This window comes from Camelina sativa, chromosome 2, assembly GCF_030686135.1.
Source record: "Camelina sativa cultivar CO46 ecotype springtype chromosome 2, ASM3068613v1".
Classification (NCBI taxonomy): Eukaryota; Viridiplantae; Streptophyta; class Magnoliopsida; order Brassicales; family Brassicaceae; genus Camelina; species Camelina sativa.
The window spans coordinates 12,309,160-12,377,979 of record NC_141881.1 but is presented as its reverse complement, the minus strand read 5'-3'; the positions used below and the strand labels follow the sequence as shown (position 1 = coordinate 12,377,979).

General features: G+C 38.6%; 3 protein-coding genes, 1 non-coding gene and 2 pseudogenes across 6 annotated transcripts; 3 read left to right on the top strand and 3 right to left on the bottom strand.

The window, feature by feature from the left end:
* Positions 1-8,299: 8,299 nt before the first annotated feature.
* On the bottom strand, positions 8,300-11,866 carry LOC104721994 (alkaline/neutral invertase CINV2). Of its 2 annotated transcripts, XM_087482362.1 has the most exons (6): positions 11,470-11,866; positions 10,468-10,889; positions 9,580-10,011; positions 9,305-9,495; positions 8,856-9,223; positions 8,300-8,778 (listed from the first exon to the last, which is right to left on the bottom strand). In XM_087482362.1, exons 2-6 carry the CDS (start codon positions 10,858-10,860, stop codon positions 8,483-8,485), a joined length of 1,680 nt encoding a protein of 559 aa, XP_087338488.1. In that variant the 5' UTR covers positions 10,861-10,889; positions 11,470-11,866; the 3' UTR covers positions 8,300-8,482. The 2 variants fall into 2 exon arrangements, with proteins under 2 accessions (XP_087338488.1, XP_087338493.1); XM_087482367.1 differs by lacking the exon at positions 8,300-8,778 and having other exon boundaries at positions 8,851-9,223; positions 11,470-11,712.
* Positions 11,867-14,429: 2,563 nt separating this feature from the next.
* On the top strand, positions 14,430-45,395 carry LOC109126567 (putative acetyltransferase At3g50280; annotated as a pseudogene).
* LOC147948499 (small nucleolar RNA R71) lies at positions 42,484-42,590 on the top strand. The gene has a single exon (XR_015585885.1). It is a non-coding gene; the product is annotated as a small nucleolar RNA R71 (small nucleolar RNA).
* Positions 45,396-48,086: 2,691 nt separating the features above from the next.
* Positions 48,087-49,276, top strand: LOC104721986 (cytosolic sulfotransferase 18 pseudogene; annotated as a pseudogene). The gene has a single exon (XR_015578563.1). The product of XR_015578563.1 is annotated as a cytosolic sulfotransferase 18 pseudogene (transcript).
* A 10,652-nt stretch (positions 49,277-59,928) lies between these two features.
* On the bottom strand, positions 59,929-60,801 carry LOC104721976 (auxin-induced protein 15A-like). Its single transcript, XM_010440065.3, has one exon. It carries the CDS (start codon positions 60,769-60,771, stop codon positions 60,397-60,399), a length of 375 nt encoding a protein of 124 aa, XP_010438367.1. The 5' UTR covers positions 60,772-60,801; the 3' UTR covers positions 59,929-60,396.
* A 5,335-nt stretch (positions 60,802-66,136) lies between these two features.
* On the bottom strand, positions 66,137-66,697 carry LOC147948498 (uncharacterized). The gene has a single exon (XM_087467307.1). The coding sequence runs from the start codon at positions 66,695-66,697 to the stop codon at positions 66,137-66,139; it is 561 nt and encodes a 186-aa protein (XP_087323433.1).
* Positions 66,698-68,820: the final 2,123 nt, after the last annotated feature.

The following is a 68,820-nucleotide window of genomic DNA, read 5'->3' as shown; positions in this document are numbered from 1 at the left end:
GTATGTGTCTCTTTGAAAACCTCACCAAGACTCACCGGTCTCCCTAGTTTCTCTTCCTGTTACAAAAACTAAAAATGGGTTATGACATAAGTTAAAGTTGCAAAGGTGTAAGAAAATACATAAGTTACTCACCAAGCCTTGTTTGAGTTGTTGATACGATGTTTGCCCAGAGAAGTGCATGTAAGGACCGAGACCATTACGGTCAGATATACGAGCATTGGAATAGATTCGGCTCCTTTGCTGTGCTTCTTCAGTATCCCACTGTGCAACCATTGTTTTCTAGAGATTATCCTCTATCCATTTAGGTCGCAGTCGACTAGTCCTAGCGTCGCTAACCATGTTTTTCATATGGCGTTGACATATCTCATAGAAAAACTGTTGCACTGTCCCTGTTATCAAAGGATCCCAAGTGTGTGTTTTCTACCAAAAAAAGGAAAATAGAATTAAATTAGTGAAAAACAACACAAGTAAAACACATCTATGAAGGATATATGACAGAAAACTATACCGCAAACTCAAGGAAGTATATTTCTCGTCTCTCCGGAGGCACACATGACCAATAGTATGGACCATCAAATTTGTTTAAAAAACTTTAGTAATCTTCCGAGCCAGTTGTGATTTGACATCACGAGTAAACGTGCAACACACATGAAGTGAATACAGACCTCAGAACATAAAAATCGAGGCATATGCAAAAATCAAACAAGATAAAAACCAACAACAAAAATGAAACCATAAACGTGTGTACTTCACTAAGACAACAAAAATCAAGCTACTAAATAGAAGACGGTTGTTAAATTAGGAAAAAAATTAACATACCAAGTCGTTTTAGGCTTCGGTTCTGGAGAGAGGACGGTGGTACAATTATGCTGGTCTAGCACCATTAGTATAGCGTTTAGAGCCCTCAACGTGTCCTCCTGGGGTTCCGGCAACACTGGATCTGACTCATCGAAGTTGTTACCTTGAGAAGAAGGATGACTTTGAGCGTGAGAGTTCTGAACTGGAGATCTTGCAGCATCCTGCATTGGATTCGATTGAATTGGTGGATTTTTCTGAACTTCTGGTGATGACCAAGTTGGATGGTCTTCAACTTCTCGATTCACAGAGTTCTGAAATAGCATATGCGATGGTGGATAGTTTCTGAATTGTGGTGCGGCTGATGTCGATAGTTGGGGGGAAACGCGGGCTTGTTCTTGAGGCGTCTGAAGTGTCTGAGGCGTAGGATTTTGAGCCACCGACGTGAAGTTGTATTGAGCCGGTAGAGGCTTGATTCTTCTCACCTTTGTGGGAGGGTTAGAGCCATTGGGTATCAGAGAAGCGTTGGGGACAACATTTCTCTTTTGTCCAGGCTTCTTAACTTGAGGCATCGTGATTCCAGAATTGAGTCTTCTCAGGTGAAGAAGAAGAAAAATAAGAAGAAAAGAGAGATCAGCGATTAAGAGAGAATCGGCGATGGAGAGAGATTGAACGGCGAAGAAGAATGATTAGGGTTAGATAATGTTGTGGGGCTTGTATTGGACCGCATAAATGGATTTTTGGGTTTAATTAACCCAAATATTTTGAATTTAGTCGCTAATTAGTAGGTATATATAAATTCGATTTTATTTGGAAAAGTTGGGCTTGTTTTGGACTCCAACTTTGGACCGCGTAAGTATTCAGTTTAATTAACCCAATTTTTAAAACTTAGTCACTTGTTAGTCGTGAATCATTAGCCAAGATTAATTTTATAAAAACATATAATTTAGTTTATATATTTTAAACATAAAATTTAGTTTAAATACTATTTAAACATATAAGCATAATTCAGTTACATATTTTTATCGCACAAATTTGACATAAGCATAATTAGCAGGGTTCTTCGTCATCTGGTTTCTCATCATCCGAAGATGATATATTACACAAGAATTCATCTTCAGGTTCCACATCTTCGACACCGTAATGGAGATTTATTGGGTTTACTCCCTCTTCCAAATTTTCAAGTACAAGATCTTCAATTGTAGTCATCAATACAACATCATCATTTTCTGTTTGCAAAAGAGTCGTCTCTGATTTGTTTTTATATTCTCCAGAAATATTTCCCCTCGAATTCACTTTTAGAACATTGAGCCATATTTGCTTCGGTTTTTTTGTGTATGGGTACAGAATATAACAAACTTATTCTGCTTGAGAGGCTGCATGTGCACATTATCAACATATTGAAAGTTACACACACATGTCGACATTAATGTTTTATATATGTAAATATATTATATACTTACCTAGAATAAATGGTTCGTATTTATTATACTTTCTTGATGAAAGAATGTCTACGACGCCACCATTGCTGATCCGAGTGCCTCTGCCTATAACAGGGTCATACCACTTGCACTTAAAAACTGTTATTCTCAAATTAACCATCCCTTCATACTGAAGCTCTATGATATCAGTTAAGCTTCAATAGAAATCCGCTGCATCAGATTCATCCTTGTAATTTTCACCTTTAGCACATACCCCATAGTTACATGTCTTTCATCCAGCGCTGTGATTCTCTGTATGAAATAAATAGCCTCTTGTAAAATACAATTGCCATGTTTTCACCTTGTTCAAAGGTCCATGCACTATCTCTTGAACCCAAGTAGGAAATGGATTTGTGGCGTTCCAGTAAGTAACCTTCATATATGTACATAGTTATGTTCAGTCAAAAAGTAAACATGATTACAATATATAGCATAAATATTGTTGTCACGTACATATTCTTTAACCCTTAAATGATATTCGTTGCTCTTTTGGCGAAGAGTTCTTTTTTGGGAAGTCCAGGATATTTTCTGAAATAAAATCCTCTAACATTCTATATATAAAAGACAAACACAAATGTATATGAGAAATCATAGCAAATTATATATATATATATATATATATATATATATATATATATATATATATACTAAAGCGCAAGTAATCTGAGAGATGCCTACGTAATTATATACCTCTCAATTGGTTTAAAATAATCACAACTTCTTAAAACATATGCGTGTGCGCATTAATAATCTTGCTTTGTAAGCCATGTTTCATGCATTTTCCCACTTGGACGGCCAATGTGAGTAAATATAGAAGGCACTCCAGGCAAGTGATATAAAACCTTCATCAAATCTTGTTAACCTGACCAAATGATTGAAAATTAAATATTCACGTAATATACCACACTTCATCGAATCTTGTTAGCATTTACCTTGATTTTGTTTGTATGTTCGCGGCAAAGTAGTGCTATGAGAAATATGCAATCTCGTCACTGATATATGATTCAACAATTGATTATGCCGCATATCTTTTGTTCTTTGCTTTTCTTTTCAATTTTTTAAAAAATCTTTCAAAAGGATACGTCCACCTATATTAAACAAGGACTCGTAATTCAGCTTCGTAGGGGAGACATATAGGTAGGTGCTCCATCACATCGAAAAAAGATGGCGGAAAGATCTTTTCCAAGTTGCATAGGACTAGAACTATGTTCTGTTTTAGAATTTGAGGACGACTTGTATGCAAAGTTCTCGAACATAAGTCCCGGAAAAATGCTCCAACCCCTACAATATATATTCAAACTTCATCACATGAAGAACTATATAATTACTTTATAAATAAATAGAATTTTGAGTTATTAATTAATTAGTACCTGATAACGCAAGGTAGACGTTCCGGTGTATGAGTTCTGCAAAGATAAATAGAAGTAATCGCTCCATAAAAACATGATAGTCATGGCTCTTCATGCCTGAAAACTTTCCATTTTCCATATCAACACAACTAGCTAAGTCTGGCGAATAACTATCTAGGAATTTAACCGAGTGTTTCACACATTCCAATAAGCTTGTTATGGCTTCGTCTGTAAATGTATAGGCCGGGGAAGGTGCTTTACCCCTACTATCAAGATGTAAGTGTTGCCGAGAATAGAACTTTACTATATCTAATCTTGACATGATGGTATCTTTTGATTTACCCTTCACACGCATAAGAGTAAAGATGATGTTGTCCAAAAAATTCTTCTCTGTATGCATCACATCAATATTATGTCGGAGATTGAGGTCCCTCCACTATGGCAGCTGCCACAATATGATTTCTTTGTGCCAGTTATGTTGCTTCCCATATCCCGGCATCTTCCTTTCATGACCATTTCCACCGATGTCCTTGGTTTTTGGTGGATTTACACCATTCAACCGCTAAGAATAAACGTGCTCACCGGTCAAAGACTCAGGTGGATACACTCTCATAGCATCTTTTCCCTTTAAGAAGTCTTTTTTTATTCCTCCTAAGAGATGACTATGAGGAAGAAATCTTCGATGACAATAAAACCAACACGTCTTCCTTCCATTAGGTAGATAAAAAGACTTTGTATCGTCCATGCAAACTGTAGAAGATAATTTACAATGTGTTGTCCATCCAGATAACATGCCATACGCTGGTAAATCGCTGATCGTCCACACCAGGATTGCTTTTAGATTAAAAGTTTGACTCAAGGACACATCGTACGCATCAACTCCAGTAGACCACAACTCTTTCAACTCCTCAATAAGAGATTGGAGAAATCTATCGAGACTAGCTCGCGGATGATTTGACCCAGAATACAGAATTGTAAAACAATTACTCTGTATTCATGCATATACCAGGGGGTAGATTATATGGCGTCAAGATCACAGTCCATAAAGAATGATTACGAGACATGCCAAATGGATTGAATCCATCGGTACAAAATTCAAAATACACGTTATGGGATTCTTCGGCAAACTGAGGATTTTGTTCTTGAAAATACCTCCACTCCGCTGCATCCGAAGGATGATTCATTTCTCCCTCTTTTGTTTGGTGCTCGGCATGCCATCTCATTGCTGCTGCAGTCTTGTAGCTTTGATACATTCTCTTCAATCTATCAGCAATAGGTAGATACCACATATGACTATATGGTACTTTGGTTCCACGTCGGCCCTCCTTAGGCTTCCATCTTTGTGCACCACAAAACAAACATTTATCTTCCTTTTCGTCATCTTTTCAAAATATCATACAATTGTTAATACAAACATCAATTGTATGATATGGGAGGCCTAAATTGCGCATCAATTTTTCTGTCTCATAATGTGAACCAGTAGCATGTTTCCTTCCGGTAAATAATCAGTCAACATTTAACAAACCGAATCCACTAACTTTTCACTCATATTATAATCTGCCTTATTTTGCATGACTCTAGCAGCTAAGGATAATTGTGAGTGACTTTCATGACAACCATCATATAATGGATTTTTTGCACCTTCTAACAAGTCGTAGAATTTCTTGGAATGGTTAAATATTGGTTCCTCTATATTCTGATAACTACCATCCGTATGATAGTTATCATCAAAACTTATGTTATAACGAAATGCATCATTCACCATATCCACATATCTATCTTCTACCACATTACCCACTTCTTCATTCTGACTTATAAACGTCAGATCAACATAACTCGTTCCTATGCCAATATTGATTTTTTCCCCATGATTATACCAAACATAATAATCTGGCATAATAAACCCATAGCAAAAAAGATGATTCCTAATTGTACCTCCCGGAAGACGCCTACCATTTTTGCACTTATCATAAGGGCAGTGAATCTTTCCACCATTATTTTGTGCTAAACGCTGGCTATTTGCAAAAGCCATGAACTCCTCCACCCCGGTGCTAAACTCTTCCGTGAAATTTCCTGTCACTTCATCAAGCCTCTTATACATCCATTCCCGTAAATGACTATAATTAGAACTTCCCAACATTATTATAAAACTCTCACTCTCGCTTTTCTTTTTCTCTCACCGTCGTTAATTTTTCTTCTTTAAGCTCGTGTTTCTATGAATGGGAGAAGACACGACGTGTTTTGTATATATAGACATATAGGCGACTATTTACCGACAGTCGCCAAAAAAATCGGCTCACCAACCCCCAAAACGAAAAAACTTGTTTCCTTTTGGCCGACATGTTTACGACTCGCCACATTAGTCGGTGATGACTCACCGCAACAGTTGCACTGTAATCGCTAAATTACCAACTCGCTGTAGTAGTCCCTAGACCCTAGGTAGTCGCCAAATTAGCTACTCTTAGGCGACTCAATTAATTTCTTGCCATTTAGTCGTAAAATTGTCGTTAATTAATGACTATTGTACTGACTACTGTATTTCGTCGGTAAACAACGTTTGATTTACGACTAAGTTTGAGCAATTGTAAATTGGTTGCTACGTAGTCGGTAAGTAGTCGTTAAATTAGACGACTATGTATTTAGTCGTAAATTTCCTGTTTTTTGTAGTGTCAGTTCACAAAACCAAATATAAAGCAAACAAAGAAAAAAAAAATGAAAATTACACTTGATTTTCTTCAATTAAAAGTTGTTCCGACAAAGCTCATGCATCTTTTTGGAGGGTATAAACTGTCGGCCAAAGATCTCCTGCTAGCTCAACCCCTAATGTAACTTCTAAAAGCTGATAGAATCACCCAATCAAATGTATTTTTATCAGTACAACTTAAAGTTCAACAACCAGACTGTATATTTTACACTATAATAGTGTGATTCCTTTTTGTTGCACAGTACACTACTAAATTTGGTGTTTTACTGAAGCGACGGTAAACACTATAATATTATTTTTTTAAAAAAATGTTATTTTATTTAAAAATTACTTAGCTATAGTAGATTAAATATAAGTTTAGTATTGTTATATAAGAATCTAGTTAAGTTTGTAATAAAAAAATAATATACCAAAACAGTTTTGTAGTTTTTAATTTTCATAATATAAATAAGTAATTAGTAGAAAATATTAAAATTAATTAGTAATTTGATTGATAATATATATAAAATTTAACTAACCATTAAAAATCCATTCCTGAATTGCACGGTTCCATGGCGCTTCCAAACACCACATTTCACGAATCGCGATTCCGAAGCGATTCGGATCGATTCTGAGGAATTTCGAACTCGCTTCCACTTCGGGAGCGAGAAACGTGCCATCAATGGCGATTCCATGCAGCTCCTTGGCCCTGTGGTTGACCAAGGATTCATTAATGCTTCTACATCAAGAGATGTATATAGTGAATCTAATAGGGTCGGAAAGAATTGTCTAGAATAATATGTAATAGGTCTCATAATTTGCAACAAATAATAAATCCAAACGATTAAAAACAATCTAATTAAATAAACTTAACTTTTAAGTAAAAATATTGTAAAATATATTTAGACAAAAAAATAGTTATTTATAAAAAGTTAGTCATTTTTATAAGGATGTATCATATAGATCCATATAATTTAATTCTTTTACTTGAAATTTAAAATCTCATAAACTAATCATTTTAAATTTTAATATAAATTAATATATATGTATAGGCGATAAGTCGCAGAACGAAAGACATACCGATCGGTTACAGTGACTGTTAAAAGAATAATAGAACAAATATTTGCGACTAATCCTTGGTCGTTGGCGACTGATTAGACGAACATGGCCGTCATTATCACATTTAAATTCACTTTCTTAAGCAAACAAACAATACTAGTATCCATATCCCAACTAAAGGTAATGTCGTTTCTTGCTCTTTTAGACCACCAGTTATGACGGAGCACAAAGTTCCCAGAATCCCAGCCTCATTTTACCTACTAACGATGAGAAATCACTCTTCACTTGTGAACATAACAAATCAAACATTGATCAAAGTTATATAGCAACAGTATTTGACATGATCATGGTGGGCAAAATCTACTTACAGAGAACTTCTCAAGTGAAAATTTTAATTCAAGATCAGAAGATTTATTCTGATCACATAAAAACTGAGCAGAGGATAGCTAGAACATGATGCTATCTCTGTTTCAGAGTTTCACTAATACACATACTTTCGACGAGCTAGGGCTCGATTCGGGAAGGTACTGTGAAGAACTGTATAAGAAGCTTTAGGCGAAGAAGTGGCACCGGTGGCAGTAGATGCTTCTAGAAGGTAGAGTAGTAGTTTCTTCGGTCATGGCTTTAGCAACTTCCTTAGCAAGAATCTGGCTATACAAATGAGCAGCTTGTGAAGTGTACTTAGCCTCAATATTGCCACCGTTGGTCCATCTATATTGCATGAAGAACCCCTGAGCAGCGCGGTAGTTACCACCAAGCATCATAGTCTAGAGCTGTTCAGGGTTCCATGAGTCTATAACTGTTGACCTATACAAAAACGTTGGGAATGCATTTGGCATAATGGGGAAAGTAATGATCGTGTGTGCATGGGAAAAAAGCATTAAAATAGTGGGAGACCAAAACAATGGAGCTGCTCTAATCACATTAAAACATTTTTCAATAGTTAGTGTTTATAAATTAAATGAGCCCATTCATAAGTAATGTTCAAGTTGGCTTCAAAAACGTATGTCAAGTTTTTGTTTAAATAGGCCAATACAAAACAGAGCGATGACTCGATAAGATCTCTTGACAGAAAAAAAAAAAAAAAAGGAAAAAAAAAAGTAAGAAAACAAAAATCAACAAGTCCATGAAGCAGATCTCTTGATAACAGGTTTCATCTGTTTGTCTTCTTCAAGAGAGATCATTCCAATATGGGAAGGATCTTCAAGCATCATCTTCGCAACCAAGTACCCCGCGATTGACCAAGTCTGGTACTTCCTAGCCTGTTTTCCAACGTACCTTCCTTGTTTACCATCGTAGTATTCAGGCCAGCAGTCTCGGTGTATCCGTGACTCAATTATATCAATCGCACGTCTCGCGATTTGAGGCCGGCCTGTCTTGATGCATGCAGCCGTGAGCGTCCAAAGCAATACTACACAAAAAAAAGATAACGATAAGGACCAAGCGTTTCACATGATTGTCTATAGTTTATACAAAAAGAATGCTAACCTGGCCAAGATCCACCGTTGTGGTAACTCCACCTAGTGTTCTTAGGATCACAACCAGTAACGATCCGCCACTCATGGCCTTCAATACAAGGATAACATATCTTGAGCGGCATCTCACCAACTAGTTCCTCCCAACGGTGCTCAAGGAGATCCATAATAGCCATTGACTGATCCGGAGTTGCCAAGGAAGAGAGGATGGAGACACAATTTCCTAAAGAAAACCACCTGAAATCCATACGGGCCGGGCTTACATTGCCCACAAAGTACCCTCCACGGAGAGGCATGAAGTCGAAAACCCACTCTGGTATCGAGTCCGGCATCACATTGAACTTGTTCACGGCTGTGTGTGAGTACTCCTCTGTCTTGTACCTTAACAACAAAATTAACATTTTAGTTACGATTGAATCATAAATAATCTATAGTTGGATCATTTTGACTTGAGAATTTTACCTGTAGATATCGTTGAGTTGCTGGAAGTCGAGCCAAAAGTAGTTGCGCATATGGAAACTCAAGGCGTGAAGTCTCTTCACAATCCTTTCTATGAACTCTCTACCTTCCTCGTCAGGTTTAAGCATTGACAAGGCGCATCTCAACGACATGAAAAACAGAGCTTGAATCTCTATAGGATATCCATAAACACCCTACAATGTACAAATCAAGATTTGGTTTTAGTGTGAAGAATCTAAAAAGATGTTTGTTCGTTTACACTGGAAGGTAGCTCTTACCATTCTCCTATCAACCATAGAACAACCATCAGCACAAAGCAGCGTAGGGAAAGTGTCAAACCCTTCGGACAAGCAGAGTGAGAGTATAAGCCTCATGCCTTTCTGACACTCTGGTGACTCAGACAGAGTCAAATCTCCCGTAGACTTTGTGTAAGCACGGAGAAGTATGATCCACCAGAATCCTGAATCCACCGGTGCTACTCTTCCTATAGCGCTTTCCCCAAAATCCGCTACGATTGTGTCGGTTTTACGGACTGGATCATGAAGCACCTTGAAGCTCGCTGGCATAACACCTTCCCCGAGCTTGAACCGATCAACACGTTTCTCCCAACCTTGAAGCTGAAGTGTCTTGAGCAAGAAGTTTTTCACTATATCTGGCTCTCCATTCATAAGAAACGCCAGTGCACTTGGTACAAAGTCTCGTACGAACACCTACACAAATATAAAATAAAAGTTTTAAGATATTATGTGCTCTGGATTCAAATGCTCTAACTAAAATAAAAACTAACGTGACCTTTATTTTATGAAATACCAAGACATTTTGTTACCAAAATCAAATAATATGACCTTTATTTTATAAAATACCAAGAGCATTAAGTTTGTCTAGGTTACTAAATAGTGTTTTTAAGTTTGACTAATCAAAATCAAGAAGATAAAGTGAACGAGTACGATTTAGAAAAGTTTGTGTCGTTTAAACCTTTTATATATTAGCTAAGTCTTTAACAACGTTTCTATCTAACACTAAGACATAGCCATTGAGTGATTGGGAATAAAAACGTAAAATAAGCTTCTAAATAAGAGAACTTTGCTCATTATATAGAATTATTTCACGATTATGTCTCTGTTTTTCGCTAATCGCTTGTATTGATTACGGAATCATTTAGTTACCTGATCGTAGTTCAAGACCTCCTCGGAGGCATGGTCATAAGCTGCAATGGTACCAACAGGTTGACCACGGAAGAACACCATTGACCTTCTCAAAGCTTCCCAAGCCTCAGCAATTATCGGATGAGGCTCAAACGAGTTCCTTACAGAGAGAGGAGTGTCCAATATTGACCTACTTCCAGGAGAATGAGCCATGTCTAAAAAGCTGTCCTGTCTTACATAGCCATTCGATAACTCGCTCATTGATCTCTCGTCGAATGATCTCTTCCGTTCGATCTTTAGCTGCCTCGGCTTCTCCAAAGCCCGAGTCAGATGGAAATCATCCATCTCTGATAATGAACAATTTGTGTGTGATCCTTCAACTCTTACCCTCAATGGTTCTTTATGACCTTCCATTTCTTTCGTTTTAGTTGATAGAACAAGATCTATAGATTCAGTCATAAAAATAAAATAAAAAAGACACAAAATCAGTTATTAAGATAAAATCATTAAACTGATTTTTTCTCTATCTGGAAATAAAACTATGTTCATTTTGTAACAACAATGGATTTTTACTTTTTCAGAAATAAATTGTGTTTATCTTAAGATTAAAAAAAAAAACCTTTTAACAGATTCTTTTTTCTTGTTTAATTACTTATCCAAGTTCCAAAGGGTTGAACAAAAAAAAACAAAAAAAAACTTATCCAAATAAATTGTGTCTAATTATATTATAATTTGTTTTTCCTCTTACTCTCTTTTATCTTATTTAATTACTTATCCAAATAATTAAACAAAAAAACTCTTGCGTCGTTGAGTCACGCGAGATTAACCATAAGTCCATAACAAAGTATACATGAGAAATCAAAACTTATCTAATGATAATAGTTCCAAACAATAATACAAGATTAGTACTGTTAATAACAAAAAATATTAATCAAGATCCCCATGAGAACCAGATCTACATCTAGATTTAAATACATAATGGTTCTAACATAAGTGAGATATATTATAAGAAAGAAACCAAACCTGAGAAGACGACGGAAGCGTCAAGAACTCGTACCAAAAACCGGCGATATCGCCGGAGAGTGAGAGAGGAAGGGGCAAGAAAGTAAGAAAAGTGGAAAAAAGAGTCATGAAGAGTGAAGCTGTTGTTTTATAGATTAGATTAGAACAAGATTGAAGAAGAAGACAAAACAGGACTTGTTAAAGAGACCGAAACAAAACAAAACGGGGTCTGGTAAGGGAAACATGTCGACGAAAGGGACAGAGTTTACCGGTAGTTACCGGTAAAGATACGGTCAAGTTGTGTTATTGGTTGTACGTGGAGTAACCGGTAATGTACTGAACGAGTAAGTGAATCTCATTGTCTGATTTGGTTATTGGACTTTTCGCTTGGGATACTTATTTTATCGGTTTTCCAGTCACTTTTTATCTTTATTGTTATTGATTTTTGTTTTTGACATATAAACCAACCATCACAGTGGTGGACTGGTAGCTTGCTAGTGTGTTAGGTAGGCAATATAATAATAATTAATAAGTATATATCACATTTATGTAATGTTTTATTTTTTTAGTAGAATGATGAGAGCTTAATATAATAATTCTTTTTTTTTTAAAACAAAGAGCTTTAATATAATAATTCATGTTCATTAATAGGCGTTCGTTGGGGTGCTCGGGTTGAACCTAGAACACAAAAACTGCATACTTTTGATGATGGTTCTGTTTTTAGACAATTTTATTTGCCTCAAGGCTTGTTGGTCTGACAACAAAGACGAAGCAGCGTTTGGCTGAGGAGCTGTTAAGCTGTTATGAACTCGTGCTTCTAACTCAACCTTTTTTAACAATGTGGACAGAACCAAAGAACCAAACTGAACCGATTAGGAAAATGAAAACCGAACCAAATTGAACTCGAATCCAAATAATTTTATTATATTAATTTGTAACAGTTTTACTATCAATTTAATTATTAATTAATTAATTGTAAGAAATACAATAAATTATGTAATCATTAATATATGTGAGAAATTATATATTTAACTGGGAACTACAAAATAAAATTTTAAAAAAGAATTGTACAATCATGTTTTATTAAAAAATTGGCAATATTATTGATAATGGAGAATTTGTTAGAATACCCTTTTTGAGATACCCCTTTAAAAAAATATCATTTTTTGAACATTTTCATTTTTGTCCTCTTTTACACAATTACTATATGTTAAATTAATTTTAAATTTTTTTTTTTAAGGTTTAAGTTCTCTATTTTACATTTAGGGAGTAGGGTTTAGTATTTGGGGTTTAAGGTTTAGAATTTAGTCATTTTATATATTAAAAAGAGGTATTTTTGAAAATAGATACCATGAAATGTATTTTTGAAAAGTGTCATAGAAAAAGGGGTATTTTTGAAAATCCCCCTTTGAATATTTAGCAAAATGTTTGGTGATTGACAATTTAACATTACTAATTTTTGTAATAAATGTTAGTAATGAATTTAAAATGTATATATACTAGATTATGACCCGCCTAATACACAATTTTATAATTTAAAATTTTTATAAGTTTATAAAAAACTATAATATCGAATAACTCAACAATTTAGCAATATATTATTCCTAAATTATATAACCTTTGTGGTATAACATACATGTCCTTTTTTTGTTACAAATTTAATATGTTTTCTCGTACTCACATGTACATACTATCCTAAAATTTAATCAAACCAACCATAAATTCAATCATAAAAATTCAAGATTTTAAATCACAAAAATATGCATAAAAATATTCAATTATAATAGAAAATATTAACAAAATTAGTAAAGATAAGTTGAAATATTATCTGAAAATTACTATTATGGAAAATATTATTGTAATTAATATCACATATTATTTATGTTAATACGAGACATCCGTAAAATTTAGGTACATTTTATAAAATTTTAAAATAATTAATAGTATTGTACTTTAATATTTTGGAATTGGTTTTACGAATGGTTTAGGTATAACGCTGAGAATAACACAAGTAAAAGACAAAATCATAGTATTGTACTTTAATCAAAAATATATGAGAAAAATATATAATATAAATAAATATATATATATATATATATATATATATATAATTAATTTAAATGTTTAACCCTCATCTCAATTTATATATGCTAGAGAAAGAATCGTAGATCTTTGTGACAGCGTCTGTATACCTCATTTGTTTACAAGTGGTCTTGTAGCTCAGTTGGTTATAGTGTTGGTCTTATGAGCCGAAGGTCGTGGGTTTGAGCCCTGCCGGAACCATTTGTCTTAATTCAATTTAAATTATATATTTTTTCAACAAAAATATTCATAGATCTGAAAAAATTAGGCTTTATAAAACTGAAATACTAAGAAATCTGCTTTCAAGGTATTGACAATTCCAAAACAACATATTTAAAAAAGTGTCCCTTAAAATACCTTTTTACTATGAATTATCTTTAAATTTAGTTATATTTATTCTAAGTTATTAATATTCATCTCCGGTATTTTTTAATATTGATATGTAGAGATGTGATTTACTCATCTTCTTTTATTTGTGTTCCTTTTTTCAAGAAAAAAATGCAGGAAAAAAAGAACTTTGAGTCCTTTTTTAATTAATATATATCAACATAAAAACCCCGGTAGAATCAGGTTAATAATTAGATAAATTAGAAATTATTTTAAAATATATTAACAAATTTCTATTTTTTATTATGTATAGTTTACTTTTTATGATAGGTTTAAAAATTAATATTTTTATTTTAAATATTTTTATAAATATAGAATTGACATCTGTTAACATCTAATCTATACAATTTACACGTATCATGATCTTGTAAAATTTGACAGTATATTTGATAATGATAAATATTTAGCAAAATTTTTGGTGATTAACAATTTAACATCATTAGATTTTTGTAATATATATGAATAAGAAATTTTAAATATATATATATATATATATATATACATAGACGTAAATGTACTTTATTTATACAAAAAGGTAAATAACTCTATTTACTAAATGACAATACTCTTCATTTGTTTTTTCTCAAAAGTCAAAAAAAAAAAAATTGGCTGTCATTTTCCTACAATATATTTTTAAGATAAATTTTATTCAAAAATAAATAAGTAACTCATCTATAAAGCAAAGAAAATAAAAGGGAAGCAAAGGAGCTTATCTTAAACTGATTACTCCTTCTTTTTCTTTTTCATCGGAAGTAAAGATTATCTCAAAATGCTTCGTCAAACCATAAACCCTCCCTGAAAAATGGAAAGAGCCATACCATTTTTCACCATTGGATCATTTCATTCTCTCAATCCATTACATCTAAAAGGGTCTTCTCTTTCTCAAACCATCGTTTTCTAAATCTGACGATGCAAAAGAGTTCATGGAGACTTTGCTTCAGAAGCTCAAAGAGTCACTTGCCATAACACTAGTCCATTTCTATCTTCTCGCTGGTCGCCTCTCAACTTTATACTCCCACAACTAAAATCAAAGATCTCACTCAGTGTTTGTTGATTGTAATAAAAGTCCTTGTGCTGGATTTATCCATGCTGTATCAGATCTAAGTGTATTAGACATTGTTGGGTCCAAGTATGTTCCTTTGCTTGTTCAATCTTTCTTTGATCACCACACAAAGCATTGAACCGCAATGGTTACACCATGAGTCTCTTATCAGTCAAGGTACGTTTTACTCATTCTTGTATATAGCTATCTCAAAATCATATTATATTCAAATATATAAAAACAGAGTTGTAGTAATTGTTAGGATTTTCCTTGAGTGTTTAACCGAGAAACGACCGAGTATGACTAACAGATTTGTGTTTCCTTGTGCTCTGTTTTATGTTTTGCAGGTTTGTAGGTTTGTAGTGCAAGAAAGTAAAGGACACGAGGATATACGAGTTCCCAGGATCAATGTGATCCCGGTACGTCTCAGTGAACCTGAAACCGGTTCACAAGGAGTATCAGAGTAGCAATTACAACTTGAACAAACTCACCCCAAGCTCATGTCTCTCCCTTTACGAAAGAATCAGACCCCAAGAAAGAACAAGAACAATGAAGAAGACAAAAGTCTCTCTCACCCACTCTAGGTTTCTCTCTCACCGACAACTTGGTCCTTATCTCTGTAATGTAACGCCAAATGCTTCTCTGCTTTGTTCCCTCTGCTCCTCACTCCTTTAATAGCCCTCTGTCGTTGTCTTGCAGGGTGATACAAGACAAACTCGTACGATACACACATTTCAGATGTGATGTTACTAAAACGACAGAGCCATTGTCGTTTGTCTCCTGGGCAATCTCCTTAGCAGACCAAGTTGGGCCTGTGCTACCGTTACTGGCCCAACTCTCTGAAGAAGCCCACCTGTCTGATCCAAATCATCAAAACGACAATGTCCACCTTGATTTGCTCAGACAGTTAACCGAAGAGTCGACCCCCTTCTCTGATTTCACCACCAGAAACCACCGCTCTGCCTTCACCGCAGGAGGTATCCGTTCCACCTTGACCGTCAGGACCCTAGCTCTTATCAGAGCTTGACTCCCGTAGCACCTTCAAGTTGCTTAGTCCTTCCTCAAATTTCTTCACCGGTATCAATTTTGTTAACAAATCGGCCGGATTCTCTTTTTTGTTGATCTTCGAGACTTTCAGCGTACCCTCCTCAATTTCACCTCGTATGAAGTGGTATCTCACCTGGATGTGCTTTGTGCGTTCATGATGCACGCTGTTCTTGGCCAAACAAATGGCACTTTGGGAATCACTAAAGATTTCAACTTGTTTCTGCGGAATACCCAGCTCGCTCACTATTCTCATCAGCCACCAGAGCTTCTTTGGCAGCTTCAGAGAGTGCCATATACTCTGCTTCCGTCGTCGATTGGGCTACCACTTGTTGATGAAGACCGGATCTCCAGCTTACCGTATTTCCTCCAACCTGAAATACTTAAACCGGTAATTGATCTTCTCTTATCTAGGTCTGCTGCATAGTCATTATCACAGTAGCCTGTAACCTTGAAATCCTTCGACTTAGTGAAAGTGAGCTTGAAATCTGTTGTGTGTTTTATGTACCGAAACACCCATTTAACTGCTTCCCAATGTTGTTTGCAAGGAGAGTTCATGAATCGACTCACCAGGCCCACTGCGTATGCTATATCCGGATGTGTCCCAACCATGGAGTACATGAGACTCCCTACAGCACTTGCATAAGGTACGCTTCTCATCTCTGCCTCAGCTTCTTCTTTATCTTCTGGTTTGGTACCAGACAGCTTAAATTCTCCCCCCCCCCCACAGGCGTTTGAACTGGTCTTGCATCTTTCATACCGAAATTAGCTAAAACCTTCTCTAGATAGCTTTCTTGTGACAGTGATAGCGCACCCTTTTCTCTGTCCCTGATGATGTCTATCCCCAGTATCCTCTTTTGCATTTCTGAGATCCTTCATCTCAAACTCTTTGCTCAACACTTCTTTCAATCTTGAAATCTCCGCCATGTCTTTAGCAACTAGTAACATGTCATCTACGTAGAGTAGTAAGTAGACATATTCATCGCCTTCTAGGCACTTAAAGTAGACACACAGATCATACTGACTCCTTGTATACTTCTGAGATTTCATAAACTGATCAAACCTTAGGTTCCACTGTCGTGGAGATTGTTTTAATCTGTATAGAGACTTCTATAGTGAACACACATGATCACCATTTTCATACCCCTGTGGCGGCTCCATAAGAATTTCCTCTTCCAGCTTTCCATGTAAAAATGCTGTTTTTACATCCATCTGTTCTAGTTCAAGGTCTTTGTGGACCACCATTGACAACACCACCCTGATTTTGATGTGTTTAACCAGAGACGCAAACACTTCGTGATAGTCTACCCCTTCAATCTGAGAGAATCTTTTTGCTACTAACCGAGCCTTGTATCTCGGTTCTTCCACTCCTAGTATTCCCAGCTTAAGTTTGAAAATCCACTTACTCCCAATGGTTCTCATACCTTCTTTCTTGTCTGCATCTTTCCATGTCTGACTTTTCCGATGTGAGTCCATCTCCTCCTCTATTGCAGCAATCCATTTCAGTCTTTCTTTAAAGCTTATAGCTTCCTCATAGGTTGTCGGTTCTCCAGCATTTACAAGTTGAGACATGGTGAATGCAAATGCAGCAACATCACCATCGTCAAACCTACTCGGTGGTCTGATGTTAACTCTCCGTTCTCTGTCTCTTGCAAGTTGGTAACTTCTGAGCGAATCACCACCAATTTCAGACTCTTCTTCTGACTCTTCTATTGATCCACTTTCTAAAGTAGCTCCACCTTCTTCTATTGGAGCTCCACCTTCTTCTATTGACTCATTTGTGGATCCAGATGCTTCTCCTCTTGCAGTTTCACTAGGTAAAATGAATGTTACTTTGTTCCCATGCTTCTCAGATATCGCCTCTTCAGTTTCAGGCAATTTACCGATATCCTTGTACAAAATATCTTCTCAAAACATTACATCTCGACTGACAATACACTTTTTATCCTCACTGCTCCAAATTCTGTAACCATTAACTCCCTGTGGATACCCCATAAATACCCCCTTCTTGGCTCTTGGTTTCAACTTTTCTTAATCAACATGATAGTAAACCAAGCAGCCAAATCTTCTGAGGTGATCATAATCCGGTTTCCTTCCCGACCAAACCTCTTCAGGAAACTGAAAGTTTAATGGTGAGGATGGAGTTCTATTCATCACATATACGACTGTTGATGAAGCTTCTGCTCAGAATGGTTCTCCCAATCCAGTTTCACCCAGTAAGCTCCTTACCTTCTCAAGCACGGTTCTATTTAGCCTCTCAGCAACTTCATTTTGCTGTGGGGTATAAGGACATGTTTTGTGCCTCATGATCCCTTTTTCCTTGCAGTAGTCATCAAAGATTTTGTTGCAAAATTCCAGACCATTGTCTGTCCTTAATTAATGCTTTCAGCTTCTTTCCACTTTGATTTTCAACTAGTGACAGCCATTCAACAAACTTGGAGAAAGATTCATCTTTTGTCTTGAGAAAGAAGACCTATGCTTTTCTTCAGAAGTCATCTACAAAAGATATGTAGTATTGACACTTCACCAAACTTGGTGTCACGTTCGGAGAGCCCCAAAGATCATAATGTACATACTCCAAAATTCCCTCTAAAGTATGCTTGCCAGTCTTGAAGGACAACCTGTGAGATTTTCCCAGAATGCAGTCTTCACACTGCCCCAATTCTGCTATCTCACTTCCTTTGAGTAGTTCCTACTTGACTAACAACTTTAACACCTTTTCACTTGTATGGCCAAGTCTGCTATGCCATAAAGCGGTTGTGTTCATTGTTCTTTCAGCTACATTTACCTGCTCAAGCTCCGCCTTTCCTTCTAGAAAATATAGTGTGTCTCTATAGTTTCTTGCGAGAGCTTCTTTGTTTCCTTTGAACACTTGTAGTCTAAAATGTATAGACTTGAACCAACATCCGTTTGATTCCAACTGTCCCAGATAGATTAGATTTCTTCTTGTTGTAGGTGAGTATCGGACTTGAGACAACACTACTTCAGTCCCATTGTAGTTCACAATTTTGACCTTCCCGATTGTTGTGATTTCACATAATGTGTTGTTTCCCATCAGAATTCTTCCTCCATTTACCTCTTCTACATCAAACATCATATCTCTTTTGAATGTTATGTGGTAAGAACATCCAGAATCCAAGATCCAAGCATCCTTTGGTTGATATTCTGAAACTGTCAACATCAACGGTTCAGCACCTTGAGCTTGTGCAATGTTTGCTTCACCCTTCTGACTTGTGCTCGCTTGGTTCTTCTTCGGACAGTCTTTCTTCAAGTGATCTTCACTACCACAAATCCAGCAAGTCCTTTTCTTGGTCTTAGACTTGCCCCTTGAGTCTGCTTTTCCCTTTGGCTGAGTCTTCTTTTCAGTTATGCCTCTTGTCTGTATAAACAACCCTTCTTCCGCAGGCTTCTTTAGTACCCCCTTATCTTTCAGCTCCAATTCGATACAATATGCTGACATGATGATCTCCTTAGGAGTAACAAAGTCCTTGTCTTTGCTGCTATACTTCAAGGTGTGTACAAGGTTGTCAAACCTCTTAGGCAAAAGTTCATGAGGATCGCAGCCGTATCTTCCTAGCTTATCTCCACGTTTAGGCTAGATAAGTCTGATATGAGCTTATTGAAGGAATCTAGATTCTTGTCTAGGTTCTTGTCCTCCTCCATCTTGAAGCTAAAGAACATTTGCTTAAGATAGAACCGGTGTGGCAATGTCTTAGCATGATAGTTGTTCTCTAGAGCTATCCACTTAGCATATGCGGTTGGCTCCTTCATGACTTTTCTAAGCACCATATCTCCCAGACAGTGACTCAAGAGGTTTCTTACCCTCCTGTCTTTATCTAGCCATTTCGGATCTGACTTTGCTGCCCCTTATGAGTCTTCACCATCCTTTCCTTCAACACTTTCTGCTGTTGGTGGTTGTAGTACTGACTCAAGGCCCAAGATTTCCAGCTAAGTGCACATCTTGTGTTTCCACAAAGAAAAGTCACCCTCTCCATCGAACTTCTCCACGTCAAATCTTCCTTGTGTAGGTTCTATCACTGAGACCTCTTCAGAACCATGAGGCTCACACCACAAAACCCAACACACAAAAGACAAAACCAACAAACTGTCTCAGCAAAACTCACACAACACCAACCACACAACCATAACTTCTAACAAGACTCTAACTTTCCAACTTTGTTTCTGTATCTACTTCAGAAATAACCCAGATACAGAATAAACCGAACTTGGTGAAGAAATGTACCTTAAAGGTTGGACCTTTCTGAGTTTTAGAACAGTAACCTCCTCAGACTTGTAGAGCTCCTTGTAGATCTGCTCTCTCTACAGTTAGAACGCTCGAACCTTGCTCTGATACCACTGTTAGGATTTTCCTTGAGTGTTTAACTGAGAAACGACCGAGTATGGCTAACAGGTTTGTGTTTCCTTGTGCTATGTTTTATGTTTTGCAGGTTTGTAGGTTTGTAGTATAAGAAAGTAAAGGACACGAGGATATACGAATTCCCAGGATCAATGTGATCCTGGTACGTCTCGGTGAACCTGAAACCGGTTCACAAGGAGTATCAGAGTAGCAATTACAACTTGAACAAACTCACCCCAAGCTCACGTCTCTCCCCTTACAAAAGAATCAGACCCGGAGAAAGAACAAGAACAATGAAGAAGACAAAAGTCTCTCTCACCCACTCTAGATTTCTCTCTCACCGACAACTTGGTCCTTATCTCTGTAATGTAACGCCAAATGATTCTCTGCTTTGTTCCCTCTGCTCCTCACTCCTTTAATTGCCCTCTGTCGCTGTCTTGCAGGGTGATACAAGACAAACTCGTACGATACACACGGTTTAGATGTGATGTTACTAAAACGACAGAGCCATTCTCGTTTGTCTCCTGGGCAATCTCTTTAGCAGACCAAGCTGGGCATGTGCTACCATTACCGGCCCAACTCTCTGAAGAAGCCCACCTGTCTTATCCAAATCATCAAAACGACAGTAATAAAAGGTGAAACTTTTTTACTGATGGTTTATACTAGTATTGTGTTATATAGGTAACAGAGTTGGTAGATGGAGTGTTTATAGGATTGTCGATGAATCATGCGATTGGTGATTGAAGTTCCTTCTGGCAGTTCTTCAACTCTTTTGCCGATATATTCAATTCACAAGAAGACATCATCATTGATAGTAACAACAACAAATTGCTCTGTCTCAAGAATCCTCCAATCTTTCGTTAAGTGTCTGGTCCAACTTACATCGTTCCCTTCAGTGAACCTGATGATTAGTCCTTAAATCTTTATAAAACTCCGGTTTTGAAGGAGAGAATGTTCAGTTTCTCATCAGAAACAGTGACGTTGCTGAAATCAAAGGCGAATCAAGAATGTGGAACGACAAAGATCTCTTCTTTCCAGTCGCTAACCGCATTCATATGGAGAAGCATAACAAGAGCAAGAAAACTACCAAATGATCAATAAACCACTTGCAGGTTTGCTGCTGGAAATAGATCAAGAACGAATCCATCACTGCCAACAGATTGTTTTGTTAATTACATTTCTCTTGTGAAAATGTCTACGAACGTTGGTGATTTATTGGAGAATGACTTCGGATGGGCTGCTTTGAAGCTGCATCAAGATGTATCGGAACACACTATCGAAAAGATCTTTGCCGAGATAGATAGATGGTTGAAGTCTCCTTTACAGATGCAAGTGTATCGGCTTTCAAGTTCGAACATTGTTCATATGGGAAGCTCTCCATGGTTTAACAAGTATGCATGCAAGTTTGGGATGGGGAAATGATACTAGGATTTTGTGTGTCCTAGCAGGTTCAATTAACCTTATGCAGTTGTAATACTTAAGGTGTCAATCCAGTTGGAAAACTTTACTAACAATTGAGATGTAATCAAGAAATCACAAGCTAAGCCAATTCAAAGAGTCACAGAACTAGAAACGAGAATTCATGACAAGAAGCGAAAATGAATAAAAATGTAAACGAGTCTAAGCATGAACTAAAAAGCAAGAAACGAAACAGTCTCAGGAATGTAATAAAAATCAAAAAGAAAGAGGTCCTAAGGATGGGAGTAATTGATGTCGGTGGAGTATCCTAGTCTATAGAGTATTTAACATGCCACAAGCAAACCATCCCTAAACAATGAACATCACTTCTTAGCTAATCCAATCTCTTGACAAAAGCGACTCAAACTCAACCACTTCCAAACCTAGCTCTCGCTAGAGAAACATGATCAAGCATGGCGAGAAAAACAAGTTCATTCACGTCAACAAACATCCTAGACAACTAATCTCTTAGGCTAGGAACGTAAGTCTCTTGCACTAGTTGGTCAGACATTTCATCGAACACCTTTTGGGTGCAGAAATGTTTAAAACCTAGTTCCAATTGATTAGAGAGAAACTAGTATATCTAACTCTAGTCCAGAAGGGAATCATACAATCAAAGCTTAAACACTCTACATCATAAGATCCTCCACCTAATCTATCCCATCCTCAAAAAATACCACACTACTCAGATCCGAAATTCATTATCAAGGATGCAAACACAGAAAACATTGAAACAAGCATTATTGGGTAGATAAAAATAAGATGAACAACTTTGTAGAAGGAATCAAATGCCAAATCTCAATAAATCTCAAAGATATCGGAATACAAGTCTCAGAACGTATTTTGTGGCTAGGTTAAAACCTTCTGGGAAAGAAAACAATACGAGATAAAGATAAGATGTCTCCGCAGAGACTTAACAAAATGTATATATAGTAGTCCAACATGTAAAGCCCTAAAACTTAAAACGACAAGGTGAAGAGTCGGTTTGGGAATTCCCTGAAGCGTGTGAGACGAAACGTCTTACTTCCTGACATTTGCGATCGAGTCCGTGCACATCGAGTGGAATGCAATGTCAGCATCGCTTGAGGGAAGGCAGCTAGAGTGCGTGGCGAGAGAGAGTGGCTCGATCAGACAAGCTGGAGTGTGTGGCGAGTGAGAGTGGCTCGATCAGACAAGCTGGAATGCGTGCGAGAGAGAGTGGCTCGATCAGACAAGCTGGAATGCCTGGCGAGTGAGAGTGGCTCGATCAGACAAGCTGGAATACATGGCGAGTGAGAGTGGCCCGATCAGACAAGCTTGAGTGCGTGGCGAGAGAGAGTGGCTCGATCAGACAAGCTGGAATGCGTGGCGAGTGAGAGTGGCTCGAGTGTGGTGTATACGCATCCACTAAAACCATGATAACTCTTGAACCACACCTCTGATTGGCTTGAAATAAACGGCGTTGGAAAGATCTCTCAATTTCCTACGATTATGATGAAGACGTCAAAAGCTAAATCCCACTCGAGTGGAACGGCTCGAACGGATGGCTCGGTTGACACTTCACGGGGATAGCTCGGTTGACGCTTCCCGGAGATGGCTCGAGAGACGGTTCCGGGAGTGTTGTGCATCGGATGGGTTGCTGGGGAGCATAGCTCGGACAGTTGCTGGGGAGCATGGCTCGGACGGATGCTGGGGGGCATGGCTCGGACGGATGCACTTCCAACGTCTCCTCAATACCTGAAATACTCCAAAATGCACAATGTATGCAAGGATGATGCAAGAACTACCTAGACATGCAAAGTGTATAGAAAAGACTTAGAAAATGACGTAAAACAATCAGTTATTCTAGCTAAATGCATGATAAATATATGCTGAGGAGAGACAAAATATAGATATATCAACTCCCCCAAACTTATTCTTTGCTTGCCCTCAAGCAATCAATCAAGAAAAAAGTATGGAGAAAATGTGAAAGGACCTAACCTTTTTTTTTTTTTTTAATTAATAAATAATAATAATATAAATATAATAATTAAACTACGACTAGTGGTCCCATATCCACTAGCTACCTAACCACAATTACAATCAACAGCGTAATAACAATACCAATATCCAATAAATATAAATCACCAATAGTCAAAACATAACCAATATCCAAATAACCAATCATCAGAAAACATGGAACCAGCAACCTAGCAATGTTTCTAATGACCCAACTCTAGCAACTTAGCAATGCCAGACAACATCCAATCGAGTCCCTAGAACATCCTCCTCTTCATTGCCTTGATTCCACGATCACACTTTGCCTTTACCTGCACCACAAACACAAATTGAGATGCATGAGTATTTTATAAACACTCAGTGAGGCAATCCTCCCATCTACTGGGCTATACACACAAGCAACAGTGATTCCAATGTTCCAAACAATCAACAAACAAAGCATACAAACCAGGAAAACGAACACCGACTCACTGGAACGGAGGTGTCGACCGACACCAGCCAAGTGTCGACCGACATTGGCTCAACGGTGTCAATCGACACTACCCCACAGTGTCGATCGATGCTTGCTTCACTCCCTCTGCAACTGCGATCCGCTCAAAGCCGAGAGTCGAATCTCGCTCCCAAACTCCACCAAATCGTCCAATACTCGAAATCCAAGCCTTATACATCCGTAGGAACCTGTAGCAACCAATCCCAACAAGAAAAACACACAAACAAAGCAACACACAAGCAAGAACAAGGAATCAAAGGCTTAGATTAGCCATGGTCATGCACTCACCTCTCTGCAGGAAGATTAAGACCAATAGCAACGAACCCAACCCTCCTAGCAAGCTTCTAGATCCCTCCTAGCTCCAAAACTCTCAAGAACAGCCATGAATCTCACCAATCTCTCTCAAAAGCTCAAGAACAATGTTTTTCTCTCTTTTCTCTCAAAACAACAAAGCGGCGACAAAATAAAACTTCCAAAACCCTTCTTGCGTCGAAACCCACTTAAAATTACCCGGTTCAATGGTTTCCTAAAACCAACTCGAACCAAATCGACTAAAAACTCAATCTGGTCGAACTAGTAAACCTTGGTATCGACCGACACCACCATGGATGTCGATCGACACCCAACCCCAAAACGCAGGGTTTTGGTTCGCGAGCGTTACAATTCTCCCCCACCAATCTAGATTCGTCCTCGAATCTCGAACAACCATCAGCCAAGGACTCCCGTGCAATCGTCTCCACGACCCGCACTCCTCCGACCAATCTACAGAAGGTCACCTTTAGGCGATAGACATACGCTCCAGGCGTCATTTGCTCTCGACTTTTAGACTTTCCTTTACTCATAGGCCTAAACCTTGAGATTTTATTGGCTCCTCATCAGACCTAAATCTGCATGCCATAATGTTGGCTCCTCATCGGGCCTAAACCCGCATGCCATAATATATAAGGAAAATCCAAACTCGTCTCTCGGGTTGCCACCTTACAGCGCGCTCCCGGATCGTCATCCGAAGTCGATATACCAACCATACTCCCAAGCCACAAAGTCTCAGAATATGGCAGTACTATGAGAACCTAAGTCCCCCAAGAGCCGCGAGCAAACAATTCTGAACACGTCTGAGTCCTATCCCAATCCAGCTTCCCTTCTCGTGGCTCGCGTAAGACATCACAATGTCCTACCAACCACATATTCCCTCACAGGAATACCTCATGACCGCACAAGGATCATATACATGCCACAAGGGCCAAACAAATGTCTTAAACAGGACCGCCACAAAGGCCAAACAATCTGTCCTAAATAGGACCGTCACAAAGACCAAACAATCTGTCCTAAACAGGACCGTCACAAAGACAAAACAATCTGTCCTAAACAGGCACTCTGTCTAAACAACCCGCCACAAAGGCCATCAGTCCCGAAGGATCATCTGTCCCGAAGGACCGCCTAAACACGCACTCTGGCTAAACAGCCTGCCACAAAGGCCACACATCTGGCTAAACAGCCCGCCACAAAGGCCACACAACTGGCTAAACAGCCTGCCACAAAGGCCATACAATGTCTAAAAAGACTGCCACACATGGGCACGATGACTCAAAAGTCCGCAACTAAGGCCACACAAGCCCCTCAAAGGCTCTTCACAGCTAAAATGGACAAATTCTAACTCACGTAAAATTTTCCATATTTAGCACTTTCTCTTTTTAGAAACTTTCCACTTTTGGAAACTTCTATTTCATGAAACTTTCCCCAAAATCCTGCCTCACGGAAACTTTGTACCCCGAGCACGACCTCATCTTGTTACTGAGTCGCACAACCAACCACCCCAAGCGACCAAGTAAACAAGAGAGATGGGCTGGAATACTCCATTCCCGCTCCAGCCACGGATTACAGATGGGACCAGGCTAGACGAGTTCAAGTCGCGGCTTGTTTCTCATACCACTTCTTAAACCTTGCCTTCATCCTCGCCTCAGCCTCCCAAGTTTGCTCCTCTACACCATCACAGTCCCAAAGGACTCTCATCAAAGGATTCTTCTTCTTCCGAAGTTCCTTGATCCTCCTCCCGAGAACCCTCACTGGTCTCGCCTCCAAAGTCATGTTAGGCTGAAGATCCTCAGGAATCTTAGCCAACACCTGCTCTCCCTCACGGAGACACTTCCGCAACATAGACACATGGAAAACCTTATGGAACGCACGCATAACCTCAGGTAACTCCAGCCTATATGCCACTGGTCAAACTTGCTCAATCACTCTTAACGGACCCATATACCTCGGAGTCAACTTAGTCTCAGTCAATGACCTATTCGGACCCCGCAACATGGCCATCTTGAGGTGCACTCTATCTCCAACCTGAAACTCAAGATCTCTCCTCCTCCTATCAGCATAACTCCTCTGCCTAACCTGAGCCTCCTTCATGTTCAGCTTGAGAACCCGTACATGCTGCTCTCCCCCACCTGAGTCCAGCATAACGGTGTATGACACGGCCTCCCATACAGAGCCTCATAAGGAGCCATCCCAATACTCGCTTGATAACTGTTGTTGTAAGCAAACTCTACCAGGTTCAGGTGATCTGCCCAATGGCCACCCCAATCCAAAACACACATCCTCAGCAAATCCTCCAGCGTCTGGATCGTCCTCTCGGACTGTCCATCTGTCTGGGGATGATAAGTTGTACTCATATGCAACTTAGTGCCCATCTCTGCCTGAAATGCCTTCCAGAACACCGAAGTGAACTTAGAATCCCTGTCAGACACAATGCTCGCTGGCACCTCATGCAATCTGACTATCTCTCTCACATACTTCTTAGCCAAGACCACTGCTCCATCAGTCTTCTTAATGGCCAGAAAATGTGTTGACTTAGTCAACCGGTCCACAATGACCCAAATAGCATCAAACGTCCTGGACACTGGCAAACCCACCACAAAGTACCTTCACTAGCTGACACATATCGCACCTTGCGACCCAACTAGCTACATCCTTCTTCATCCCGACCCAGTGATAGTACCTCTTGAGATCACGGTACATCTTAGTCGCTCCTGGATGAATAGAAAACCTGCTCGCATGAGCCTCTCTCAGAATCTCCTGTCTCAACTCCTCATCCTTGGGCACACAAACCCGACCGTGCACCAAGATAGTACCATTATCTGGGAGCTGATACTCTGAATCCACGTCTTTTGAGGCATTCACCAGCCCCAAATCCTGCTCATGAGCCAACCGCACCCTACTCAGAAGATCTGCTCTATCAACAGCATCCAAACCCAACGGTTCCTGTGAAACAGCACACAAGCTCAAAGCACTGATCTCTTCTACCAGAGACTCCAACTCATGCTCAGGCAAAGCCAACAATGGCGTAGTAGTCAACATCTCCTTCTGGCTTGCAAAACCCTCCACTCACTCCTGTGACCAAACAAAAGGAACATCCTTCCCTATCAACTTAGTCATCGAACGCGCCTTGCTTACAAAACCCTGCACAACTCTCCTGTAATAACCTGCCAACCCAAAAAAGCTTCTGATCTTTGTGGCATTCTACGGTCTAGGCCAATCTTTGATAGCCTGAATCTTCTCCGAATCTACAGAAACGCCTTCAGCATAAACAATGTGACCTAGAAATCCCATCTCCCGCTGCCATAAACTACACTTGCTCAACTTAGCAAACAACTTCTGCTCCCGCAACTTTCCAGAACTGTCCTTAAATGCACTGCATGCTCCTCTGGACTCTTAGGGGGGTGTATTGAACTTGATATTTTAGGAGATTTACTAGGATTTTAATATTTTGGAATTTTGAGATTTGAGTGTAATTTTAGGAGATTTGGTTATTAAATTTGGGATTTTAGGATTTGGTGAAATTTGGATTTTGAGATTTGTTGAGATTTGATTATTGAATTTTAGGTGATTTTGATATTTTTTAAAATAAAAAGAGCAACTTGGAATGTCGTTGATTAATGGTTCGTTAAAAGATTAATCTCATATAAAGAACTGCAGCTCTCATATAGGATTGTTGACGATATATAATGCAGCAGCAGCAGTAGAATGAGTCCAGAGCAGAGCATGCCTTTTCAGACAGATCCTTCATTGGACACAATGTTGGTGTTGAATCTTCTTCGGTTAATTGTCATCTTCATCATCTTCAAACCGTGACGGTGAAGACTGAAGTGTTTCAAACGGTGTGGTTTGTTTACTTGTAGCTTCGTTTAAGTAAATTTGATATGTAGATGAAGTTATCAACAGAAGAAGCCGTGGTTTCTTGAATCATATCAAGAGAAGTTTGTAAAGATGGTTCATGGTGAAAATAGGTACCTGGTTAATGTTAAAAAACAATTTCACCACCTCCTAGCCCAAGTCCTTCCCACATTAACTGTATCACCAAACACAATTACTATTTACCAAAATTGTTGCTAATCACTATTCTTAAACATAATGCTGACTATAAGCTTTAAACCCCCAAAGAGGTATTATAATCCACATGAACCAAAAAGTAACAAGAACCACGACTTTATCGTAACAAAATTTTTACACTTACAAGAGCCATGACTTGTGCTGCGTCTTCTCTCTTCCAATATTCCTCTGTACTACCTACATATACACAATAAGCAATGACTAATCAGAGCTTTTCAAGAAAGCATAGAGCTTTTCAATTCAGACAAAAGGAACAAAGCAGAGAGCTCTCACCAATCTCCAAGAATATCGTTGGCTTGTTAGTTACTGGTCCATAATGAGTTGCTTCCAATGTAATCTACATCCACACAATAGCAATTTGCATTCTCATCACCTCAAACCAAACGTCAATTTCAGTCATAAGTAAATTCATGATGTTAAAATCTGCAGTTCTTTTTGTTTTGCGTTTTCATGATTGTAATCGTTTCCTTGATTGCAAAATCAAAAGTACCTTACGTAACTGAAAGAGAGAAAGAGAGAAGAGACGACCTCTCGTAATTTAGAGAGAAAGAGATGAGCTCTCGTAATTGAGAGAGAAAGAGTGAAGAGAGGTGTGATTTTGTTAAAAGAAATTTTTTTAAAAGAAAAAAAATTGCAGTAGGTGTCGACTCTTTTAGAAGAATTTTTTTTTTCCAAAATCTCACCTTCAAAGGTGTGATTTTGTAAGTCATATTTTTAACTAAAAATGTTAGAAAAATCTCCTAGAATTCCATTCAATAGTTTTTTAATAAAAAATTGTGATTTTTTGAATAACAGTAGATTTGAGGTGAGATTTCTAAATTATTGATTGAATAACAGAAGATTATAAATGATTTTTATCAATTTCATATCCAATAACATAGGATTTCAGGTGATTTTTAAAAATAACTAATTAAATAACAGAAGATTTAAAAATACTCCAAAATCTCTTAAAATACCAAGTTCAATACACCCCCCTTAGAATAGACCAGGATGTCGTCGATGAAGATGATGATAGACACGTCCAGAAACTCCTGGAATACACTGTTCATCAGCCTCATAAACGCTGCTGGCGCATTAGTCAACCCAAAAAGGCATCACCACGATCTCGTAAACCCACACCTCGTCTTTCTACTTGACAACCACAACGACGCACCCACAGTGAAGTGATAAGACGAATGAATCCCCTGCTCAGTAGATCCTCTAGCTGCGTCTCCAGCTCTACTAACTAATCAAGTATGCCGACAACAACTCACCGCCACCTGAATATCAACCTTCTTGTTCGTCCAAGAATCTCTTGTAACTTGCCTCTTAGGGAAACTTCCACAAGATAGCTTATTCCATGAATGGCTTTTCCACTTGGCAATCCTCCATAGAAAATCATCAATACGAGCGTAATAAAACAAACAAGTACCATACATTCCCATATTCTGATTCTCCACGTCAGATGCTTTGCAAGCCGCCAACTCAACCCACTTGACTTGTTTTCCCCCAGCAAGCTTACCAAAACCTTGAGTCTCGCAACCATGTCCATCTCCAATGAACTCCATCCACCATCATCGCAACTATTAGTTTATCCTGCCATGAAGGCTTGTAGATGGCAACCATGCCCTTGCCCGTTCATACCTACTGCAGCTCCCCTTCCCGGGACTCTAGCACCACCGGCCACACAATCATGGCACATCAGCCACACATTCATGACCGTACCGGTCATAAAATCCTGGCTCACCGGCCAACACAACTAAAATCCAAGATTAAACCACCATCAATTCTCGAGGCTTACATCCTGTCATTATGTTTATACTCACGTCCTAGGCATTGCTTGCTCCCAACTCCTCCACCCTTAGGTCGCAACCTTTGAGCCATACCGATCTCACTCTTAGACCACCGTCTTCGAGTTATACCGTCTCACTCTTGGACCACAATCCTCGAAATCTTGGTATCAGGGGAACTACTCATCCCCCCAGGGGAACATCATCCCCTCTGCCACTCTCGGAGCCCTCCGTCCCTCGAGCTATCGGTATTCAGGGGAATCCCCTTCCCCTCAGGAGCAAGAATCCTTAACGACTATAAACATCTCTCGACACAAAGTACCTCATGTGGTCCGAGTATAACATTGCAATGTTACACCTGCCCACTCAACTTCTAATATCCCACTGGATTAACCACCAAGCTGCAAAATATCTGCTCCAACTTCATATATCCACCTATTCGCCTCTCTAGGCTCGATACCTCTTGAGAATAATCTCATACCGGTCATCTACAACTGCTTCATCCTCCTAACATAAGATTAAAACTCCTCAACATCCGTAGCCCTCGGCTGCACCCCGCCTCAAGCGGTACAACTGGAGCCTACACTGGTAACCCTCTCGGTAACCGCTCCAACAGCACGTCAACAAATCCGCCAAGCGATCATATCGACCCTGGGCTACACCTGCTGCAACCCCACATCTGGGTTCTCAGCACTCCCGGCACGCTCACCGGCTAACCCCCTCTGGTCCCTCCTGATACGCTTGCGACCCTCTGACGTACGTCCTCGCCGACCATGACCACGACCACGTCCCCATCCATGACCAACAACTCAAACACCTTTAACCACTGCACTTCCAAGAACATAGGCTAACAAGCAATCTTAACATAACACAAAAACACAAACTCACCGTGGAATCACACTGTAGGCTCGAAGAGGATGTTCTAGGACTCCATGTCACACAAAATTGACTAACTCACATAATCAATCAAGACATGCAAATCCCAAACATCTACAGCACAAAGCCTAGTGAACCCAAACCTAGAACCGTAAGGGCTCTGATACCAAACTGAAAGGACCCAACTTTTAAAAAAAAAAAATAATAATAAATAATAATAATATAAATATAATAATTAAAATACGACTAGTGGTCCTATACCCACTAGCCACCTAACCACAATCACAATCAACAGCGAAATAACAATACCAATATCCAATAAATATAAATAACCAATATTCAAAACATAACTAATATCCAAATAACCAATCATCAGAAAACATGGAACCAGCAACCTAGCAATGTTTCTAATGATCTAACTCTAGCAACCTAGCAATGCCAGACAACATCCAATCGAGTCCCTAGAACATCCTCCTCTTCATTGCCTTGATTCCACGATCACACTTTGCTTTTACCTGCACCACAAACACAAATTGAGATGCATGAGTATTTTATAAACACTCAGTGAGGCAATCTTCCTATCTACTGGGCTATACACACAAGCAACAGTGATTCCAATGTTCCAAACAATCAACAAACAAAGCATACAAACCAGGAAAACGAACACCGACTCACTGGAAGAGAGGTGTCGACTGACACCAGTCAAGTGTCAACCGACACTGGCTCAACGGTGTCGATCGACACTATCCCACAGTGTCGATCGATGCTTGCTTCACTGGTGTCGACCGACACCAAGTGGTGTCGATCGACAATCCCTCTGCAACTGCGATCCGCTCAAAGCGGAGAGTCGAATCTCTTTCCCAAACTCCACCAAATCGTCCAATACTCGAAACCCAAGCTTTATACATCCGTAGGAACCTGTAGCAACCAATCCCAACAAGAAAAACACACAAACAAAGCAACACACAAGCAAGACCAAGGAATCATAGGCTTAGATTAGTCATGGTCATGCACTCACCTCTCTGCAGGAAGATTAAGACCAATAGCAACGAATCCAACCCTCCTAGCAAGCTTCTAGATCCCTCCTAGCTCCAAAACTCTCAAGAACAGCCAGGAATCTCACCAATCTCTCTCAAAAGCTCAAGAACAATGCTTTTCTCTCTTTTTTCTCAAAACAACAAAGAGGCGACAAAATAAAACTTCCAAAACCCTTCTTGCGTCGAAACCCACTTAAATAACCCGGTTCAATGGTTTCTTAAAACCAACCCGAACCAAATCAATTAAAAACTCAATCTGGTCGAACCAGTAAACCTTGGTGTCGACCGACACCACCATGGGTGTCGATCAATACCCAACCCCAAAACGCAGGGTTTTGGTTCGCGGGCGTTACAAAATGTGTGAAAATGGGCTTTCAGAACCTAAAACATGCTGAATAGAGTAGTTAGAATCAAGGTCCTTGTTTTTAGTTCTATGACGCATGGTGAAGGAACTTTATTTCTTTAATCTACACATGCAATCCTATCAATCATTCCCTTTAACATTCATTAACAGAGAACCGTGAATCACGCTAAGCAATGTCATTGAACTCATTTGGCTAGGGTAAAAGGTCAGAGACATAGATAGTCTCCTTCTCAAGTGGTTTTACCAATAAAGAACAAGGTTCTCTCACGAAAAGGAGTTGAGCTTAAGAGAAGGCTAAAGGTTGAAACCAACTGATACATACAAGAGCAGCGCCCTGTCTACCCAAAGAACATTCCAAACCGAAGTTGGTCCTATCTCTACCCTTCACCAGAAACTTCATCTCAAACCCATTCTTTCGTTCTTTAGACTTGGTCTTAGGAGGAGTTCACTTCTTATCATTCTAGCGGATTGGGAAATCTTCATTATCAGTAAGGTTCTTTTTCTTTTCTTCTATGGATTCTAGACATCTTAAACATTTTACTTTCTTTTCTTCGTCTAATCTTTTCATTTTATGCCCAGAACCAGTAACTCATTATTTTGCTCAACCAAAATCCTTTACTAGACTTGTAAACTTTGAAAACACATCCCCCTCCTAAAGACTTTCTACCCTTTACTTTCTTTTTACTCTTCACTTTTCTGCAAAAATCCATACCCAATGCCCAAAATCGAGTTCTCACCTAGTCCTACTAGTCCGGATAACACGAACTAGAACTACACAGGATCATACTCTTGTCTGTTAGAACCTAACACTTTCTAACAAGCTCAACTCGAAAAAAAGGCCTGACACTCAAGAATACAATTGGCTTGAAAGAACGGTTGGTTAAGGGTGCGGGGAACTGTTCCAAAGATGGGAATCAGTTACTTGGATTGACAAGGGTGGTAAAAATGTGAAAGACAATCCAAGTATCTATATGGTGTCCATTAGTTCAACTTCAATGCATAAGAGGATAATTGCAAGTCAGGATTAGGTTCAGGTAGATAGGGAATGATATCAATTCAAAACATGCTTCAATCTTAAATTTTCAAGTTCAATCAACAAGCATCAAAGAACTAATAACAAGGGCCTTGATACTATCCTATTGAATCCAGCATGCTAACAAGGTTACAATCATCATCAACCCCTATGCTAAATGCTTCAACCCTATATGAATAAACCTAGACTCAATCCTAATATGCAAGTGCAAACTACATGAACACTCTCTTTTGTGGAAATTTTCGTTTTTTTCAAAACTTTTTGGTTTTTCTATGCAAATAGATGGATGCAAACTCAAAGAAGATATGATGCATCACAAACCCTCCCCCAAACTTAAATTACACAGTCTCCTGTGTAAGAAAAATTTGCAGGAGGATTTAAGAATCACAACAGATTCAATGCAGGAATGAAATGGTATGTACAAAGGGAGGGTCGGAGTACCTCAGTAGTAGAAGATGGAGTCCGTGCTCGCCCAAGAAGGAGCGTGAAACTGACTATGTCCTTCACCTTGGTCGGGATCCGCGGGTGTGACCTCAGCTGGTTTGTCGACTTGCTGCTCAACCGTCTCCGTGTTCTGATACATGTTCGGCTGCTCGTCACACTGCATGTCATCGACTCGGGACTCACCATGGTCTGATACCAACACAACAACCTCCGTAGGCTGATGGTCCCCTTGATGTTCGATCTGTTGCTCAACCCCATGCATACCCTGATGATCACCCTGAGCTTCAACTCGCTGCTCAACCTCAACCTCATGCTCATCTCGGGCTATAGAACGACGCACTGATTGATGACTAGAAGAGGCTATGGATCCTCACGAACCGCGTCTCTGTCTCTCCCTAGACTCGTGTGACAAGTAGCGTGAAGGAGCGGGTGAAGGCTGACGCTCTTGAGGCACATATGAAGATTGACGTGTTGGAGATGGAACCAGAGAGAGTGTTCTCTGACGAGTTGGCTCGAATGTCGCGGAGGCGCGTCTAGGTATGGGTCTGGTGTCCTCGGGGATAGACCTAGGGACGGCGGTAGCGGAAGTCGAGCAGCTAAACTTACGCATGATGTTCTTGACAGTCTTGGTGAGGCTGTTGAGCGCCTTGTCTCTGGCCTTCCCCCATCGTTGAAACTGGTTGAGGCGTTGATGAGCTGCTCTGACCCCCTTAGCCATTCTTGGGTCTGAGTACTCCTCGAAGTAAAACTACTCTGGGCGGTACTCCTCGGTGTCTTCCTCCATTGGTTCAGTTTCTGCTTCCGCAACGTCTACCTGCTCCTCCTCAGCTTCAGAATTGTATAGTGTATCTGCGGGAGGGAAGAACTCGATATGCTCACCCCCTAAGATCGTAGTCAACTCGACGCAAGGGAGGAGTAATCTCGAAGGACCGACAGCAGGATGCACAAACTTGTAGATCAATCGTCCATGCCTCAAACCCCAATCCAAAGTGTGTAGCTGTCACAGGTTGCTGATGTCAATCCAACGTGGTGGGTGCGACTCAGAGTGTAGAGGAAAACCAGCAGCCTCAAGGAACCAAGTCACTACGCCACCCATGCACATCACTCCGGGAGTGTGGTTGCTGCTGAGCCTCGAGACCCAATTCTTGTATGACATCAAGTAGGTGATAAGGTAGAGTGAGACGGAAGTGTTGGATATGTCACCTTGCAGCGCGGTGCAATCCATGGCAGTGAATGAGAGTCCCTTAAGGGCCAGATCGATCATCTCAAGTTTGCCGTTCGTCATGTATCCCTTAATCTCTTTGGCGTAGAATGCATTGGAAACCGCCTTCTGGAAGTAACACAACACTAGGCTTCGCAGATTCAACGATTTTGTCTTCGATGAAGTGAATGTGGGCGTGCTCCCAATTGTTGCCCAGAGTGCGGTTATCTCATTCCGATTAAACTGCGGCGTAGTCCCCGTTCCGCTGGGAAATCCAAACATCTCTTCGACGGTTCTGAGGGTGAGAATGTAGAATTGGCCGTGAACGCAAAAATGCAATGTAACCCAGACCTCCATCAGACATCATTCCCGGATCATCCGCATATAAGTGCATCTCCAGAGTGCAGAGGAACTGAATTGTCTCCTCCCTATATCCATTCTTGGGTGTGTTCATGATTCTCTCCAGATGGCACCGCCTAAACAGATACTGAACATCTTCTGCAATCTCGAGTTGCTGCATCGTCTCCACATGGGATACCTTGTGCCATCGAATTCCAACTGCTAGAACAGCTCTTAGTTTTCCTTGGGAGTTAGTTTCGTCTCAGCGCTCTTTCGTCTGACCGATTTTCTAGGAGCTTGTTCTGAGCGCAACGCAGGTTCCTCTTGTTCGTAATCACTCCGGTCCTCCTTTGAGTTTGAAGCTCGTGCCGATCTCTTCCCGCGACTCTTGCTCTTAGAGAGCGGTTTGTCTGCTCTGCTTGACCCAGCACCTTGCGTAGGCGGCTTAGAAGTAGCAACTCTTCCTGGTACCTCACAACCATACTTCTCATACATCTCATCCTAAAAATTTTCAGACATTGTACAGCTGAGACAATTCAAACTCAAAATCAAAGGGTAGTAGGTTAGTGACCAGGCAATAATGCAAATCGCAAAAAAAAAATCAATGAGAGAGCTAAGGTGTTGAAATGCAACCAAACACAACGGATTGATGAGAATTGCTCGGTCACGGTGTGGGTGTGTTGGTTCGAACGGACGCTGTTGCTCGGAGCATGTCTCGTGCGTGTGGCTTGATCAATTTCTCACTGGAACGGCTTGAATGGAACTTCTTGGACTCAGCGGGGATTGGCTCGATGGAGGAGTGAGACGGCTCGGACGAGAGATGTGGATGTGCTGGCTCGAGCGGGTGTGGCAAGAATGGCTCGGACGACGTCTGACTCGAGCGAGACAGCGGAGAGTGGCTCGAGAAAGTTTGGTGGCAAGGTCGAACGATGACGATTATGGGACAGCGGCTCGATCGAGAGTGGCTTAGATGGCTATGAATGGTGGACTGCTCAATCGAATACGACGGTGACAGGAATGGCTTGAACGACGTGCAAGCTGGTCGAGTGGGGATACGCGTGGAGGATCGAGTGAGATGTCGAGAGTGGCTCGATCGGAACATGGATGGAGCTCGAGATGTTGTCTCGAGCGGGCTCGATGGGGTCGTCGAACGGATGGCTCAAGCGGCTTGGTTTGTCGTTCCGGCAAGTTGGCGAGATGGTAGAGGGAGACGACGTGCGAGAGACTCCGGCTCAAGCGGGTGGAGACTTTGTGAAGTTGAGCAAGGAGAGAGCATAGGGATGAAGGTGAGTGAAAGAGAGAGTGAAGAGTTGAAGTAAGGTTGGTGGGTGGGAGGAAGAAGAGAGACGAGAGATTGTTTTAAAGAGAGAAGAGTTGTGTGGATAGGAGGTGTAGGGTGATGATGGGACAGAAAGTGAGATTATTGTGTTGGGTGAGAGGGATAAGAGAAATGGGAGATGAGGTGATTGGAGGCTTGAGAATTCACGTGGGGAGGGGGGTAAGGAGAAGAGCGAGTGGGTCGACAATTTCCCATATAGTTTTTTTCGTTCTCATCTTTTTTTTTATTCTTTTTTATTTTTTAGGAAAAGTTTTTCTTCACTCTCCTTTTCACTTCATTGGTCTCTGTATCCTCTGTCTCTGTTGTCCATACTCCCTTCTGTAGATTCCTGAATACAAGAAAACCAAAAAAAAAAACTAAAAACACAAGGATCCTAAAAAATATTTACAGTGATACCTTTGGGACTTCTTCCCAAGTGAGCTTGTTTAAAGTCTCTAGCTTGACTTTTCAGCTCATTATGCTTTTGGGGGTTCAAGGAGGAGCACAGAAAACCCCTCTGGTCGGACTTGATCAGCTAAATATTTCTTGACTCTCTGACCATTTACAGTGAATTCGCTACCATCCTTGTTCAGAAGAGTGATAGCTCTAAATGGCAGAACTTCCTTGACGTCAAAAGGTCCAGACCACCTAGACTTAAGCTTTCCAGGAAATAACTTAAGCTTGGAGTTGAAAAGCAAAACCTGATCCCCAGCCTTGAGCTTCTTGACAACAATTTTCTTATCATGAAAATTCTTTGTTCTTTTCTTGTAAATCTTTGAACTCTCATAGGCATCAAGTCTGATTTCTTCCAACTCATGTAGATCAAGGGTCCTCTTGCCCTGCGCTGTATCAATATCCATGTTCATCAACTTGATAGCCCAAAGCGACTTGTACTCAACCTCCACAGGGAGATAACATGCTTTACCATATACCAACTGGAATGGTGTTCTGCCTATGGGCGTTTTGAAAGCTGTCTTGTATGTCCAGAGAGTTTCATCCAACTTTACAGACCAATCTTTCTTCGAAACCCCAACAATCCTTGACAAGATACCTTTGATTTGCCTATTTAAGACTTCAACCTGTCCGCTGGTCTAAGGGTGATACGCAGTAGACACCTTGTGCTTGACCCCATACTTTCTCAGCATACTCTCAAACACCTTGTTGACGAAATGAGTACCACCATCACTGATCACTGCTCTGGGTATCCCATACCTTGGAAAAAATATACTTTTGAACAGCTTCAGAACAACCTTGTGATCGTTAGTGGGACTGGCAATGGCTTCAACCCACTTAGAAACATAATCAACTGCCACCAGAATATAGACATTGCCATTTGATGGAGGGTTGAAAGGACCCATGAAGTCGATACCCCAAACATCAAATATCTCTACTTCCAGGATCGGATTCTGGGGCATCTCTTTCCTCCTTGTGATGTTGCCCATCCTCTGACAAGCATCACACTTGGTGATGAAACTGTGAGCGTCCTTGAACAAGGTTGGCCACCAGAGACCTGCTTGGAGAACCTTCTGAGCTGCCTTGAATGTGGCAAAATGGCCTCCATAGGTGGAACCGTGACAGTGCTCAAGCACTCCCTGCACTTCCCCTTCTGCTATGCATCTTCTGAACAGACCGTCAGAACCTCTTTTGTACAGATAGGGCTCATCCCAGAAGTAATGGTTGACCTTCCTGAAGAACTTTTTCTTCCTGTAGGGATCCATGTCATCAGGAACCTCTCCACAAACCCTGTAATTCACAACATCTGCATACCATGGTGCAGTCTCAGAAGTGATCGCCATGCATCTGATTCTGAGGTTGTCAAGCTCTGTGTCATGCATCTGCTCACAAACCTGGGCGATGAGAAGTTGTTCCTCAGGCATTGAATCATCTCTGGGAACAGCATCTTCAATCCTCATTCTTGACAGATGGTCCGCAACTCCATTTTCTATGCCTTTCTTGTCAACAATCTCCATGTCGAACTCATGAAGTAGCAGAATACAACTGCTAGGAGTTCCTTCTCCGTGGTAGCAAACCTTCCTTGAGTCTCGTCCAAAGTGCGACTCGCGTAGTAAATGACATGCAGCTTCTTGTCAATACGCTGTCCCAGAACTGCTTCAACTGGAAAGTCTGAAGCATCACACATGATCTCAAACGGATGATCCCAATTCGGAGCTTGTACTATGGGTGCCGAAACCAAGGCCTCCTTGATCTTGCTGAAAGCTTCCAAACATGCTGCACTAAATTCGAACTCAACCTCCTTGCACAGCAACATTGTCAAAGGTCTTGCAATTTTTGAGAAGTCCTTGATGAATCTCCTGTAAAACCCAGCATGTCCCAGAAAACTTCTTATGTCCTTCACTGTCTTAGGTGGTTGAAGCTGAACCATGACCTCAATCTTTGCCTTGTCAACCTCAATTCCTCTTTCAGAAATCTTGTGTCCCAGAACGATCCCTTCTTCTACCATGAAGTGGTATTTCTTCTAGTTCAGCACCAGGTTCGTCTCCTCACATCGCGTCAATACCCTGCACAGATTCAACAAACAGGAGGAGAAAGTGGAACTGTATACAGAGAAGTCATCCATAAACACTTCCACTGACTCCTCAATCAAATCCGAGAAAATTGATTTCATGCATCTTTGAAAGGTGGCAGGAGCATTGCACAAACCAAATGACATGCGTCTGTAGGCAAAAGTGCCATAAGGACAAGTAAATGTTGTCTTTTCCTAATCATTTGGGTGGATAGTGATTTGGAAGAATCCACTATACCCATGAAGGAAACAATAATAAGGATGACTAGCTAGTCTTTCCAACATTTGATCAATGAAAGGAAGAGGAAAATGATCTTTCCTAGATACAGCATTCAACTTCCTATAATCAATGCACATCATATGTCCTGTGATGGTCCTAGTTGGGATTAGCTCATTTTTTTCATTTTTGATGACAGTGATTCCTCCCTTTTTAGGTACACAGTGCACTGGAGATACCCAAGTACTATCAGAAATAGGATAGATAACTCCAGCATCAAGTAGTTTTAGGATTTCTTTCTTAACTACCTCTTTCAGATTAGGGTTCAATCTTCTTTGGGGGTCAATACTAGCATAGGATTCATTTTCAAGATTGATCCTATAGGTGCAAAGACTATGTGAGATTCCCTTGATATCATCTAAAGAATAACCTATGGCTCTTCTTCTTAAGCTCAGTTACAAGCAACTTCAATTCATCATCACTCAACCTAGCATTCACAATGATATGATAAGTAGAATTGGTTACCGGAAAAACGTACCTGAGTCCAGAAGGGAGAGTTTTGAGTTCTACCTTTGGAGCTTTCAGTTCCGACCAGTTGTCAGCATGGGCGTCAGGAGCGGTCATGGTCGAGTGTGGTCCAAACAGTGTCTCGAGCGGTGATTCGAGTCGGGTCTTGATGTCGGTCAAGTGGGAGGTTTCACGTTCTGAATTCTCTGTCTCAACTATACATACCTCTTATGCGTCAGAAAACTGCTCGAACTCCTCTGGTTCGTCCGTTTCTCTGTGGGAGTCTAGCATATTCTTGTAACAAGTGGTCTCCCCATGCAGGAACCCTTCTTCTCCATCCTTGGTTAGAACAGTTTTGAGATGATCCTCCTCAGCTAGTTCCTCCAACAGTTCATCAGCCAACTTATCCATCTCTTCAATGTAGAAGACTTGTCCTCCTATTGTTGGCTTCTTCAAAGTATCTTTGATGTCAAACTTCATAATGAAGTCGTCGCCCAGATTAAGATCAATCTTGCTATTTCTGACATCAATGATGGCTCCAGCAGTCGCCAGGAACGGTCTTCCTAGGATCAGAGGATCTTTTGATTCTTCGTCCATCTCCAGAACCACAAAGTCGGTCGGCACTTCCATGTCTCTGATCCTGATAGGTAAGTCCTCTAAAATACCATGTGGAAGTCTCACTGATCTATCTGCAAGGATGATGGGAGATGTCGCAACCTTTAAACCTTGTGATACCCAACCTCTTAGCCACAGAGAATGGCATCAGATTGACTGAAGCGCCAAGATCACATAAACACCTATCAAAAGACATAGGTCCAAGGGAGCAAGGTAGAGTAAATGATCCCGGATCTTTGAGCTTCTTGGGTATAATCTTCTTCTGGATGATTGCACTGCACTCAAGACTTAGTACCACCATGCCTTAAACTTCTTTTGATCTCTCCATCACTAAATCCTTGAGGAATTTCTGGTAGTGCGAAACAAGTGCGAATGCATCCAGCAATGGCATCCTCAACTCAATCTCCTTAACTTGTTTTTCGAACAAGGCTTTGTACTTCTCAGTAAGCTGCTTCTTGAACCTCACTAGAAATGGTAGAGGAGACTTGTACGGTGGGGGGTGAATCTTGCAGGTTTGTCATCAGGAACAGCAGGCTCCTTAACAGCTTCAGGTTTGGATTGCTTCACTGGCTCGATTGGATCTTTGACTGCCTCGACGGGGTTCTCCATCTGAGCGTTATCCTGAAAAAAACCCTCCCCATCTAATTCCTCAATGTCCGCAGTGACGTCTGGGACTCCTTGCCTGGGAGGCAATAAATTCCCACTTCTCAGCGTAATGGCATTGGCGAACTCCTTGGGGTTCTGAACAGCCTTTCCTGGGAATTGGCCAGGTTTTGGTGCAGAAATAGAAGCAGATTGACCTTCTATATACCTGATCTTCAAATTCAGCGCTTCAAATTTGACGTTCAGATCATTGTAAGAACATTCCATCCTCTGACTAAGGTCAGCAAACTTCTTTGCAATATCCATAGAACCGCTAGCTTGATCCTGAAGAAGTTGTTGCATCATTTGCTTCATTTCTTGATCTGGGGCGGGAGTAGGCTGAACTGGTTGAGGGCAGAATCCTGGCGGTGGTCCTGAGGGAGCTTGGTAACCCTGCTGGAACTGTTGTTTAGGAGCGAATCCCGGATTGTAAGGCACAAAAGGTTTTTGTTGACCTTGTTGTTGTTGTTGGGGTGGGTACACCTGATCTTGTGGATTAGCAACATTAGTACTTCGGTAAGACAAATTGGGGTTCGTCTTGTAGGGATTGTAACCTTTGTTGTATCCACTCTGATTCTGGACATAGCTGATCTCCTCAGTCTGCTCGCCCTCCCCATCTGGAACTTGGAAAGGGTCATCCTCAGATACAAAGTGGATGCTCCTCTGCTGGCTTAGCAAGATACAGGCAAGCTTCTCATTGACATTTTTGAGGTGTTTCTTGTACTTCTCCTCAGACCCAGCGTCGCCACGAACTGTGCGGTCATAGTCCTCATTGTAGTTGCCGTCAGACTGAGCGAGATTCTCCACTAGTTGCCATCCTTCCTCAATGTCTTTGTTCAGAAAATTACCATTAGAAGCGGTGTCAAGCAGCATACGTATCTTTGGTAGTACACCATGGTAGAGAGTGCTCAGCAGTGACTCGTTGCTGAAAACCATGGTGTGGACACTGGCTATGGTAACCCTTGAAACGCTCCCATGCTTCACAGAATGATTCTGAGCTCTTCTGAGTGAAGCTAGAAATCTCATTTCTGAGACGTGCTGTTCTAGAGTTGGAGAAAAACTTGGCCAAGAATGCTTTCATGCAACCATCCCAGGTGGTGATTGATCCCTTGGGAAGGTTTTTCTCCCATTGATGAGCCTTGTCTCCCAGAGAGAATGGGAAGCGGCGCAACTTGTAACCGTCCTCACTCCCGCCGTTGATCTTGGTGAGACTGCACAGACGGCCGAACTCGTCCAAGTGGTCGAGTGGATCCTCCATAGTCAACCCATGGAACTTGTTTCCTTGGATCATGGAGATCAGACCACTTTTGATTTCGAAGTTGTTGTTCTGTACGGCGGGAGGGACGATTCCAGCACACTAAGTATGAGTGTTCGGTGCATCCCCAGCACCAATGTTTCGCGGTCTCGGATTTGGTTCATTCTGTTGTTCCATAGTGACTGGTGCGGGATGATCAGTGAGTTGACGAGCTTGTCGTGGTCGTTGCAACCGATTGATTTCGTCGATAACGGGAAGGAGATTCTGATGCCCTCTTGATCTGGTGTGCATGCAAGGTTGCAATCAATAGGTACCTGAGTTGCAAGACAAACAAGCAGAAAACCAAAGCAAGTTAGTACTCAGAATGATAAGGGTAACAGAACTTAATCTTGCAAAACTTGAAATCTTAAATGTAGCAAAATGAATCCCAAATGGAAACGCGCCAAATTGATACTAGGATTCTGTGTGTCCTAGCAGGTTCAATTAACCTTATGCAGTTGTAATACTTAAGGTGTCAATCCAGTTGGGAAACTTTACTAACAATTGAGATGCAATCAAGAAATCACAAGTTAAGCCAATTCAAAGAGAGTGTTTGTCTAACTGTCCTAGAATGATGACAATTCAAAACGGAAATGAGTCACAGAACTAGAAACGAGAATGCATGACAAGAAGCGAAAATGAATAAAAATGTAAACGAGTCTAAGCATGAACTAAAAAGCAAGAAACAAAACAATCTCAGGAATGTAATAAAAATCAGAAAGAAAGAGGTCCTAAGGATGGGAGTAATTGATGTCGGTGGAGTATCCTAGTCTATAGAGTATTTAACATGCCACAAGCAAACCATCCCTAAACAATGAACATCACTTCTTAGCTAATCTAATCTCTTGACAAAAGCTACTCAAACTCAACCACTTCCAAACCTAGCTCTCGCTAGAGAAACATGATCAAGCATGGCATGAAAAACAAGTTCATTCACGTCAACAAACATCCTAGACAGCTAATCTGTTAGGCTAGGAACGTAAGTCTCTGGCACTAGTTGGTCAGACATTTCATCGAACACCTTTTGGGTGCAGAAATGTCTAAACCCCAGTTCCAATTGATCAGAGAGAAACTAGTATTTCTAACTCTAGTCCAAAAGGAAATCATACAATCAAAGCTTAAACACTCTACATCCTAAGATCATCCACCTAATCTATCCCATCCTCAAGAACTACCACACTACTCAGATCCAAAATTTATTATCAAGGATGCAAACACATAAAACATTGAAACAAGCATTATTGGGTAGATAAAAATAAGATGAACAACTTTGTAGAAGGAATCAAATGCCAAATCTCAATAAATCTCAAAGATATCGGAATACAAGTCTCAGAACGTATTTTGTGGCTAGGTTAAAACCTTCTAGGAAAGAAAACAATACGAGATAAAGATAAGATGTCTCCGCAGAGACTTAACAAAATGTATATATAGTAGTCCAACATGGAAAGCCCTAAAACTTAAAACGACAAGGTGAAGAGTCGGTTATGGAATTCCCTGAAGCGTGTGAGACCAAACGTCTTACTTCCTGACATGTGCGATCGAGTCCGTGCACATCGAGTGGAATGCAATGTCAGCGTCGCTCGAGGGAAGGCAGCTAGAGTGCATGGCGAGAGAGAGTGGCTCGATCAGACAAGCTGGAGTGTGTGGCGAGTGAGAGTGGCTCGATCAGACAAGCTGGAATGCGTGGCGAGAGAGAGTGGCTCGATCAGACAAGCTGGAATGCGTGGCGAGTGAGAGTGGCTCGATCAGACAAGCTGGAATGTGTGGCGAGCGAGAGTGGCTCGATCATACAAGATGTAGTGCGTGGTGAGAGAGAGTGGCTCGATCAGACAAGCTGGAATGCGTGGCGAGTGAGAGTGGCTCGAGCGTGGTGTATACGCATCCACTAAAACGATGATAACTCTTGAACCACACCTCCGATTGGCTTGAAATAAACGGCGTTGGAAAGATAACTCAATTCCCTACGACTTTAATGAAGACGTCAAAAGCTAAATCTCACTCGAGTGGAACGGCTCGAACGGATGGCTCGGTTGACACTTCACGGGGATAGCTCGGTTGATGCTTCCCGGAGATGGCTCGAGAGATGGTTCTGGGAGTGTTGTGCAGCGGATGGGTCGCTGGGGAGCATAGCTCGGATGGATGCTGGGGAGCATGGCTCGGACGGATGCTGGGGAGCATGGCTTGGACGGATGCTGGGGAGCATGGCTCGGACGGATGCACTTCCTAGACAATGTATGCAAGGATGATGCAAGAACTACCTAGACATGCAAAGTGTATAGAAAAGAGTTAGAAAATGATGTAAAACAATCAGTTATCCTAGCTAAATGCATGATAAATATATGCTGAGGAGAGACAAAATATAGACATATCAGGAAAGCAGTTGCAGTTAGAAGCGGTTATGGCGGTAAGTATGACGGGAAGGTTTCAGCTTATCCAGGAAGAGAAGGAGGAGCAAGCATAGATTTGGAAGTATGTCTACTTCCCAAGTTTATGGAAGCTTTGGAATCAATTCAAGAGTTCATGTCTCTTGTCTCTTCTTCTTCTTGATCCTATTGTCTTTGCTTGTTACTCTCAGAGTATTCTGCAGAAGTTAAATGTTTCAACTTCAATAAAAATATTGTTTTGAGTTTAAAGCAACAAATTCATCAGAAGATTGGAGGAGCTGACGATCTTAGTTATGAACAGAGTTAGAGTTCTGGCTACTTTTACTTCCGGTTTGATTGGTTTGATTGGTTGACTCTGTAGTTAAAGCTGTTAGTGTAGAAGAGACAAGAGACACACAATTTTAACAAGGTTCAGCAAATGTCTACGTCCTCAATCTTTGTTGAAAATACTTCTTGAGCACAATTACAGTTAGAGCTCAATATTGGACGTACACAAACCTAAGATCTTCTCTTAGCTTGTTCCCAATCTATTTCCAACCCAATAAGAGATCCCTAAGGTCAACACAAATGATCTACACCTAGGACTCTCACTTAGAAACAAAACCCTCACCCTTTTCTCAAAAAGATACCAAAAGGCTTACAAGGTTTTTCCTCTCTTTGTTACGTTCTAGAGGGATAAGTTTCTAAGTCTTAGACCCTCTATATTTAAGGGATTTCGTGCCTCTCCCAAAGCTAACAACTTTCCTAGAAAATATTCCATTTAACTTTATTCTTTGTTAAACGAATATAATCTAATCATATTAAATCTTCTAAATATCTTCAAGCTTTCTTTTTCTTCGTGTTTTTCTTCCAAGTAATATCTCAAAACGTGCTTTAAATAGATCTTCATAAATCTTCAAAACCAAAACATACAGACAAAATCAACAGGTCTCTGATGCTCTTTTGTAGGACAAAGGCTTGTGCATACATCAGATGCTTATGCTGAGACAGAAGCTTGTGTAGTCATATTTTGTACAGCTTCCTGAATTTCATCTTAAACTTGTGCTTGCCTACATACACTTACAAAAGCTCCTCAACATCTTCGTGAAGATGATTGAGTCCATGGTTTTGCCTGCAACTTCTAATGTTAAACCAGTTTTATCATGGAAGAAATGAGGAAAATCCCGGAGAATATATATGAGAGACAACCTTTGTATGAATATCAAAAAATAAACAATAAATAATGAAGTTCAAAGTAATAATACAGATGCTTTAATATTAATTTAATTGACAACATATATATATATATATATATATATATATATTTGTTGTAATATAGTGTTTTTCATTTCTTAAGTAAAAACACAACAAAATTGAAAAACTAAATGAGCATATTAGTATCGTTTTATATTTTTTATTTTATAGATTTTAGTGCATGTAATCATAAGTGAAAACAGAAAAATAACTTGAGAAAAAAACAATGAGTCTTATCAAAATGAATTTTCCACTACTCGATGAGAAATTGAGAATGTCAATATACTTATTTTATAAATTATAACTCATTTATAATTAGTTTAACATGACATAAAAAAATTTAGCTAGAAAATTAACCCATGCGGGTATGTTTGTATCGATTTTCTTAATATACTTTTCGGTTTGGTAATCTTTTAAGTACCTATACACTAACATATATATAGTATGAAAAGATACTATAATGTTTTATTTTGGATTATTTTAATACAAATTTTCTTTTATTTCTATTTTTAGTATAATTTCAAAAAAGTGATTCAGTATAAAAGAAAAGCAAAAATTATAGACCACAAATGATAATTACTAAAATATTATCTTTGGTATATTGGTATTGATAAATAATATACATCTAAAAATTACAAAAAAAAAAAATTAAATTAAATTATTCTTTAGGCAAACATTTAGCAGCAAACATGTTTGGATTTTTTTTTTTTTTTAAAATTTTCTATTTTGTTTACATGTTAATTAAGGTCACTCTACTAAATGGAGATATTTGTTTGTCTAGAAAATGACTGCAATAATATGAATAACTGAAGTACCAATCATTCGTGTGTTGGTAATTCTTGCTCTTTGTTTCATTTAACACACCAAAATTTATTTTGGAATAATTAGACTATATAATAAACAAAGAAAGAAGGATCAATTAAACAAGTAGCACCACCAGTGGTTTAGTGGTCGACCAGTGATGTAATTATCTTAATAATTATCTCTCGATGCATGGTCTCAGTCCATTCTCTTGGACACTTCGAGCGTACTTTAAAAACAATTATGTTTATGCAATTTCAAACTTTCCTGCAAAATTTATATTTTGATCCCAAATATATTGACCAATGCACAAAAAAAATTTGCTTGATTTTACACTGATGAGATTACACAGTACTACTACTAAATGAGGGACCTCTTACAGAAATACGTGGCTAAGAAATTAACGCCAATGCGAATTAAGAATATTACTTTGCATGGCAAATAATTTGTCAAAGTCATCATATTCGTTCTTGCACAGACTAAAATTGTATTGTTTACTTGATCGATCACCAAAGTTTAATACAACAGGAAATGAGTTCTGATACTATTGGTGTTTTAATATTAATATTCCAAAGTTGGTTGTTGCATTCTGTACAAACACGATTATTTTCAAGTTTAATACAATAATCTACATATGTTAGTTACCCAATCTCTTGAGATAAGAATGTACCCATGTCTTGGGATTGAAGATGCCTTAAGATCTAATGGCTTATCTTATGACAGTATGAAGGATATGTGGCGTTTGAGGATGGTTTCTGATACGACATAGCAACACGTGGGTTAAATTCGTTACGTGAACTACTACTACTATACTACACCTAAACCGAGTTGTTTCCGAACATAGACTAACACTCATCTCCCACAGAAAGACAGAATACAAACAACACGGTCGAGTTCCTCAAATCCTATTTTCTATCTCCAATGGCACAAATGAACCTACCAAGCCACCACGACGAGACCAAGACAGAGTTCGAGAAGAATCAGAAACGATACCAAGACCTCATCGCCACGTTTCCTCACGTCAAAGGCTGGTTTCCAAAAGCTCCGCTGATCGAGTACGGTGGCCACTGGATTTTACAGCTTCTCCTAGAAAGTTGCCTTTACGCGCAAGAGTTCTTCCAAGCGCGACCCATTGACTTTTTCGTTTGTAGCTACCCAAAGACAGGTTCCACTTGGCTCAAAGCTCTAACTTTTGCCATCGCCAATCGATCTAGCTTGGAAGATTCCTCGAACCCTCTCCTAAAACGTAACCCTCATGAGCTTGTACCTTTCATTGAGATTGAATTCGCTTACTTCCCTCAAGTTAATTCTCTCAAAGACAAAGGAAACACTCTGTTTTCGACTCACTTGCCCCACGGGTTATTGCCCGAATCAGTTGCGAAATCGGGTTGTAAGATGGTTTACATCTGGAGAGACCCAAAGGACACATTCATCTCCATGTGGACTTTTTTCCAAAAGCAAAACTCAGGAAAGGGCCCTCTACATAGTCTTGAGGAGTGTTTTGATATGTTCTGTGGAGGTTTCTCTGGGTACGGTCCTTATCTAGACCATGTCTTAGGGTATTGGAAAGCTTACCAAGAGAATCCAGATCATGTTTTGTTCTTCAAGTACGAGACGATGAGAGCTGATCCTTTGCCGTATGTGAAGAGACTGGCTCAGTTTATGGGTTATGGATTCACAGCTGAGGAAGAGAAGAAAGGTGTTGTTGAGAAAGTTGTAAATCTTTGCAGTTTCGATACGTTGAAGAATCTTGAAGTGAACGAAGGGGAGAAAACAAGAGAAGATATCTCTTGGGTTTACTATCCGAATAGCGCCTTCTTTAGAAACGCAAAGGTCGGAGATTGGCACAACTACCTTACTCAGGAGATGGCAGCTCGAATCGATGGATTGATGCTAGAGAAGTTCAAATATTCCGGTTTGCTTGAACATGATATATGACACAGGTCACATAGCATACGTTGTATTAAGTTATATAATGGAAGAATAAATCTTGATGTTGTTTTGTCTAAATGAACTGTTTCTAATTAAAAAGGAATTGGCTTTACAAGTTGCAACCATTCATCTTTTCATGATGTGAGCTAAGTCTTGATCTTCTACAAGCTGTGTTTCAATCTCGTTTATATTCTCATACACAAAGATGAAGTTTCCCTCCTATGTGATTGTACAAACATTTTTGATAAATATTAATTAAAACGGTTAGGAATTTAGGATCATAAAAATAGAATAATAGAATATTTTTCTTTTGCTGTAAATAATACGGAAAATGTCTAAAATTATCTTTGTTTTGGAAATTAAATATTTTTTTAGTTAGAAGAAACCTTATTTAAATATATATTGGTTTTAGAATATCTCATTTTTAAAATTTTGGATTCAGACTCACGATTTAACAATCGCCAACGTACCGCGTAACCAATGCTTCCGATCATGTCTAAAAAACGGCACACCTTTCCAATATCAAAAAAAATCATTGAAGATCTTATGATGCATGTCTTTTTAGGGTATCTCTAATCCCACTCTATTTTATAGTCAAATTTCTATTATAAAGTAATATTTGTTCCAACCCTATTTATTATTTTACTATAAAATGGAGAAAATGATAGAATTGCTCTATATATAGAGCAACTCTATTTTCAACTCTATTTTTTTACACTAATTCTATTTTAGAGTTGAAAATAGAGTAATACATTAGAGGAAAACAATGCTCTATTTTTGAATTACTCTATTTTAGAGAAAAAAATAGAGATATACATTGGAGATGGTCTTAGATAAACATCTTCAAATAAATACAGAATCATATCTACAATTTTTTTCAAACTTGTAGTGCTTTCACTTAGCTGGAGGCATTTATCACTACAAAAAATATCCTCATTCATAGCATATGAGTTTTCGTGTCAATTCTACATAACAACAAATCAGTGTCATGAAAACATATATAATCACATCTATAAAACTGTTATGAAAGATAACATTATGAATACAACATTTTAGTAATGCTATGGTTGAACCATCTATTGTAGCTCTCATGATGAGTAATTAAATAAATATTTTGAATAGGAACTCAATGCTACTTCAATCAATAGTACAAAATCCTTTGCAACAATTCTACTCAATATTGCATCTTACCAATTATATTTCTTCACATCAGATATGTGTTTTGTACTTTTGTTCTATACTCCAACATCCATTTAGAATGAACAACCTATTTGTTTATGTGTATTGTTGATCAACTCCCTCATGAAGTACAATACTTTCAACAAAGACGATATGCTATCAGAAAGTCGTCTCTCTTGCATTACAAAAGCGCACAAATAATATGTAATAGCATCCACCGCATCACTTGGACAACCATATGCCATTACATATTATTTGGACGCTTTTGTAATGAAAGAGAGACGACTTTCTGGTAGCATATCGTCTTTGTTGAAAGTATTGTACTTCATGAGGGAGTTGATCAACAATACACATAAACAAATAGGTTGTTCATTCTAAATGGATGTTGGAGTATAGAATAAAAGTAAATCGCATCTTCACTAAATTAATCATTAATTTCGCATGTGGGTGTATTCATTTTCACGGTTTCTTTCTATAGAGGCTCTTCTTGGTCTTGAATTGTTTGCTCTGAAGTTGGCCATAATTGTCCAGTCATTCCTCAAACATGCTCTCAAGTTCTTCATTATATATATGCTTTATCAAAATCTTCATCAACAAGAAGGATTTTGGGAATTTGAAGAAGAACTGACATTTATAACTAATGTGAATAAAAAAGAAAGAAATAAAAGTGATTTTTAAGAGAGTGAACTGTTAAATGACATTTATAAGAAACGTGTACGTTAAATATATCATGTTAAGGTATTTTCAGAGCCGGCCGAGAGGCCAGGCTGATGAAACATCAGATTGTGGCCCTCTAAAATATAAAGTAAATTCGGCCTCTTTTTAGTCGAATGTATCTTTGGTCTGGTGGTATAGGAAGTAGTGTTGTGGAGTCATATGTCATGAGATCGACCCGTTTGTGTGTTTATTTTTCTTTTTTCTGTTTTTTTCACACACTTAATAAGAAAATTAAGCCCAGTTTTTTTTTAGATTGTGGCCTCCGACAAGTTAGCGACGGCTCTGGGTATTTTGAACTTATTTAGATTTGAATAGGAACTCAATGCTACCTCAATCAATAGTACGAAATCCTTTGCAACAATTCTACTCAATATTTCATCTTATCAATTATATTTCTTCACATCATATATGTGTTTTGTACTTTTGTTAAAAACTCAAATAAATTTCATACGCATTGATACCAATGCATAAAGTGTTTCTTATCTTACATTAGTATTTAATACTAATAATGACAAGTTTGGCAGAGACACAATTTTTTTGAAACGAACAATATGATTTGAAAGAATAACAAATATACTTACAAATTCCAATAAGTTATATACATTTATTCACAGAGGCATGAATGTTTGTAAGAAAAACACTTGAATTTTTTATATTAGCTCATAGATTTTGTTTGTTCATATGAACATGCATGTAAATTCTTAAGATAAATAATCTTTCTGATCATTACTGAAAAGACATTGGAAGGTACAATCTTTTAGATTGGTGTTAAAAAAAATATAAGAAGAAAACGAATAATACATATGCTTTGAAGAATCTACATATATAATCATTTAAAAATACATTGTTTGCTTTTCAAAATGAAAACTACATTACTTGCACAACTATGATACACAAATGCGATAAAACAAGATTAGAGTATCTTCAATACTAAAACTTTATTTCCTCGTTTTTTTTTTTGGGCTGTGGATTTAATAAACTTACCAAAACCGAATCATGTCCACATTCTTAGAGCTAAAGTTGAAACAACTTTTAGTGTGTATGCTATCAACTTTTAGCTTTTTTCGAATTTAAAATATGAAATTTTTACTTCTAAAAATACTGGTTTCAATATTAAACATATTGAAAAGAAAATCATACATTTCAAATATGTGGACAACTCATATTATATCAACCACATAATTGTTTTTTGAAACATTATTAATTTGTTTGCAGTACATTTTTATCCTTTTTAGCACATCTCTTACATACATGATATTCTTCTAAGAACATGATCAGTCACCGCAACTTTATTTGTTCTTGACTACAATAAAGCATATTGTTCTAGCAAAATCTTGATCAGCGGCTAATTGTTGAAAATAAAGAGCATGATGAACTTAAAGAAAGTGAAAATGTTGCATGACATTGAGATGAAATGATCTATTAGGAAATGATTTATAAGTGTGAGTTTATTTGAATAACTCAATTTTTATCTTTATATCCAACTGATTCATGCAAACTATATATATATATATATATATATATATATATATATATTGGTATTTTGATTAATTACCATTTAATGCTAGAGAAGGTATGCTGCAATTGATTTGTGAAGCTTGATCATAATAATTTTGTAATCTTGTTTGATCTTCAACACCAATACATTACAAAAAAAGTATCTAGTGGAACTGCTAATTCATCATTGTTTTCAATTATTAAGAACTATGCAAAATTAGAACTGCTTATCCATCATTGTCCATCATTGTATTAATTATCAAGAACTATGAAAAACGAAACCAATAAAATGAAAACATGCATCATACAACACTAACTAAAGAGACATATCTTTTGATGTTTAATAAAGAAAAAGAAAAAAATAAGCTGCTATTTTTTTGTTAAAAATAATGAAGAAAAATTACGAGAAACAGTTCTCATTTGAGAACATCTTATAACATTTGATAACGTCTTAAAACGACAATTGTCCGTTGTTTCTCTTATAACTAACGAGAGGTGGTTTTTTCCGAAAGATCTTCACCTCTTCTCTTCTCTTATTTTCCTATTAAATACAAGAAAACTCATTATATTTTTTTTTTCTTTTATGTTTACTTATACCCGAATATATTGGAATAAAAATGTGTTTTGACTCTTCATTTATTTACATTAGTCATTTGTCTACCACTGCTAAACGATTGGTCGATGTGGAACAAACACTTTAACACCCTTCCGTAAGAGACTAAACAAAGTCGTTTCGTCCTATTATATTGTATGTAACTATATTATATTTTGCAGGTTTCTGGTTAGACAAGGCTACATTGAAGTGCTTTGTAACCTTGTCGTGGATTTTGACAGTGTTGAAGCCGCTCTTTATTTGATAGGGGACATTCTCAAAGTTGTCATATTAAACACAATGTTGGTGAAAATGATAAATTTTCATACAAGACCATGTTTACTAATACATGAGGGTGCGTGAACATCAAGTATCTTGTTGACACCAACCCCCATGATCATGGTGATGATATCTTCATTATGGCTTTTGAGCCTATATCTAATACTCTTTTGAGTTCTACTTTTCCTTCTTACGTTTTCCACGGTTCTTTGGTTAACGTTACACATATCATGAATTCATGATTTAATCACTGAGCCTATATAACTAAACACTCTTTCGAGTTCTACTTTTTTTTTATTACGTAAAGAATATTTGAAAAACTCACTTCTCACCAATAAAGGAAATAGTAAACTAAAACCAAGATAAAGGGTAAAATAATATATTTTATATTGTCTATGATTGATGATGTATGAGAGTATCTCTATAATAAACTAGGTATTGCTTATAAGCAGGGTTATAATGTAATATTTTCAAACAGGTAAAGAATCCAAAAAAAAAATTTGAAAATAAAATATAATCATCTGTGAAAATATGTCTACAGTATATTATTAATGAGTCTTTTTGAATACATTGGTTTTATTTACTTAATTACATCCGGAACTTTCTGTGAATCTTAACACTTTACTTCTATTTTAGAAGAATTTTGAACGTAAAACTACAAATACAACTACAATCTACAAAATATCTTGACAATTATATTATGATATTTTAAAAATTTTAATTACTAATTTTATACTGAAATTTTTATTTTCCATCTTTTTGCTAATTTGTTTCTTTTGATTTAATTTATGATTAAATTCCACTGATTCAATATCAGAAAATAGCCCGCATATAAATATCTAATAGTTAGACTCTAAATATACACTCAATGAAAATATGTTATCACATTTTAGTTGATGATTTTTGAAAAATGCCCCTTTTAACCAAAAAGAAAAAAGAAAAATGCCCCTTTTAATGTTTTCCGTTTCAAAAATAAGTTTTTAACTAAGCATTTTCAAAATACCCTCATTAAATCTGAAAAACACGTACGAATTTTATAGTATTTTTCAAATTATTATTATTATATAGAATTAATTGTTATTGTTAAAAAATTACTATTTTTTGGGAAAAAAATTCAACAGGGATTACGCCATTACGGTGCAGTATACGACACGTGTTCGCGAACACTTTGAAACTCGGTGGCCCGTTTGCTTAACAATGTCTAAATACACGAAAAAGTGGAGAAAATAAAAAGAGAAGCCTACTTGGATGAGTCAAACTGTTTGGAACTTGCTTATCTCTTATTGGCTAGACGTGAATAATGATGGTCGAAGCAAGACTAACTCAAAACCGGACTAGTGACTGCAACTGTTACGCAATGGCGAAGCATTGTAGTTCTATGTCATATGTCCAAGATAGTTCCAAAATTTGTCTGTACATTCAAACTTCTAATAAATAACAACATTTTACATAGTATACTAAGTTAGCAACCAATAGCACATTGAATTGGCGTAAGAAAAACACACGCACACATTGAACTGATATTGAAGAAAATGATAAATAAATTAAAGATCTTACACTCGTAGTTGAATTAAGTTAGAATATATAGTACATTACAAAAATTCAAATTATAACACATGCATATGAGAGATATATGACCATTTTATCATTCAGACTGATAGTAACAAGAGATTAACACATAAATGAAGAAGGTAAGCTCTTGGCTTTTCTCATTATTTCTCCTTAGAGAGGCTATTACATTTCTATTCATTTATATAGTCTTCACATTAGGTTTAGGTGGTATCCTCATCCTCTAAACAATTGAACCTATTGGTCAATAGAAGACAGCTGTCATTATTGTTATTCTTAGAGAACTTTCCAGAAGCTTCCTTCTTCTTATCTTCTTCCTCTTTTACAGATGGGCTTGGATCCTTAATGGACTCAGGAGCTTTGGTGGGCTTGGACGTTTTGCATTTCCAGACTTGTTTGGTGGGCTTCAACTTAGGCCCATTGTCTAGACATCTTGTTGTCGTATTGTTGTCAGAAGAAGAAGTACGAGATGCTTCTTTTAGGTTAAACTGCGTCATTCTCTTTTCTTCTTGTCGTGTTGTTGTCGCCGAGTGAGAGATCTCCGATTGCTGTCTAATAGCCCCCCGCAAACTTGGAGTGGGTGGAACAACTACACCAAGTTTGGATCTGAGTGAAGCAAACGGTCCCGGAGGTAAGGATTTTGTGAAGATGTCGGCGATCTGAAAGTGATTCGGGATATGAGTGACAACAACATTACCCAAAGCAACCTGCTCTCGGACGTAATGATAGTGAGTGAGGAAGTGTTTTGTACGCTTGTGAAAAGCCGGATTTGCGGAGAGATAGACGGCCGAGAGGTTATCACAGAAGAGCTCCGGAGTGTGATGAAGAGGGATCCGTAGATCTTTCAACAGATTACAAAACCAGGTAATTTCTGATGTCGCTTCTGACATAGCTCGATACTCAGCTTCTGTGGAACTCTTAGATACTGTAGGTTGTTTTTGAGATTGCCATGATATGATGTTAGTTCCGAGATAAGTGCAGAAACCCCCAGTAGATCTGCTTGTAGTTTCACATCCATTATAATCACTATCACTATAGACTCTCAATCTGCAGCTTGAATGTTTGTGAAAGGAAATACCCATCGTTATTGTGCCCTTGATGTATCTCAATATTCGTTTCAGGAGATGAAAATCAGAGATGGTGGGCTGGTGCATCTTTTGGCAAGCATAATTGACAGCAAATTGAATATCGGGCCTTGTCAGAGTGAGATACTGAAGTTTACCTGCCAAGCTACGAAAGTAGGTAGGGTTTTCAAAGAGCACGTTTTTGTTTTGAACCTTGGAGAGCTCTTGAGGCAGTGGAGTCGGCATTGGGGCACAGTCAGTCATGCCGGCAACAGCCAAAAGATCCTCTGCATATCTCTGTTGTGAGAGAAACAGACCACCACTGTGAAACTGCGCCTGAATCCCAAGAAAATAGCTAAGTTGCCCCAAATCCTTCATCCTAAATTGCTTATTTAATTCGGTGAGTAAATTGGCTAATGCTTGTGAGTCATTTCCAATGATAGCCATATCATCAACATACAGCAACAGATAGATGATGTCTTTGCCTTTGAAGTAAGTGAAGAGAGAGGGGTCAGACTTGCTGCAGAGGAAACCAAACTCCAATAAGAAGGTACTAAATTTATCAAACCATGCCCGTGGGGCTTGTTTTAGTCCATAGAGTGATTTGCGAAGATGACAAACATAATCTGGTTTTGCAGGATCAACAAATCCAGCTGGTTGAGCCATATAGACTGTTTCTATCAAGTCTCCATGCAAAAATGCATTCTTTACATCCATCTGTTTAATTTCCCAGCCCATGATTGTAGCTGCATGAAGAACAGACCTGACTGTAGCTGTTCTGACCACTGGACTGAAAGTTTCAAGGTAATCAATTCCTTCCTCCTGATCATAGCCTTGAGCTACTAGTCTTGCCTTCAGTTTGTCTAAAGAACCATCAGCATTAAATTTTGTCCGAAAAATCCACTTACTGCCCAGAACATGCATTTCAGGTGTTCGTGGGACAAGCCACCATGTACCTGCCTCCTCACAATTCTCATATTCTTCCCCCATTGCTGCTCGCCAACCTGGGTGTTTTAGTGCAGCCGTTACTGTCTTCGGTTCTGGGTAAGAGACTTTAGAGGTGAGTAAAGCATATCTTGGATTTGGTTTTCTGATGCCAGCCTTACCTCTAGTGATCATTTTATGACGTGCTTGTGTTTGATTTGTAGATAAGTCTTCATCCTGAGAAGCAGACTGAGTTGACACTTGTGTAACTGTAACTTCATCCGGAGCATCCTCAAGTGGAGAGGTTCCTTCAGAGTCATTTATTGGACCTGAAGATGCGGGAGAGCTGTTGCCAATAGGAACAGGATCAGAGCCTGCCGTACACTCAGGACTCTCCCTTTCAGATACAGTAGGTGAAGCCAAAGGAACCAATGGTGGAAAGTCATGCTCATTGTAAACAAACTGCTCTGTGTGAGGAAAGGTACCATTGACTGAGTTTAATTCATTGTCATTCCTTTCTTGTGATGGTGTAACTTGCTGATGAAGACTTTTCTGCCAGGCTTGAAGGAGTGGAGTACAAAGCTGTTGTGTTGATGAAGAGGCAGAATGGAATGGGAAGTCTTGTTCATCAAATAACACATGTCTGCTGATATACACACGCCCTGTAGAGATGAGTAAGCATCGATATCCCTTATACTTCTCATTATACCCTAAAAACACACACTTGAGAGATCTTGGATCAAATTTATTCTGAGCATAGTCACGTAGAGTGGGATAACATGCACAGCCAAAAACTCTTAGTGATGTATAATTTGGTTTGCAACCGTGCAGGGCTTCATAAGGACTGCGGTTGTCAGTGAGAGTAGATGTTGGTAGCAAATTGATGAGGAAGTTAGCAGTAAAGAAAGCTTCAACCCAATACCGGTAAGGCATTCTACTATTACACATCATTGCCAGACCCAATTCAATAAGATGTCTGTGCTTTCTTTCTGCAAGACCATTCTGTTGAGGAGTGTGAGGACATGAAATCATTTGCTGTATTCCATGTTGCTGTAGATGAGCTAGAAACTTATTACTCACAAACTCTCCACCACCATCACATTGAAAACTTCCAATTTTATTCTGAAATTGATTTTCCACTAGAGCTTGAAACACAGTGAACACTGATAGAAAGTCTGATTTCAACTTAAGTGGATACAACCAGCAAAAACGAGAAAAATTGTCTATGAAGATAACATAATACTGAAATCCTTGCACTGACTTTATTGGTGCAGGTCCCCACAGATCACAGTGAATGCGTTGTAGAGGCCTTGAGGTGGTCGTGCTTGAAGGAGTAAAAGGTAGTCTGGTACTTTTTCCAAATTGACACGCTTCACAGATGCCACTGGAACTTTTATTTATGACTATTGCATTGGTCTTTGACAGATTCTGGAGGACTTGTGGATTCGGATGCCCCAGTCGCATGTGCCATACATCTTCAGAGGCAGAGTGTTGTCTTGAAGAGTAGAGCACTTGAGCTTGAGCTGAATCGTCCTTCAGAACGTAAAGACCTTCATCACTGTTGCTGTTTCCCAGAGCCAGCAGCCTCTTTTTTGCCTTGTCGAAGATTTGAACATGATCACAGTCAAAGTTAACAGAACATGGGTAATCATTGGTAAGTTTCCACACAGACAACAAAGACTTTGTAATATTAGGGCAAACTAGAACATCCTTGAGAGTGAGTTTACCTGAGCTAGCTGGCAGAACAGTAGAACCTGTGTGAGTGATAGGGAGAAAATCACCATTTCCAACCATAACTGTATCTGACCCATGGTATGGCATTGATTGTTGCAGATTGTGGTGAGAGTTGGTGATATGAGCAGTGGAGCCAGAGTCAGGAACCCATTCATTACCGGAGTGATCAGTGACATCAGTGATTCGCATAGCAGTCAAAGCGAGAGGCAGCTCCTCTTGGCGATAACTGTTGTTGTATCTGTGCCAACAAGACAAAGCTGGATGTCCAGTTTCCCACAAATCTGACATATAACTCTAGTGTCTGTGTTAGTGGAGTTGCCGGAGGAAGACCCTTGAGTGATTTGTTGATGAAAGCCTCTACCTTTTGTAGAATAGAATCCTCCACGACCTTTGGAACCACCATTGCGACCATTTCCTCTACCACGACCAGAGAAATTCGTGAAATATGCCACATGAGGTGAGACATCAGTTGTAGCAGTGTTGTAGTTTGATAGTCTGTCGGAGTATGTAGTCAACCGAGAAGCTACATCCTCAAAGGTAAGAGGGGGTTGCAGATCAATCATTCCTTCGACAGAAACTTTGACAGGTTCAAACTCTCTACCTAACCCTCTTAACGCAGCAAAGATCTTCATTTTTTCAGGTACAGGACTACCAATGGAAGCTAGTTGCTCACACACGTTTTTAATGTCTCTCAGGTAATCGCCTATAGGTCTCTCCAGTTTCTCAGCAGATTGTAACTTACTTTGCAGTTCAAAAAGACGTGAAGAGGATACCTTATTGAAGTGATTTGCAAGAGCTAACCACAGATCTTGAGCTGTTTTGGTTCCGGAGACTTCTGCCAGAATATCTTCAGACAGAGAACCAAGAAGCCATGCACGCACAATCTGGTCAGCCCTGAACCATTCAGCATAATCTGGGTTGGGAACTGTACTGGTCTTGCTTGCAGCGAGAGAGACTGGAATCACTTCTGGTGGAGCTGGATGCGACCCATTGATGAAACCAAGTAAGCTTTGTCCAGAAAGAAAAGATTCAAACTGGGCTTTCCATGAGATGTAGTTTTTCTGGGTTAACTTGAGAGTAACACAGTTTGTTATGTTTAACGCAGGAAATGAGTAGAGATCCATGGATCTACTATGCTCTGATACCATGATAGTAACAAGAGATTAACACATAAATAAAGAAGGTAAGCTCTTGGCTTTTCTCATTATTTCTCCTTAGAGAGGCTATTACATTTCTATTCATTTATATAGTCTTCACATTAGGTTTAGGTGGTATCCTCATCCTCTAAACAATTGAACCTATTGGTCAATAGAAGACAGCTGTCATTGTTGTTATTCTTAGAGAACTTTCCAGAAGCTTCCTTCTTCTTATCTTCTTCCTCTTTTACAGATGGGCTTGGATCCTTAATGGACTCAGGAGCTTTGGTGGGCTTGGACGTTTTGCATTTCCAGACTCGTTTGGTGGGCTTCAACTTAGGCCCATTGTCTAGACATCTTGTTGTCGTGTTGTTGTCAGAAGAAGAAGTACGAGATGCTTCTTTTAGGTTAAACTGCGTCATTCTCTTTTCTTCTTGTCGTGTTGTTGTCGCCGAGTGAGAGATCTCCGATTGCTGTCTAATACGTATAAGTAGTGGGCTCATGTGGTTAATGTCCCTTGCCGTGAGAATTCAGGAACATGTCGAGACTTCGGAAACTAGAGACATCACATGGCAAGACAATCTTGTTACGGTAAGCCTCTGCGTAACCGTACTCCTCGGCAGCCTTTTCAAGAAGCTTCTGGAAAGATGGGCTCTTCAGAAACCTTGTGGGAATCACAAATCTCTCCAACTTTTTGTTTGTGTCAACGTAAACCACGAAATGCCCTCTCGGTGTTCTTGAGGATGATCTGCTCTCTCCAGTATGTTCTTCTTCTTCTTCTACTTTGTGGAAGTGCATGTCAGTGACCTTGTTAGGCATAGTTATATGTAGCCTATTATATAGTGACCTATTTGTGTTGGGTGTGAGTGAGTCACAGGACATTAACGGATTTTGTGGGGATCTTTGTGTTTTCCACTTCGATTTGGAAGTTGGGTACGCTTATATATAGTTATACATACTAATATTTATTATTTATTGTCGGGTTTGGGAATGTGTGCCCTCTAGAAATGCATTCACGTAGTTGTAGTATATTTTTGTGAGAATAAACTCCAAATAAACTAAAAATGATGAACTTATTCATATCCATTTTACTAATTCAGTTTTCAAATTTCTTACAAATTGTTTTGCCAAAATATGGGATAATCTCATCGCTTCCCAAGTGTAACCAGATATTCCTAAATTCTACTTAGTGTTGACAATCATCGGATACTAAAAACACAATATAACAAGTAATTACGAGTAGTATATACTATATAGATCAACAAACTTAAAGTAGTATATGGTAATAGCTGTGGGGGGTTAAAATTTTCATATATATGTTATATAATCTTATTATTGGAATACGGTTAAAGAACAATTAACACTCTTCTTATAATCGATATAGATTGCATTCATGCAGTTTTATATAGTTTCTTGGATCATTATTTTACATGTGTAGCTGAATACACTATTGTTCGTGTAAGTTAAGATTTTATATAAACCCTTTAATTAACCAAGAAAAAAAGAAGTTAAAATTTTATACACATAAGACGCAAGGATTAATCAGATCCTGCGTACGTTAAAAGGGTCAGATAAGGTATATATATAGAGCGTATGCATTGAGTTACAAGTACACATGGGGGTAAGTTCTTTTGTTTGATAAAGGGATAATGAACAAGATAACATATATGTATGAGTATGACAATGTCAATGTGGAGTGAGTACGTAGTTAGTTATATGATCGTTCTATCGTAGCTAGCTAGCTAGCTAGGTCCTAAAGATGGTTGTGGGGAATAATGAACTTAGCCAGAGCCTATATATGAATTTAATATATATTTTTCAAACCATTACGTATGCATGAGAGAGAGAGAGAGAGAGAGAGAGAGAGAGAGAATAATGTGTGGTTAATATAAATGGGTAATGGATTGAGCTACGATTATGTGACTGAGGAAAAGCACATGGTTTCTGCTACTGCTGCTCATAGAGGGAGGATTGATCATTCTCTCCATACTTCCCCAATTCACTTAATTTCCACTATCCGACAAGGTTTTTACATTTTCCTCGTATATGCCAAAAATTGTGACGGTTTGAGGCTAAAAGTAATAGGCACCAGTTTAACCAATTTTTTATTTTGTTTTTATTTTTAATAATTACTGGTCTAATTACTAATTTTGTGTTAATATTTATCAGGGAAAACTAAGATTTTTGTTTTTAATTTTGTGTTTTGCAGAAGGATGGATATCTCTACTTTCATTAGACAAACAACCTAAAAACTAAGTAAAATGAAAAGAAGAAGAAAAAAATATGAATTCCTCATTGGTCTAGGCAAAATTAATTACGTGAGATATTATTATGCAATTAAAAAATCACATATGTAAGTTTTGTAACTTATGTCTCATTTATATAGGTAATTAAACGTGTAATCGTAACAAACAAACAAAAGCATACACTTGATTAGGTTTCTTGCCATGGTATTATAGCTTAACCTAAACTCTTAAGTCATACGACAATAATATTTTTATATATAGTGTAGTTTGATCATATATATTGTCTCCTAACTAGTTAATCATGCAAATCATATCAGTAATATACTAACTCATTGGCTTTTACAATATTTTCATATAAACTATAAAATGTATTTTTCTACTTTGTAAGTATATTATGCTCAAACTGTTCTCTTATTCATTTGGCCATCAACTTGACTTTAGTTATAAGAACACAGAAAGAAACCTCATCCATCATAAACGAGTGGAAATATTTATAATAAAAAAATATATTTGGTTATAAATAAAATGAATCAACAAAAAAAGGTATTTGCATGAACTTATCATTTATAACATAACTAGGGAAGCCCGTGCTACAGCATGGGATTATATATTTTGTTAGTTACTTTTTTTTATAATTTGTATTTTTGTAATGTAGTTTTTTATTTTAACTTATTTTCTTTGTTTATATAGTGTTTATTTGTATATTTGGGGTTATACGGTAAATTAGAAATCCTAATAGAGTAAGTAGTTTGCAGAATATAGCTTTTCACGGAAATAGTCACACCGCAATATTGGATAGTAGTTTTGTAAGAGAATAGGCACTCCGCAATATCGGATAGTAATTTTGTAAGAGGATAGACACACCGCAATATCGGATAGTAGTTTTATAAGAGGATGGTTTCTTTATTTTGGTTTGTCGTCAAAAGAAGAGAAGTTTCTTGTTAAATTTTAGTGTGAGATATTTTAATGGTTAGGAAACCATTGTATTTATAATGAGATTAGATATATTTAGGTTATCATTTAGAAGTTTATATTTGATATATCAAATCTCAGCAAAATATATCTTGTTTCTTAGTTTGTTATAACTAAAAGATAAATATTCCATGTGTAAGATTATTCCAAAAGATTTCTTTAGATTTGAAGTTAAAAACAATCTCGGCAATCAAGCAATTTTGTAAGATTTGGAAATCAAAATATATCGTTTTAGTTAAAACTATTGAAAAAATATGTGGCCAAAATATAATATTTTAAAATTTCGACGGAGTTCAAATATTTATAATAATTTAAATATTCTATAAAAAAATTAAATATTTATAATATCTTAAACTTTTAAAAAAACGTAAATATATTATAATATGTTTACTTTTTAAAAGTTTAAATATGCTCCAATATAGAACCAAATTAAACTGTTAAATTTGGATACCTGATAAATCAAGCTTCCTGCTCATTTGTACTCAAAACATATTAGTCATATATTTATAGTGATTATGAACCATATTACAAAATATTGAGTCAATGTGAGATATACAGTACACATTTTCTGTAAATTAGTTTACAACTTTATATATATATAATTTCTGAGTTTTTTATTTTTTCCATCTATACTATTCATATTTAATTACTATAATTTCGTTAAAAAAATATTAAAAAATCTTAAATAAATGATGATTTGTTTTTATTTAATTGTATTAAGTTGATTTGTTGTTTCCGTAAATATCTCACAATATAAAAGCAAATCAAATAAGTTTACATATATATATAATTTCGTATTTAATCTATTGATTATTTTGGAAGCAACAAAGTCACAATCGATAAGTATTAAAGATTTCTCATTATTATTAATATTCGTAATAATTATAGAGATTAAGTATGGTAGTAGTTAATATTTGATATTACTGAAGCCATTAAATACTCGGATACCAGTTTTCTTATATATAGGGATTATACCTCTGTTTGGCGACGAGAATAGTTATTCTTGAATCAAACCAAATACACGATCTGAATAGTGTAAATCCAGATTACTAACGGATTTGCCTGTTTTGAAGTCTACTATTGTCGGGTCATACGGGATTCGTGTGTCAACCCGGTTGTAGATACAGTAAAACCTTTATAAATTAATAAGGTTGGGACCCTGAAATTTTATTAATTTATAGAAGTTTTAATTTATCGATAAATTAATAATTATTAATTTATCGATAAATTAATATTTTATTAATTTATGAAGAGATTTTTAATTTCGAAAATTTTGTATTACAAAATAAGATGCTTTTGTTATCATTCATATTTTTAAAGAATTTTCTTAATTTATAATCTTGTCTATCGTAATTGCTAAGTTTAAAGTTTAGGTAAAAATAATAGATGTTAGAAGTTTAGAGTTTAGAAGAAATTGCTACTAGTATAATTTATGGTAGTGATGAAGTGGAATAAGATAATGCAGTAATTTTAGAACCAATTACATATAAAGAAGCAATTATCGCATTTAGAACTCTTTACAACTTTTGGATGCGATTTAAGAAGACGACAATGAAAAAGATTAGAGATGAGCTCCAATAAGAATGCAAATTTAAGAATATGCAAACAACAATAGAGTCATATTTCACTAGATATATATATATATATATATATATATATTATCTGATTATTAATTTATGATATTGATGGGACCATATTTTTACATAAGATTTCTAAAAAAATTATTATCTTATTAATTTATCGAAATATGTCATTTTTTACACCAGTCCAACTTGGGACCGAAAAAATTTATTAATTTATAGTGAATATTAATTTTGAAGAGTATTAATTTATAGAGGTTCTATTGTATGTGTTGGCTTGGCCCTATGAGTATAAACGTCATTTAGATAAATTAAAACTATAAAGTAATTTAATTAAATTAGGTGATTTTCTAACCATTTTTAATAAAAAACATATCAAAACAAAGTCATGGTCCAGTTTTAATCTAGTTAGTACTTCTGCTTAATAGTGTAGATATATGAACTTTCACTCAAAAACCATCTACAAACGTTCACTCAAAAACCGTCATGTGAAGTTTCATTATTATAATTAAGAGCTTTGAATCTAAATGTTGTTAATGTTTTTCGATTTTATATCTCAAGAATTTTACGAATCTCTTCAATTATTTTAAAAAATTGAATACCAATATATATACGAAGTTTCATTGCTCCAAAATCTTTGTTTTGAAATTTTTTTAAAGAAAATAAATAATACAATACTAAAGTAAACTATGTGGGAGATATGGATATATTAGGCATGAAGAGGGTTATGGACGGTATAGATCTGAGATAAAGGGACCATACTGTTTTGTATTGCAGGAATTTATTGGTTCCTACGTCCTTTACTCTCTTCGTTTTTGTACTGATTTGCTACCGTTTCAAAATAAGATATGGACTTATTCTGGACCTTCTGGTTGATATTAAGAAAAACCACTTCACCATATTAAATATATATGTACATATATATATATATGTTTGCTATATTTTCTGAATATGGCATACAAATTATTTGACGACCCTGGTCCAAAGTATTTAAAGTTTTAACGATACAAAAAAAATAAAAGTCAGTGACTAGACTGAATGAAGCAGTTAATCACGAGGAAAAAAAATTATGTGTAGCTATTGTGACTATATACTCTATCTGTATCAAAATACTGTAAAAGATGTTTTGCACACATAATAAAAATCATTTTTCCTGTAAATCAAAATATAATACTATCTTTTTATTTTCTCAAACGAGCCAATTTTGAGGTAAAACGTCTACAAATAAAGCATGATGTGGGGACATACGCGCCTGGCGTGCTAAAGAGTCCGCGCGTACATTCGCTTGTCGTGGAACATAAAGCAAAGAAAAGAAAGAAAATTCCTCCCTGTCCATCTGAATGTCGTCGAGATATGTTGCAAACGCTGGCTAATCAGTAGGAGAATACACCATCTTCACCAAGTCTGGGCAGTCAGTAAGGAAAAGCACATCCCGGAAGTCGTGGCCAATCATACAGCGCATCGCCCAGAGGAAAGTTTCAACTTCAGCATGCAACGGGATAAACTTCGCCGGAAATTGGCTGCTCCAAACACCGGAGGGGTGTCTTGTGACGAGATACAACACCATCCTGCACCTGTAAAAACATCAGAGTCCTTCCACGAGCCATCAACATAACACCGATAGCCCGTAAAAATCCGAGGAAGCGAAACGCCCCGCTGAGGCCCGGGAGCTGAACACGGGGGTATGGTGGGGTGCTCATCCCCCTCTATATCCACCTGTGCCTCCTGCCAGGTCACAGCCTCGCCTTCCGCCACCTGGACAACCACATCCGGGCGTTCATCAATGTTTTCGAAAACACTAGCATTCCGAGCTTTCCAAATATACCACATCAGCCAAGGAAAAGCTGAGATGTGTGAACCCGCACCTTTCGGATCCAGGAAATGATCTAACTTAGCAAAAACCGATCCTGTTGGGAAAAGTTGTGGTCCCACAGGGACATTGGCCAAAGCCCAAACCTGTCTAGCCGGCGGACACAAGAAAATAGCATGATTGATATCTTCCGCCTCCATCCCGCACCGTGTGCAAACAACATCACAACTCACACCTCGACGGCGTTAATTAGTCGATACCGATATGCATCCCGATAATACTTGCCACATAAAATGCTGTAATTTCGGTGGGCAGCGCACCTTCCAAACCCTTGCAAGGCCCGAAAAGGACCCTGGACATCTGAGCGAGCCATATCATACCCTGATTTAACTGTATATTTCCCAACTTTGGTAAAATGCCATCCAAAATAATCGTCCTTCAGTTGACTGCCAAGAGGTATAGCCTCAATCAGTGCAACATCCTTAGAATCAAAATGTTGCGTGAGTAGATCCTTTCGCCAAGAATTAGTATGCCGATCAATCAAATGAGGTATCCAGAGATTTGGGTCCTTAAAAGGGCCGTTACTTAAGGCTGGTCTCGGGAATTGGGCTGGGACCCAGGGATCACTCCATATAGAAATGGAGGTCCCTGAACCAACCCGTGTAATAAGGCCTTTGTTCACCAGAGAGCGAGCAGAAACGATACTCCTCCACCCGTACGAGGGTGAATAAGATCGTATAGGATCCATAGGATCGGAGTTCCGATAATACCTACTTTTAAAAATCCGGGCAAAAAGGGAGTCTGGATACTCTATCAGTCTCCATAGCTTCTTAGCCAGCAGAGCTGTATTAAAATCATCAACACTCTTAAAACCCAAACCACCTAACTGTTTGCTACAACAGAGCCGTTCCCACGCAATCCAATGCATACTCCACCAGAAATTTGCCACTGCACTAGTCAGTTTTGATGTGATTGTCTTTGGTAGGCGATAACAAGACACCACAAAAGTCGGGACTGCCGTCGCGACTGACTTGACCATAACCTCTTTCCCCCCTTTCGAGAGTAACCTCGCCGACCACCCAGTCGTACGGCTCTGCAAACGATCTCTGGCATAAGAGAAAACCTTAGTTTTGGACCCTCCAAGGCTCTCAGGGATACCCAAATAAGAGCCCATTCCCCCCCCCCCCCCGATTAGTAATCCCTAGAACCCCCTGTATTTCCGTCTAAACGACCGCCTCAACCGTGTGACCAAATTGTATTGAAGACTTTGCCAAATTAATCTACTGACCCGAGACCCCCTCATATTGCCTTAAAATCTCTAGAATCGCCAGGCATTGATCCTTATCAACCTTACAGAAGAAAAGGCTATCATCCGCAAATAATAAGTGGGTGATTGGCGGGCACTTATTGGCTACCTTAATACCCGTAATCCTTTTATCTGCCTCCGCCTTCCGAATATTTGCAATAAGAACCTCCGTGCATAAAATGAACAAATAAGGGGACAGCGGATCCCCCTGTCGCAGGCCCCTCTCCGGAACAATTAAACCATTCGGTTGCCCATTAAGGAGGACCCGATACTCCACCGAAGAGACACAGTACATGATCCAGGAAATCCAGCGTTCTGAAAAACCCATTTTCCGAAATAGCGCCTCAAGGAAGCCCCACTCAACTCTATCATACGCCTTACTCATATCCGTCTTTATTGCCATAAATTTACTTTTACACGAATTATTCGTCCGCAGCCCATTAAATATTTCTTGAGCAATCAAAATATTATCCGAGATCAACCGACCCGGAACAAAGGCCGTCTGCGTCTCCGAAATAAGTCCTGGTAAGAGAAACTTAAGCCGTTGACACAAAACCATAGAGATAACCTTATACCCCACATTACACAAACTAATGGGCCGCAACTCCGCCATCCGCGTCGGCTTGGCTACCTTAGGGATAAGACATATATGTGTTCGATTTAAATCCTTATCAAAAACACCTTCCTCCAGAAATTGATTAACCATATAGACAAGGTCTGTTTTAACAACTGACCATGCCTTATGGAAAAACAAAGCAGTCATCCCATCCGGCCCCGGAAATTTATCCGGGTGCATCATAAACAAAACCTGGCGAACCTCTGCTTTCGTAGCCGGAGCAGTTAACCGGGTATTATCCGCATCCGTAATGACCGTATTAACCTCCCGTAAAACATCCTCAAAATTATCCGGGTTAATGGAAGTGAAGAGCTCCTCGAAATACGAGACCGTCGTTTCACAGATATCCTCATCGTCTGTTGACCAAACATCATGTTTATTGTAAAGTCCTACAATCTTAT

Excerpts from the sequence above, each read along its gene's own strand:
- LOC104721994 (XM_087482362.1), bottom strand. The coding sequence starts at position 10,860 with ATGGAAGGTCATAAAGAACCATTGAGGGTAAGAGTTGAAGGATCACAC. Across the intron at positions 10,012-10,467 it reads AGGTCTTGAACTACGATCAG|GTGTTCGTACGAGACTTTGT; the intron begins GTAACTAAATGA and ends ATATTTGTGTAG. Across the intron at positions 8,779-8,855 it reads CAACGGTGGATCTTGGCCAG|TATTGCTTTGGACGCTCACG; the intron begins GTTAGCATTCTT and ends TTTTTTGTGTAG.
- LOC104721976 (XM_010440065.3), bottom strand. The coding sequence starts at position 60,771 with ATGTCCTGTGACTCACTCACACCCAACACAAATAGGTCACTATATAAT.
- LOC147948498 (XM_087467307.1), bottom strand. The coding sequence starts at position 66,697 with ATGGAGGCGGAAGATATCAATCATGCTATTTTCTTGTGTCCGCCGGCT.